We start from the raw sequence: 72,089 nt of genomic DNA on the forward strand, positions 1-72,089 counted from the left end.
TCATGCATTATAAAGTGATAACAGAGCAGGGCTTCTGTGATGTTGTAGCACGCTTAGCTCAAACAAAAGGAATCCAAAGCATGAATGCTGGTGAGGTGGGCATGCCTACAGTCATGAGTATATTAATTTTATCTTTACCTAGTAGTTAAAGAGAAACAACTAAATACTGTGCTAGAGTCATAGTTTCTGCTACTTCATCAGGAGTTCCCTTTCAGTAAGCATCTTCTGTTCTTCAGAACCACAGAATAGAACCATATGATCTCACTCAACTGAAGTGAAACACACTGAAAGGTTATGTGCATTACAAGAAACTTTGCATTTTTACTACAAACAAACCTTCAGTTAAAATCTTTTTCATACAGCAGTAGCATCAATAATAAAATTATAGAAATACATGAAAAAACAAGCCAGTGCTTCTCATAAAAATAATTAATCTGATATTAATATAAAATAATTAACGCTGATAAATCATTTACTTAAAAAAATTTTAAAAAGTCATGTGGTTCAAAAATGTGTGTGCCCGAGGATCCTGGATTCAGAACTGACTGGTAGGTGGGGATGGCAAGTTTAAGCATTTTAATACAGGCCTGTCACAGGGGAGAAAAAAGTATTATGTCACAGTTTTCAGAGGTCTTCATTTAGACAGTTTCTAAAGCTGTCAATTATCATCCTATTTTGATGCTGCGTGCCAGTTTCTGGGTTCTCAAATTTATCTCTGCTGGGTTTACATAAATGCTTTTAAAATAGAAGTTATCAGTGCATGAAGGACACAATCTCACTGACTTCTACTTACCTGAAAGTACAAGGCTAGTGAAGAATAAATTTGTAACTTTCCCAGAATTACAGGAGGCAAGGAAGGAAGCAACAAGTGAAGTACAGATGTTTTCTCAAAGATATCTATTGAGTCATCAAGAAAATGGAATCTACCTCTTGTGAATATACCACCAAATGCGGCTACTATGTAAAAGCATAGCCTCATTGATATCCCCATTAATGTGAGCTGAGGATTCAGACAGCTATGCTAACAAGCATGTTGAAAACATAATTTCCCAGACCTCTCACTGAAATATTCAAGTTCCAAGGAGTGAAAATGATGTAATTTTTAATGCAGACCAGTAATTACAACTCCAGTGGTTTACCACTCTAATAAATGCAAAGTCCTAAACAGTGGTAATCTGGATTTACTCATTCAATTTCACCCATTACCCCAATCCACTACAAACTAGTCTGAAATCAATACTAACAAAACTGTCTTTCTGGTATCATGTTCAGTTCTGCTGATGTACTATTATATCTTAATTTTCCTGGACACAAAATCCAACATAATTAGACATACTCTGGAGAAACAGTTTCATATATTCCCTTACTGTCATTAGTATTGAGATCATGGGGGAAAAAGAAGAACAGTAATCTGCACAGCAGTGCAGTAAACAATTTACCATGGTTGCCTTCTACCAATGTCATTTATTATTGTTTGAGAAAACTCAAGCCAGTTCATACTAGTTAACAACACATTTCCACCAGCCTAAAAATGATAATTCTCCAGAGCTTTCACTAAAAAATATATCGTTGCATTCAACAATTACTACATATAAATATTCCATATGGCTATACAGAGGTATGTATTCTGCCATTAAAATTAATTGACCGTTAAGCATTTATTATAAAGCACTAATCAGTAACCATACTTTCTACTAATAATTCAAAAACGTACTAAAAAATTGCAGTAAGCTCCCCACCAGTTCATATCAGCCTTTTATTTTCTTGTGCTTACTATTTTAAATAGCATGATTCACATTTTCTAAAATGTTTCGTATTACATGGAGAAAGAGCATTTGAAATAATGCTTTTGGAAATCAGTAACAAAAAAGATTTTGATTTATACAGGAGTGGATACCCATTTTTCAGAAGACAGTGATAGAAAACTTCCAGTGAATCTAATAAAAGTTTATTATGGATGACTGGTAGAGATAAAAGCCTGATTTTAATGCTACAGTCAAAAGGCATGTTTCACCTGATAGAATATTTTAGTTCCTAATTTTTCTATTTCTGAACCCCAGAACAAATGCCCTTTCTATGGGGACGGCTGAACAGAGTAAAGGTAAAATATTTTTTCTGCACAAGCCAAACAAAAGGTTGGTTGTCTTCTTGACATAACTTAAAAAAATCAAAACAGACAAAACCCACTTGACTAGCACATTTTGCTCATTTCCTTTTGCTATGCACACATAGATACCCACTGCAACCCTATATATGTTTCAGCTTTTTCTCATTGCCTGTTCATCCATGCCTCACACTAGACCATGTTGCCTGTCCAGCCTGGCCTTGAACACTGCCAGGGATGCAGCTTCCACATTTTTGGGAAGCCTGTGCCAGTTCCTCATCGCTCTCACAGGGAAGAACTTCTGTCTTATATGTAACCTGAACTTCCCCTGTTTCAGTTTGAACCCGTCACCCCTTGTCCTATCACTACAGTCCCTGATGAAGAGTCAGTCTCCAGCATCCCTGTAGCCCCTTTCAGATACTGGAAGGCTGCTCTGTGACCTCCATGAAGCTTCTCTTCTCCAGGCTGAACAGCCCTAACTTTGTCACCCTGTCTTCATAGGGAAGGTGCTCCAGACCCTGATCATCCTCGTGGCCTCCTCTGGACTTGTGTCCTTTTTATGTTGATGACATCAGAACCCCACACAGTGCTCCAAGAGGGGTCTCATGAGAACAGAGTAGAGGGGCAGGATCACCTCCTTTGACCTGCTGGTCACACTCCTTTTGATGCAGCCCAGCACACAGGGGATTTCTGGGCTCTAATGTGCACTGAAGCTGGCTCATGTTCAATTTCTCATCAACCAACACCCCCAAGTCCTTCTCTGCAGGGCTCCTCTGAATCTCTTCTCCACCCAACCTGCAGATGTGCTTGGGATTGCCCCCACCCAGGTATAGGACCTTGCATGTTGCATTGCTGAACTTCACGAGGTTGGCATTGGCCACCTCTCAAATGTCAGTTGCTGAGGTGAGGGTCAATTGCTGAGGTGAGTAGCTCGAGAGAGGATGCTTTGAACACTGGAACAGGAGGAGATCAGCGTCCAGGAGCCTCAACTCCGAGCGACAAGAGCCACCGAGGGAGCCTCAAGTCCTCGCCAGGCCCTGCCCCAGAGCCGGCAGCTCAGCTGAGGAGAGCAGGGACTCACAGGGGGCGGAGCCAGGAGGAACGGCGCCAGCCCTGAGTGGGTAAAAACCTGCCCCAGGGAGCGCGAGTGACAAGGAGCGCGGCGAACAGGGCAGGTGGAGGCAGTTTGTGCGGTATGGTGAGCACTCGCCGTATGACCAGGGTGATGAGAGGGGAGGCTGCAGTGCAGACTTCGGGGTGTAGAGAGTGCCTGCACTGCTCTGGTGAGGGAAAGGTGCACAGAGGGCAGGGCTGCACTCGGTGCTCCCTGGTGGAGGTCCTCCTGCAGCAGGTGGGTGAGCTGCAGGAAGCTATTAATAGGCTAGAAGATGTCAGGGTAGGTGAGAGGAAGCAGGAATGCTTGCTCCCTGCCCAAACTGTGCAGAGTCCTCAAGCTTCCCCTGTAGCTCATGGAGGAAAGAAGGAGGTTATTAACCCTCGAAGCTGGGAATTGGTGACAAAAAAAAAAAAGAACCAACAAAAAAAGGAGGAAAAGGACAATTAAAAGCAAGGGACTTCCTCCTAAACCTGTTGCCCCCATGCAGAACTGCAGGGGGCTCATGAGGAAACGCACTTGGGCCAGAAACAGCTGGCTGATGTACTGGTAAAGAAGATTTCTACTGGTGCTGCCAGGAAAAAGTGGTGGGTCGTAGTAGTAGGGGATTCTACTTTGAAAGGGACAGAAGCACTCGTCTGTCGGCCTGACCCGGTCTCCAGGCAGGTGTGTTGCCTACCAGGGGCACGGATCAGGGATGTGGCAGAGAGGCTGCCTGCTCTAGCAAGCCCCACGGACTATTACCCACTTCAGGTGATACATGTGGGTGCTAGGGATATAGATAGTAGTAGCCTGGGGAGCATAAAGAAGGACTACAGAGCCCTGGCAGAGGTGGTTAAGGGCTCTGGAGCTCAGTCTTTTTGTCAATTCTCCAGGATACAGGGGAAGACCTAAAAAAGGCTAGGAGGATTAATCAGGTTAATAAATGGTTAAAAGGATGGTGTCACAGTCAGGGGTTTGGGTGTCTTTAACATGGGACCCAAGATTGTAGGCCAAGTCTAGAGGGGGCTGGTGGAGCTGGTCCGATAAAGAAGGGGAAGAGCAGTTTTGGTAGGAGGCTTGCCAGGCTGGTCAAGGAGGCTTTAAACTAGATGTGTTGGGGGAGGGGGGCATCATTCCATCCCAACACACCCAGTCAGTTGCCAGCACCTATAATAAATGCTTGGACCAATGCAGAGATATTCCGGCTGCTCCAGCCAATGAGCCAGCTTCATTTGGAGCTCAGCTCAGATGCCTCTATACAAATGCCCGTAGCATGGGGAACAAACAAGAGGAATTAGAGATGTGTGCTCGTGTACGGGGGTATGATATTATAGGCATCACAGAAACATGGTGGGATGGCTCCTACGACTGGAGTCTTGGAATGGAAGGTTACAGACTCTAGAAAAGACAGGCCTGGCAGGCGCAGAGGGGGAGTTGCCCTTTATGTTAGGGATAGGCTGGAGAGTACCGAACTCTGTCTGGGGACTGGTGAGCAGTTAACAGAGAGCTTGTGGGTCAGGGTTAAAGGGAAAACAGCAATGGGAGACATTACTGTGGGGATCTGTTACAGACCACCTGATGAAGAGGAATCTGCGGATGAAGCACTCCATAGGCAGATAGGAAAAGCCTCACGCTCACAGGCCCTCGTTCTCATGGGTGACTTCAACCACCCTGACATCTCTTGGAATGACGGTACGGCCCGGCACAAGCAATCAAGGAAGTTCCTCGATTGTGTGGAAGACAACTTCCTTTTGCAAGTAATAGAGGAACCGACAAGGAGAGGTGCCATGCTTGACCTTGTGCTCACCAACAGGGAAGGGCTCGTTGGAAATGTGGCACTCCAAGACAGCCCTGGATGCAGCGACCATGAGATGGTTGAATTTGAGATCCTTAGGACAGTGAGAAGAGCGTGCAGCAAGCTCACTGCCCTAGACTTCAAGAGAGCAGACTTTGGCCTCTTCAGGAACCTGCTTAGTAAGGTTCCATGGGATATAGCCTTAGAGAGCAGGGGGGCTCAAGACTCTTGGTTGATCTTCAAGGATCACCTGCTACAAGCTCAGAAGTGTTGCACCCCAACTATAAGGAAGTGCAGCAGGAGGGCCAGGAGACCTCCTTGGATGGATAAGGAGCTCCTGAGGAAAATTCAAATGAAAAAAAGAGTTTTATAGAAAGTGGAAGCAAGGACGGGCAGCCTGGGAAGAGTACAGGGATGTTGTCCGGGAAGCTAGGGACCAGGTTAGGAAAGCTAAGGCCCAGTTAGAATTAAACTTGGCTAGGGATATTAACGATAACAGGAAGGGATTCTACAGGTACATAGCAAATAGAAAACAGACTAGGGAGAACGTAGGCCCCCTCAGGAAGCTCTCGGGTGAACTAGCTACACAGGATTTGGAGAAGGCTGAGGTTCTGAATGACTTCTTTGCCTCGGTCTTCACTGGCAAAGGCTCTGACCGCACCCCCCATGTCTTGGAAGGCAGATGCAGGGACTGTGAGAATGAAGACTCTAGGCCTACTGTAGAAGAGGAACTGGTTCGAGACCACCTTAAAAATCTAAACATGCTCGAGACCAACTTAAAAATCTAAACATGCTCAAGTCCATGGGTCCTGATGAAAACCATCTGCAGGTCCTGAAGGAGCTGGCGAATGAAGTTGCTAAGCCACTGGCCATCATATTTGAAAAATCATAGCAGTTAGGTGAAGTTCCCGATGACTGGAAAAAGGGAAATATAACCCCCATTTTCAAGAAAGGGAAAATGGATGACCTGGGGAATTACAGAGCAGTCAGTCTCACCTCTGTGCCTGGCAAAATCTTGGAGCAGATTCTCCTGGAAGGCATGCTAAGGCACATGAAAAACAACAAGGTGCTTGGTGACAGCCAGCATGGTTTCACTAAGGGGAAATCCTGTCTGACCAATTTGGTGGCCTTTTATGATGGGGTTACAGAACTGATGGACAGTGGTAAAGCAGTTGATGTCATCTACCTGGACTTGTGTAAAGCATTCGACACTGTCCCACACGACATTCTTGTCTCTAAATTGGAGAGACATCAATTTGATGAATAGACTACTTGGTGGATAAAGACTGGCTGGATGGCCGCACTCAAAGAGTTGTGGTCAATGGCTCAATGTCCAGCTGGAGACCAGTAACGAGTGGTGTCCCCCAGGGATCAGTGTTGGGACCAGTCTTGTTTAACATCTTCATCGCTGACATGGACAGTGGGATTGAGTGCGCCCTCAGCAAGTTTGCCAATGACACCAAGCTGTGTGGTTCGGTTGATATGCTGGAGGGAAGGGATGCCATCCAGAGGGACCTTGACACGCTTGTGAGGTGGGCTGATGCCAACCTCATGAAGTTTAACCATGCCAAGTGCAAGGTCCTACACCTGGGTCGGAGCAATCCCAGGCACAGCTACAGGCTGGGCAGAGAAGAGATTCAGAGCAGCCATGCAGGGAAGGACTTGGGGGTGCTGGTCGATGAGAAAATGAACATGAGCTGTCTTCAGTGTGCACTTGCAGCCCAGAAAGCCAACTGTATCCTGGGCTGCATCAAAAGGAGTGTGACCAGCAGGTCGAAGGAGGTGGTCCTGCCCCTTTATTCTGCTCTCGTGAGACCTCACTTGGAGTATTGTGTACAGTTCCGGTGTCCTCAACATAAAAAGGACATGGATCTGTTGGAACAAGTCCAGAGGAGGGCCACGAGAATGATCAGGGGACTGGAGCACCTCGCATATGAAGATTGGCTGAGAAAGTTGGGACTGTTCAGCCTGGAGAAGAGAAGGCTGCATGGAGACCTCACAGCAGCCTTCCAGTATCTGAGGGGGGCATAAAGGGATGCTGGGGGTGGACTCTTCATTAGGGACTGTAGTGATAGGACAAGGGGTAGTGGGTTAAAACTTAAACAGGGGAAGTTTAGATTGCATATAAGGAGGAAATTCTTTCCTGTTAGGGTAGTGAGGCACTGGAATAGGTTGCCCAGGGAGGCTGTGAATGCTCCATCCCTGGCAGTGTTCAAGGCCAGGCTGGACAAGGCCTTGGGTGATACGGTTTAGAGTGAGGTGTCCCTGCCCATGGGAGGGGGCTTGGAGCTTGATGATCTTAAGGTCCTTTCCAACCCTAACTATTCTATGGTTCTATGATTCTAAGTGTGACAAGGTCCCTCTGGATCCCATCCCTCACCTCCAGTGTATTAATCAAGCCACACAGCTTGGTGTCATGACAAACTTGCTGGAGGTGCACCAATCCCACTGTCCATCTTGCCAACAAAGATGTTGAACAGGATCAGTCCCAACATTGACCCCTGAGGGACACCACTTGTTACTGGTCTCCAGCTGGACATTGAGCCATTGACCGCAACTCTTTGCATGCAGCCACCCAGCCAATTCTTTATCCACTGAGTGGTACATCATCACATCCATATCTGCACATCCACATCATCACATCCATATCTCCAGTTTAGAGACAAGGATACTGTGTGAGACAGTGTCAAATGCTTTGCACAAGTACAGCTAGATGATGCCAGCTGCTCTGCCCCTATCCATCAGTTCTGTAGCCCTATCATAGAAGGCCAAGTTGGTCAGGCAGGTTTTATCCATAGGTAAGCCATGCTGGTCTTTCAGTGAAGCTGTGTTGGCTCTTATTGAAGCCATCTTATAGATCAGGACTGTAGACAGGTGCAAAAGTCCCATTATGCTAACAGGCTCTTTCATTAAATAAAACCACTATATTTTGTGATTAGAAAGAACTCTCATAATAAAAATCAATCAGCTCTTCCAAGTCTACATTAGAGTTACTGTCACCCACAACCTTGATTTTAATATATTGAAAGAGCTGTTACCCTAGATTTTCCTAAACATACTGGTGTTAGACATTATGAGCTAAATCATCTACACTCGCTTACTTCTCAAATGACATTGGCAGTTTTCAGAGTGAATATACTTGGAAGAACATAATCTATCAATCACTTTATCTAAAAGCATCAATTAACATAAGGACAACAACGTTGCAATATTAGGTGATGGAGTGGGGTTTTTTTTCTTGAGAAATGAGAATTGTTAGCAGTAACCTATTTTCTTCTTTCTCTAAAGAACTAAATAAACCAAAATGAAACAAATTCATGATTTGCATGACAGTGGACTAAGTGAAAAAAATCAATCACTCTCACGGGATTAAGTAGAGCTTCAAGTTGACCAAGGTCGCTTACCTTTGAGAATAAACAGTTTTCTAAAAGAGATGATCTCAAAGACTTTGAACAAGCGGTTTGCTTTCAACTAAATGAAATCTAGGTTTACATTTGATTGGATTTGTGTTTGCCATCTAATGTGGTAACAATGATGCATAGCTAAACATTTGAATGAAATTAAGTAGAAGGCATCTTTGATTTGCAGAAAGTCAAACCAAGTGCAAGTTTACTTTGAGCTAGAGATATAATGTAGAGTGGATGCCCTTAAAAGTCTCTAAAACTTTCATGTTAGGTTACTTTTAGTTAACTGCAAGTTTCTGCTTCTGAGGTTTTGGGTTACTGTCCTATGAATTTCTGACACTGAATTAACTGGGAGCAACAGCATTTCCCCACTGCCAGTTTTTCCAAATGTTTGGAACACTGGAAGTACTCCTGCTGAAAATAGCAGCCATAGCCAATGCCAAGTGTCAGTGGTACTGCAAAGCATGTCATATCTCGTCATTTTCTAAAATGTATGCACAGATACATGTCTGTACTTGCTAACATGTACCCATGTAAATGAGGAATGTATCTGGACCAAGAATACCCTAAACCATTAATTTTCTAGTTGATAAAATTCTTCAGGTTTATAAAACGTCTACTTGTACATCTTAGAAGTCACTCATGACAAGACTTTGCTTCTTCACTTTAGAATTCTGTAGATGACAGTATAAACACAGTATATTCCACTTAGTTTTCTCATCAGCCATCATGCACTGCTGTGCACATAATGCTACAAACAGCATTTTACAGTAGCACTGTAGTTATAAACCTATACTTGTATATTCTTCTCCTCCATTTTAAAGCAAGCCATAAATATTTACTTGGAAAATTTGACCAAATTAGCTTGCACACAATTCACACAGTAGCTCTTATGCCAGTGACGCACCCTTCTCCTACATAAAATATTTCTTGAATTTATATAACACATCTTATGCTTAAGATATGCAAATTTCTCCTAAAACCTGAGACCAGCAGACAAATTATTTAAGTAAACACAGTCTACATCATAGGCCAGCATTACACATGGGCTTACATTCACTCAGACCTGCACCTTCACCTTCTTTTCTGAAACAGGGAAGCTTAAGGGTATTTTATTTCGTTAGGATACTGTAAGGATGATGTCAGCAAGAAGCTGATAATGAGTGTTTAACTTGAAGGTGAATAAGTAAATAACCCAACAGTTATTTGATATTTATTTAACAGCACAGGTATTTTTACTAGCCAGACACTGTCTTCAGAAGAATCCTTAGAGGGTTTCTAAATCTTCTTCAATTCATCAGTCTTTATCATCCTAACAAAACCATATTTGATTCATCTCTGATGTTAACCAGGCCAAATATGATTCATTCACAAACAGCTGGTGCTTCCATGCTTTTCCATTTTCTTTCAATGATCATATGTCCTGGTGGGAATAATGTCTTAGCCAGATTTCTGAAATGAGTACAATCTTTCTCTCTTTCTCCCTTTCTCTCATGCATATTCAGAATTTGTATTTCTGCGCGGAAATAGTACTTGAATTCATGAACATGAAATTTCTCAGACTCAGGCTTTGAACCGAGCTATTTTCTGAAACTGATGCTCATGGTCTGTAGATGTGGGCAAAACTGCACTGCTGTCCAGCAAGTCTCCAGCCTCACACTTGTAAGAATCAGAACCACTTAACTCTGTCCAGCTGCCACAAGGATACATGGGTGGACTGAGAAATCAGAAAATGGGGACAGTCTTTAATCTCTGGGAGAGAGCAACTGTCATCTTCAAAACAAATTTTGACTGTAGATGAGGGAAAAGTCCCTATATTATAAATTATATAAATAATAAAGCTAACCTCTTTGTTTATGTTTCCAGCTTAGAATTACTGTAATTATTGCCTCTAGAAGAGCAGAAGAAAATATCTTTTGTCCATGGAATTTATTCTACAACAGAACAGTGAAAAACCGTTACAGAACAGCCAGACTCCACCTTCTCTTAACAGCTGTAATTAAGTGCTAACATCCTTAACCCAAGTCTGCCAGGCAAATGATACTTCACCGTCAATGTGATCTGGAATGATGGATTTTTAAATATCTACAGTTGTGAGCGACTAAGGCTTTAATCTATATTAGCTGATCATTTGTTGCTATCAGTGTATAGTACCAGCTAGTAGCAGAGGTTCCTATGTGTGCATTGCATGCACTTCACGTCTTATTCTGGAATACATTCAGCCTTGTATCCTGCTACCATCCCTGAAAACACTACTGAGAATTATACAACGGGCCAATTATTTATTTGAACATTTCTTTTATGGAATGAAGTACATTTTGTGTTTCAAAATTTGTTGCCTTTGAAAGCAATCTACTTTACATTTTTAAACTTTTTATGGATGTAAGAAGGGACGATATGGCACAATCGAGAACAATCAGGGCACACACTCAAAACCTGCTATCATTCTGAACTAAAACACTAACAAAGACAGAGCCAGAGACAATTACTATCGAAGTGCTCTGTCAAATCAATAGAAACTGAAACCACATAGGAAAAATCTGTGGAATTCTTGACAAGAAGGTAGATAAGCTGGCAGAAGAGATGCAGCTGATGGGACATAGCCTGTGCAGCACAGATCCAAGGAGACAGGAAAGTGATGAGAGGGAGCAGAACACACCAGAAGTTACAACCTTTGGTTATAAATTTGGCTCTTGTTTTAACAAGCGGTTCTACACCTAAACTATATAGAAGTAACTCCAGCTGTATCATGAAAGTTATGGTTGTATGGATTAAATATAGTAACATGAAACTGCAATCCTCAAAGGTACATTTTTGAAAATACATTTTGAAAATAAATTTCCAGTCCATTCTCTCTAAAAGAGGAATACAGTTATTAAAAAAAAACAGCCCTAACAAAACAACACGGAAGCATTTGCTGCAGTATCCACCAAAACCACTGCTGCTCCAAAGAGTTTCTTTTAAACTCAATGTTGAAGTCACAACTTGAGAATTATTTAAAATCTTTTTAAAAGGCTCTTGCTCCTAATTTAACTCATCTGTATTCAGGCTTATGAATATAAAGTCAGGACCAGGAGAACAAATACTAGTTCAGTTGTAAATACTTTTTTCATCCATTATGAACAAGTGAGCTGTAACCATTTAAATGTTAGCCTGCATCTGCAGCCAGAGATTTGTCTTCACTTACCTTTTTTTTTCTTTTTGAACTAGATCATGTGGATGAATGGATTTTTAATATGTCTAATGATAAACTAACATAAAGGCTTCAAGGCTTGTAACAATGATCCCATATAACAAGACCAAGAAGATAGCTAACCTACTGTGCTTCATTTCTTTACAAGCAATCTCCAAAAGCAACTCCTCCCTTAGCTGCTTCACAACATGATGCAGCAGTTGCCTATTCCAACTTCATCAGCACTGTACCCTGCAAGCGTCCATTATAACAAAATGTGACTGCACAACCATGCTCCTCTGTCTCCATTTCCATGTATTATAAAGACAGGTGAGCAGGTAGGGAAGTTACCTTTGAAATATCCTCTGAAGTTTCGGATTCGATGCTAGCTATTATTTTGCAGGAAGTATCAGAACTAAATTGACTGTTGTGAAATGAAGCAATGAAAATATGGAAGTTTGTAGGTAGGATATCTCGACGTGCACAATATTCACCTGGCTTGTTTCCTGCAGAACAGTGTGGTACAGTGTTATGACACCATAGAACAGTGAGACAGTACCTCCTCAAGAGAAACAATAAACACACAACACATGCTAGAGTTGAAGCAGAAAAGACTGTTATAAATTCTGAACATCGTTAAACTGAGATACCAAAATCTTGGTTCAGGAAAGGATACACACAGGAGGCATTCAGATAATTCAGATGCAAGAATGAGACTGCACTACTTTAAATTTCATTTAACTCCTTTAAATTTCAAAGGCTTGCAATTCTGGGGATTTTTTGGTTTATCCTTTCACAGATTGCATTTACACTCCGTGGTAGTCTAAGACTTTTTACATAAGAATACATTTAAAAAAATGGAGCAGGTCAATGCATCCAGACAAAAAAGCAATAAATACATGTTACAAGCCCTAAAAAGGGTTTAGCTGTTCCCTGGGCAGAGGTAGACTTATCCCAGTAAAGCATTACTATATTTCACATCTGCAAACATCAATTTTCCAGTCCAGATGTAGCATTTTTCCCTATTTTCACCTGTCCTACTCAAAAGTAACAGGTGTGAGGATGAAGCTTGCATGAGGTTAGTGCCTCAAGCTTTGCTTCCACATTTTCATGTGCAAGCGTAAGTAAATAAAGCAACAGATCATTCAGTTTTCAAAGATGGCAGCCAAACATGACGTGAATCACACTAGCTCTGTTCGCTCAACATCGCTGCTTCTGAAATGCTTGTACACTAGCTTGTATAAAGTGACCAACTCAACATCTTTCATGCCTATCCATCTGGACTGTTTTCAAAGGACTGATAAGGTGAAACATCATGACTAGAGTAACTATTATGATACAGTCAAGACACTTTTTCAGGAAATAGGTTGATGATTTAAAATGCCTTTCAGGGGTTTTATGTGACTATAGTTCTCTTGCTGTCAAATGCATTCCCTGATGTTAATCTGTTAGTCAATACACTTCCTAATACATACAATATATACTATACATACAGTGACCTGATATGGATTGTCTTGGATTCCTACTAGTATTTTATTTGCTGTTTTCCACAGTTACTTTATTCAACTTGCTGATTTATTTAGCTAATTGACAGTGCAAAACCTGAAGGACAGATCTGATTAGGGAACAGAAATAGAAGTGTGGTAGTTCTGGTGTCCCCAACATCAGAAGGACATGGAGCTGTTAGAGCAAGTCCAGAGGAGGCCATGGGGATGATCAGGGGCTGCAGCACCTCCCATATGGAGCCAGGCTGAGAAAGTTGGGGCTGTTCAGCCTGGAGAAGAGAAGGATGCGTGGAGATCTCAGAGCAGCTTCCAGTGTCTGAAGGGGGCTACAAGGATGCTGCAGAGGTACTCTTCACCAGGGAGTGTAGCAATAGGACAAGGGGTGATGGGTTCAAACTGAAACAGGGGAAGTTCAGGTTACATATAAGACAAAAGTTCTTTACTGTGAGACTAGTGAAGCACTGGAACAGGATGCCCAAGGAAGTTGGAAATGTTCCATGTTTAGGGTGTTGAGCAACCTTGTCTAATGTGAGGTGTCCCTGCCCATGGCAGGGGGTTTGGAACCAGGTGATCTTAAGGTCCTTTCCAATCCAAATCAGTCTATGATTTTATGATTCTAATTACACCAGACATATTTAGGCATATTTATAATATTCAGTGGTGGTAGTCCAGACTAAGATCACTTTTGTCCTTTGGAATGACCTACAGAACATAATTCATCATTCATACACAGATGAAATAATGTTTATTTTATATGATCATTTCAAAATATAGAAAATTAATAGTGCACTAACTTAATGCACACTAACATTCATTTGAGCACATCTGTAGCATGCACTGTTTTGCTACTGTTTTCTAGCTGCCTTCACATGGTGCTTCATATCACTCTAGAACTAATGTTTCATACTTGTGCATGCCCCTCCTTTTGCTCTAAGGCCACGTATCTCCTCTCCTACCTCAATAGGTTGTTTTCTTGGTAATAATAATTATAACATATTACAAATTGAAAGTGATGCTTATTTTAGTCAGATAAGGAGCTGGACGCAGTCACACTGAGCAGATGTCAGGTTGCCAACTCTGCCTTTTCTTTCTCAGCTACCACTTCTGGCATTGAATTATGGCAGCCTCTCCTTTTTATCTTTGTTTTTTATGTGCTCAAAAAGCAGTCTAGCTGAAAATGGTATCATTATGATGAAAATCTAATACCTGTCTACACTTGAAATCATACAAGCCAAACATGCCTTAAAAGACTGGCTGATCCTTCTGGCATCACATCACAGTAACTCATTTTCCTCTGGGTATATCATATAGAGGCAATATAGAGTCCAGGTTTAGCACAACAGTGTCTCAATGACGGCATCTGCAGTAGTAATTTTGTGTGCAGGAGGGCTTCTGCTGATGCCACCTTGCCTTTCATCTCCATTGTTTGAGAGAGGTGAGGTATGAGTGGCCTGTTCAGAGTTGTGTCATGCCACATTGAAGCAGAGCACTTAAGACACCATCTATAGGGCAGCACAAACACACCCAGGATTTGTAATGGGAGTCAAAAGAGACAATGCTGACATGAAGTGCTGGAACCATAATGAATCACAGCAAATCAAACCTCTCTCCTTCCCCTGTTGCACTGTTGTCAGTAATGCTGTTCAGAAATCATACTTCTCTACTGCGTTCAGCTTACTGTATCATTGGATAGAGTGCTCACATGGAACAGTGCTAATTTCGATCTTTGCTTTAATTTGATCCATGAAATTTGAGAGCACAATTTCCACTGTCTGTGACAAGATTTTACAAAGATTTACAATACCACAAAAGAAAAAAAAAAAAAAAGAAAAAAAAAGAAGTCTTTCTGAAAGTGAAAGCATTGTTTTCCTGGAATACAATAGGATTTGTCTGGGGAAAAAAAAATGCATCCATGTGGCAGAAATGTGAAAATGCTACTAACACACCAATAAAGACTGAGAAAAGACATTCCCTAGAGACATGAGCAACATTTGAGCAATTCAGTTTGTTTCATTTTAAGCTGTATAAGTTATTTATAAACTTTATAAATTATACAAGGGAAAATCAGCTTCACCATTACAAGGTTCTATAACAGGTAACTATATCCTTCCAGTCATGTAGGTATGAGACAAAAGCTATCTGATGAATAACACTTAGGGACATTTTGCTGGGCTTCTCCATCTGTCTCTTGGCCCCACTGATCAATGACGTGTTCTTCAACATAAAGGCAGCCTCAAGATGTGTAAATAAAAATGACAATTTTACCTGTCATATTTTCTCTTCTTCTTACATATTCTGGTAGGCCCAAGCCTTCAATCTGCTGCAAATCATCTGTATGCTGCTACACAGTCATGAGTAGCAGTCTGCACTAACTGCTTACTCTAGAATTTACTGAGTTCAACATGTACCCAGAGATTTACCTTTCTGGCCTCCAAAACTAAGGAGTCCACGCAAACAGAACATCAAACTTAAGGGCTAAAAATTTGTTGTGTGTCATGAAACTTGGTAGTGAAACTTTGGACCTGGTAGTGTTAGGTTAATGGTTGGACTCGATGATCTTAGGCCTTTTCCAACCTAAATGATTCTATGAAAAGCAGTCCACACCTGACCACATATTTCTTTACCAAGATCAGTATTCAAGTATCACAGACAGTTAAGTCCACAGCTTAAGCAGCAAACACTATCAGGAATATATGACCTTGAAGAACAGAAGAGTTCTACAAAGACTGAGAAGCCCCCACCAAGACAAAACTAATAGCTTTACCAGGTATCAAAAGTAAAGGAACAGAAACACAAAGTGGGACTTGGCAGAGACTGGTTTCTTTGTCTCTGTACCGCAGTTCCTAGAAAGTCCCAGCTCTGAGGCCTGGGATAAGCTCCTTCCAGGCTGACAGAGACACTATTCCACCCACTTTTAAGGCTCCTGTCCAGTACTTTCCATGCAACTGAAACTAAAGTATTGGAGCTAAAAGCGAGATGCTGTCTGCTCCAGTCTGCTGCCACCTTGGAAGGTTAGAGAACAGTGTATATATAGGTCATGACAATGGCATGGATCAGGCAGTTTACCAGTGACAAATTCATAATATAGAAGCAGCAGAGGGAGATCATGAACATAAGAACAGCTCAGTGAAAAAACATCCCATGACAGTACTTTCCCTACTTGCTTCTTTGCCCCACCACAAATTGCATTGCATTTCATTACCTTTATTTTCCCTTACATTTACACAATCAAGGAAAAGAAAACCCAACATTTCACTCCATATCAATTGATTAATGGCAAGGGAGGCAGACAAGCTTGTCTTGATCAGCCTTTCTTTTTTTTTCTCTCTGTTAACACTATTGTCTGGGCAAAAGGAAACAACAAAAAATCTCTGCATGTGATCAAATGTTTTTCTGGTGAGGTAAGCACTGGAATAGATTAAGATGAACTGAAGACAGAAATTGATTACCTTGAACAGATTTAGCCAGTTAATGCAACACAGATTGTCTTCAGCTATGATGTGCTGCTTTTACAGTTAAAAGTACCACCTAAAATACCCATGTGTTCACTAAAACATGCAAAAAAGGGTAATTGTGTAATTGTGCCTGTCCTGATGTCAGTGAAAATCCACAATAGACAATTGTGAAGCTGCCAGTGCCAATTACTTTCCTCCTCCAGAAAAAAAAAAAGTGGATTTAGTGCTGGCAAAGATGCCGAATTGACAATCAATCACTCTCCTGGCAGCCAGAGCATAAACAGGTGGATGTAGCTGGAACACACTCACCCAAGTGACAGCTCAGAGAGAACCTGGCACTCCACCAGTTATAAGGGCTGGCAAATTAGAGAAGTAAAAAACCATCAGCTTAAGTCTCTTGACTTTTACCAAATATTCCAGTGAAATTAGAAAGGTTAACAAAGTAAAATATGTTGCAATCCTTCAGAATAATTCCAGTGCTGAAATAATCACTTATTCTTCCTAAGGCAAAGTCAGGAACATAGCAATCAGCTCTCCCCAGCATACACACAACTCTTCTGCTAGCTGAAATGCTCTGCCTGAAAACACCCTCACTCTTAATTGCCTCAGGAAAAAGGGCAACACAAATGAATCCACCACGATTTTATCAAACCAGGACAGGACTTTTCAGGCCTTTTCCTAGTTTGTTAGTTATGTATTTGTTAGTTATGTCTGGGCTTGATGCTGAACAGAACCGACAGACAACAAACTCCTCTCTTAAATCTAAGTTGGACCCAGTGCTCTCAAAATCTGTGATTCACATAAAAAAAACAGATGCTGTGCAAAGAAATACAAATCTATATTTGGAAAGGGATTTATTACATTAAACAGAGTAATTACAAATGAATAGTTACTTAAATACGTTAGGGATGAAGAAAAGCAGTCAAAGAAGTTATAAAATGGTTTGGAAAAAGTAGCTGGCAAAAATTTTCATTATTTGTTTACCTTTAAGCCGTGCTGCAAGGTGATCCATTTGGTATGGCTGCTGCAAAAGTTGCTTTGAGGCAATGAATTAGTGAAAGATGTTTGTTTAAATATGTAACTGGCTCTTGAACAGGTACATAGCTGTCAAGTTTCATGCAGCTAAACTTTTGATGTTGTATGCAAGTATATATAACTAGCACATAATTTGCAAAGTGACATTAAAATATTATCTTTACTTGCCTTTTCAGCCTTCTTTTTAAAGCAGATGTATGTACAGCTGAAGGGCCACAGTCAGGAGAAAGAAGCAATGTGGAGTCTCAGCAGATGTGAACTGCTAAGCATCATTGAGTTTGGTGAAACAAGGGGAGAGCAATTCACTGTTTCATTCATTTTTGGTTCTCCCTCAATTCCTGATTAGCATCTTTCCTCTATGAATGATGGGTTTCAGGAATTCATGTTTCTCATGCACCTTTCAGCTCTTTCAACTTTTCATGCACCCTGATCAGCTCTTAATAACTTGACTGTCAAACCAGGTTATCTCTTGCTCCATGCAGTCTACAAAATTAACAGCAGAGGGTATGACCACTCAGCACAGAACACAGAGAAGCAAAGCTATAGTTTTATGGTAAGCAAACTAAAGACAAGGGAACAGCTGAGAGATGTAATTCCACAAGAAGCCTATTTGTTGCTGGACAGAGAGGTATAGAGACAACACGAGTAAATACAGGAATGAGCAAAATAGATGCACAAATACTCCAACATCATCATCAACTTTGGCAAGGTCAGATGCTGTATCTGCTCAAGGTTCTGACTGAAGGAGCAGTCTGCTCTCGTGCAGGTTTCCCAGACAAGGACTAGTTTAAGTAATAAAAGATGTAAGCTAGAAAAGTGTATTTGTACATATTGAGGATAGGTGACCACAAATACTCTTTGTGCTACCCCATCTGCTAATGAACCACTGCCTAGGGACTGAAGAAATATTTTCCTGAGCAATCCTTCATCTCCAGACAGTACTTATTTAGGTTTGTGACGCAGTTTTCCGTAACTTGGTGTTACAGTTGCTTTGTCTTTTCTAACATACGACTTGGTAAGAGACGAGCTCTCATCTCTTCCTCTGTGTGTGTTTGCATATAAAGAATTTTGTTTGTATGTAAATGCCTGAAAAATTTGGAACTAAAACCAGTGACATGTAAAACCCTGATGAAAATGTAGCTGCTTCTGAAACGTGGGTTTTGATGAATTTTGTATGATCTCTTTAAAGATTCTCTAATGCATATTTCAAAAGACGTTTCAATACTGTGTTTTAGATCAGCTCATAACTGATAATTTAGATTTTTCCAGGGCTATTCTCGTGTGGTATCTAGCTTCCAAACTGAGATTTAAATGTGTAGTAGTTCTGAATGAAATCACAGGCAGAATATTAGATTACAGCACATAAAACATCACAAAATCCTTTGTTAATGCTAAATTAAAACTTCAGCTAAGGCAAACTTGCTAAAAGTATCTGGAAATACCAGAAATAGAGGCCTTTTGTGCTTAGCAGTTTTCTTGTATGATTTTATTCTACGGTCTCTTTATAAAGAATGATCAAACATTGCCAATGACTTTAGACCCTAAGATGCTCCAAAATTACAAATACATGATTTTTAAATAAAGTTATTTCTTATATAGAAAAACATCCCAGGCAATAAATAACTACAAAATACCATCATTTTATGGAGGTGTAGTCTTGAAAAAGTTACTGGATATTTTAAGAGCATTTGCTATAGTTAAGTGAGCTCTATGTATTTTACTGATGTTAAACTCTCTGGGCTCTACGCTGTAGCATTTCCCATTCCCGTCCTCCAGCCCCCAGCACTGTGTGATCCCTGTTCCACAAGCTGAAGTCAACTGACTTCACCCTGATATCAAAAGTGCAATTTCCTACTCCTCCCGCTAAACCTGGCAATAAGGAGCAGGAGCTGGGGTGGGAGTGTGAGCTCCCACATTAGACAGCAATGATTAATTGGGTTGGCTCAGTTGCCCACACAATTACAGGCTCTGTTTGCCCCCTGGATCAAGATGTTGACCTGTTTTTTAAAGTGCATTGAGGACTTCAGAGGGAAAGCACTGACTGAGGGCTGTGCCTCCATCTAAGCCCCACATTAGGATGCAGTCATAGTGCAGTTGCAATAAAACATCTAAGTAATAAAAAACCCCACAGGATATAATTACCTTTGTACATAAACTTAAGGATCAAATTTCCAAAAGTTCTTACTTCTCATTCAGGCACCAAAATGAATGTTTTCAGTGGGAGATGAACTCCCTTGGGAATTCCTGCCAGACATATGGCAGGGTACCAGCAACTGAAAATCACTCCTGGGCATGAAAAAGTCAGTGGCATCACATTAGTAACTGAACATAACAGGAAAGTTAAAGGTATCATTGCTTTTTATCTATCTAGCTCTTGTTTTGCTGTCTTCCAAGATGACAACAAATCAGCTTCAAATTCTAGCTAATGTTAAAAATGTAAGTTAGTTTTACACTCTTCTAAACCATGTTTATTCTAATCATGCATTGTTGGGTTTTTGTTTTTTTGGTGTTTTCCTTTTTTTTGTTTGTTTGCTTTTTGTTTGGTGTTGTGTTGTGGGGTTTTTTTGCCGTCCCTAAAGCCTGTATTCTCCAAAAGGCTGAAAGCTGGCAAAAATGACATACAGATGAGGACATAAGTAGTTTCAAGGCATGATGGTAAATCTTTCACAATGTCTGTCTGCACCACAGAGAACAAATCTATGCAGCAGTGCTCTTAGCAATAACATATATACCTATTGCTCAGTCTGTACACATAATTTCTATTAGCTGCATTTGCTGTGATCTCAGGATGAGTACAGAATAGCCAATGGAGAGCTGCACTGCAGACAAGAAATCTCAGGTCCAAGAGAAGTCTGTTCTAGACCAGAATCAAGCTATTAGGTTTTCACCTTCATAAACATCGTATCATTCACTAAAATTATACATTTAAAAAAAACCCTGATATGTCTATTTGCTCTGTCCATTAGTAAACTGCTGCTCGGAGCATCCATGAGTTACTTTAATTCATACATTAAAACACACAAAATCAAGATTGCAAGTAAATCATAAATGAATGCAGAAATGTGTCTGTTTAATATGATAATTGTTTAATATCTGGCTTTAATTATGTTTTTTCTAATGCCAGGTAACTGACATTTAAACACATTTAAACATTAACATGCAGGTGCTCATGCAGGGACAGGAGGTTATATGAAAAGGTAGGAATATAGTTTTAGAGACAACAAAATAAAACATTTGCTGCCCCCCTGCAACAAATAAGCTGTCTTACTGAAGGTACTTGTAATACAGTTTCATGTAGGCTTTGTAGCTATAGTAAATATATATATTTATGCATATATTCAAAAGGCAATTTCAAATTTAATTTTGCAAATTTGATCTGCCCACAGCAGGCCCCGCCCAAGAACATCCAATCCAGTTAATTCTAAATTACATTTGTTTAGTTTGCCTTCTTAGTTTGTAGCACGTGAGCTGGAAAATAATTGCTCTTTCAAGATACAACTGTGTAAAATTCTTAGAGGTGAAGTGCTGCACTTGCTTATGTTGCAAAATAATGTATTTTCTTAACCCCTCATCCTGTAATGTTGTTATTAAGAAGAACACTCTCAAACTTTCCTTGCAACCAATAACCAATCTTTTCTGCCCAAATAACAAGTTATCTTCTGATACAGTGTGTGGCCAAGTTGACAATCTGCTGTATGACAATGTATTGCTTTGTGGTAATGTTTATAAAGAGTAAAAGGTTGTGTGCTGGTCATTTCAAAGGGATCGGAATGACATTCCTAGCCAGAGCTCCCTAGCGAAGGAAGATTGTGACCTATGCAATACCTGCTCATACTGCAGGTGCTACAGGTAATGAATGTAGGAGACGGGGATAAAAAGAAAAAAAAAAAGATTAAACAATGGTACTGGATTTTACTGAAGAAAATAAGAAATAATCCATGAAGGTAAGACACTGTAATTTTCTTCTGACCTAACCCTCCTATTTCAAGTAATCAGAAAGACTTATGTAAAAGCACACAATGAAGTCATAATAGTTTTTTTTTTTTTTTTTTGCTTAATCACACGGCAAAATTGCTAAGGGACTTGCACCGATCTCTGTGAGAGCAATGGAAAAACTCCCCAAACTGCAATCAACATAATTATCAAGAATGAATGGAACCAACAGGAGTTTTGATCTTTATTTTGGACAAGGATTTGGCCTTTACTGCACAATATTTCAAAGAAAAGTCACTAATGCTTCTGAAATAGTCTGGAGACTGTGTTGGCTACAGAGCTAGAAGAAACACCTCAGCAGACAAAGGGACCTGACTGCCTAAAAGATTTGGCACAAGCCCTGTCCTCAGCTAAGGGAGAAAGCCCCAGTGACTTCTTTCTCTGAATAATAATATGGGACTAGACATCAGATTCAATGCATATTGTGTTGAGTTAATTCCACTAGAAGATAAGCTACTCTTAAGACGCTAAGCATTTTTTCATACTACAATATGAACATTTAATATCTGAAACTCTTATTTCCTGTGAAACCATAATACCCAATTGTTATAGCTCTGTGAGAGACTTATTTAAATTTCTTAATTATTGCAAGCAACTTTGTCAATAGTATAACATTTTCAAGAGATTAACTTTTTTTTTTTTAAGCAATAAATTCTTTTGTGCCAACAGCAAATCCTTTAAGGCTAGCATCTGTTTTGCATTACTAAATGGCCAGGGAAACTCAATATTCACAGACAAAAATAAAATGTTTAAATAATATAACGGTTGTGACACTGACTGAGGAAACAAGTGAACTTCTAGGTTTGCTTTCCAAACCACAATGCAAGGATTTGTGCATTGTGTGAAATTATCTGCTAGATTTCTTTTACTCACTGCATGCACAAACTGCTCACTGAAAAACAACAAATTTAAATTTATATTTGAACCATAGGAGTTTCTTTTGCACACTGGTATACAGACAGGCTACAAACCACAATGTGCTTCTAAAGTATTTTAACAGAAAATAAAAATGGGAACTCTAATGTCTTTAATATTGCCTCTTCCATCATATTTTCTAAATTAAGTTCTTCACATATTCAGTAAAAAACAATGCTTCATGGTTGGTAGTAGAGACATCTCTCATTTAATAAAAAAAATTACATAGAATTTTGTTTTTTTTGAAAATAGAAGTAAGAGCATTTTTGTTTCATCTCTTCCATCATCGCACCAGTTCTACAGGGAAACGGGTTTCTCAGGACTGATGTGTGTTTACCTGCTTTCTTCTCAAACTGGATACTCAATGCAGCTGACAAACCAGAAAGGCATCTTGGACCTACACTTCATGGATAACCAGGGAGTTTTGGGAGAGCAGGCCTGCTCTGGGTGAAGCCACCAACTCTACACCTGTTTGTGCTTTTCCCTATTAGACCTTCATAATCCATTTTCGACTTGTCGAAATGTCTTTCTTTCTGGGTAAGATACATATTCTACTTAATCTTTTTTAGTAACAAGCAGTTTTGCATGGTACACATATGTATTGCAAATACACATATGTATTCACTGAGCACACATGATTACAAGCATCAGAATTTCTTCCTTGTCTTTTGAAGACAAAAATCAGCAGATTTTGCCTGGTTTTGAAAAAAAGATCTCTGATGGATAAGACAGTGAATTAGTATTCCTCTCAAACTTTTTTGAAATACTAAGGCTAGGCTTGTCAGACAATTGCCATTAATTTGCTCCAGACAGGATAGAAGCATGCCATAACTATGTCATTATATTTCAGAAAGCATATCAAGAGAAGTACATACATGTAACAGAGGAAGAAAGACCTTTAAGGAGAATCTCAGCAATTTTGGCTATCCCCACAGAAGGCTAAAATTGTAAGCAACATAGGCGCACTTATTGTATGATACAATATATGCATATACCTACACGGGTATTTTATTACATGTATTTGACATACTTGGAGGTGATCCTGCCCCTCTATACTGCTCTCATGAGACTGTACGTGAAGTACTATGTACAGTTCTGGTGTCTTCAATGTAAGAAGGACATGGAGCTGTTGGAGCAAGTCCAGAGGAGGCCACGAGGATGATCACCTGTATAAAGACAGGCTGAGAAAGTTGGAGCAGCTTCCAGCGTATGAAGGGGGCTACAAGGATGCTGGAGAAGGACTCTTCATCAGGGATTATGGGTTAAAACTTAAAAGCAGGAAGTTCAGGTTAGGTGTAAGGAAGAAGTTCTTTACTGTGAGGGTGGTGAGGTACTGGTACAGGTTGCCCAAAGAAGTGGTGAATGCTCCATCCCTGGCAGTGTTCAAGGCCAGGCTGGACAGAGCCTTGGGTGACATGGTCTAGTGTTACTCATCCCTGTCCATGGCAGATGATTGGAACCAGATGATCTTCATGTCCTCTTCAACATAAACCATTCTATGAATATATGATTCATAGCTAATATTCATATACAAGAGGTATTCATATATGCACACAAATACACAGACACCAGCATATATAAGTATAAATACCTGAATAGCAATGAGATCAAAGACTTGATTTGAAAAGTCTTTTTTAAAGTGCACAAATTTTAGGCTCCTATCAAAAATAACTCTTATGAAGAACTAGTTCACCGGATGTGAAAGAAATTATGGCCATTGTGTGAGTAAGAATATAAATAGCATACCCCTTCTTGATTTCAATACATTCAGAAATCCTTACCAGAAAATCTCAGGCAAACAGCAGCACTATATCACAACTTTAACAAATCTAGACCTAAAAGATTGCATTTAAAGTGGTTACAACAGTTTAACAAGTAACAGAAATTATTATCTATTACTGCTCATCATTCAATACCATTCTTGATGACCTTGCTACTTCCAAATACTTCAGTCTCACGATAATTCTCCAGCTAAATACACCTGATTACCATATGGATTGTTGCTGTATAACCTTGTATTATCCAAAATAGAATATAATCTAAGCGTAATGACATACAAGCCATTCCATAATGTCACCTGTGTACTAGAGCCTAGAAACATTTACAGAATAAACAGTGAATTAATGACTCCTTGTTCCTTTTGGGCAGAATACAAACTCTCATAAGGAGCAAATTTCTGGACAAGAAAACAATAAATTCCTTCTCTCTTGCAAAACAAAAAGGTCCAAACAATTTCATTTCAGTTTGATGTTTTAAATAATGCTGCCATGACAGTTGGTCATTGTAGTTCATATATCATAAGAAGCACTGATTAATAATAAATACATCTATGTATCCTATCAATGCATTCACACAATACGAAGAGTGCCCAACAAAAGACAGCACTATGCCAGAGTTTGTGTCAATACTGTTCTCTGTGTTCTCAGTAATGGCACCACAGTTAGGGATCAAGGAAACTTCCAAAAGTTTCAAGTATCATATCATTTGCATAAGGGAGGAATGATCTCTGGGGAAAAATAAAACAAAACTCTTCACTGCCAAAATACTAAAATCTACCAGTGACTTAAATATACCACAGATGATCTACTGGCTTAAATGCTTGTTTCTTACTGTAATTCAGTTTGAAAATTACCACCTTCTTTGTAGCTTGATTCACTGGTCTGGCAACCAGACTACAAGATTTCAGTTCAAGCCATGTACATTCTTCACAAAGAATGTTAATGTTAATGACTACATTTCTCATCTACTCATTGTGATAGAAGACAAGGAAAAAAGGCAAGATACATTTCCCTATTTAAGTGACTTTCAAATATTTCTGTTCCTATGAATGCCCATTTAAAAGCAACCTGTTTAGTTTACTCTGTTATGTTACCCTTTTCAGCTGATTAATATGTTATGGAAAAATCTGTGAATATGTGGACAATTATTTTATGTGCTGATATACACTAGGCTTTGACTCTCCTATTTGTGTAGGATTTATATCTGCTAGACAAAAATAAAGTAAGTCTATCTTGCAGATGGTTAAAGAACTGAATTTATAAAGCTGACTGAGCAAACTGGCTCTATTGAGAGGTTTTACTTTTAAATCTTGTTACTGCTCATTGGTGAGGATTTGTAAAAACTGTGGCTGTCAAGCTTCCTGATCAGTGATAGCTTTGAAACTGAACTAAGGCAGCATGGAAAAAAAGCAAAAACTGGATTTAGTCTCATTTCCACAACCATTTTAAACCTGTTCTGACTCAAAGAAATAAAAGTTACAATATTTTCATGCTTTCAGTTTACTGCATATCTACTACCAATAACCTCTGCCTGAAAAATAAAATTCCCAAAAATGAGTACAGAGGGAAATGTCCTGATTTTTTTCTCTGTTAATTTCCATGGATTCTTTTTGAAGCAGGTTTTCACTGACAATCAAGAGAGCTGAATCAGGTACCTAAATTTGGGCAATCATTACATGCATGATTTTCTATAGCATGGTCAGCCCTAAAATTTGCTGGTTTCACAGCAAAATGTTCAGAGGGGCATCACGGGTTGATTTGCCTCTCCCTCTCCTCACATTGCCCGAATAACTGATCGTGTCCCTCACACAATTGTTAATAGAAAATGACTTAACAGAATTAAGTCTAATATCACCAATTCCAAGATAAAATATAGGAGGATATGAGCAAGCAAATGTGCATGTTCAAATGTGTGCAAACAGCACATTTTACAAGTTATAATTAGAATGAAGAATGATTTGTTCCTACAGAGAACAACGCTTTATCCTTAGATTTCACAGATAAACAAAGGAAATATTTTTTTTTGAGTGAACAGCCTCCAAACTCCAGGTTTTATGGGTACATAATTTCTTGCATATCTTAATGATACATAGGCATTCTTGAGTGCAGGAAATGCCCTATAACATAACCGTTACGGTGAAAGAAATAGTATAAAGCTGGGTTTTTTTCCTGTGCAAAATTTTACAAATATTTTCCCCTGTTCTCTCAAAGAAGTGATGGAGACTTATCTTCAACTATAGGCTCATCCTCCTTCGGGGGTACTGGCGGAAGGGTGAGCATTTTGCTTTTCTTTGAAGTGCAAGCACACACTGGAGATGAAAGCAACTGCATTATTGTCTTTGATGTTTTTGATACTGAATTTCTCGTTTGATTTTGCTTTGCAGACGCTCAGAAAATAGATTTAGTTCCTCAATCAACCTTACCCTAAATCCTCACTAGGTACTTATCCCCTTAAATATCTGAAATTGATATCACTGTTCGTAAAAGTTTGAGTTTGGAACACTTTAATAAATGCAATAATAAGTCATTCCACAACATCTTTATTCATACTGAATTCTTAACCACCCTACCTGCTATAAAAAGAGACGAGACAAAGGAAAATCTTATAACTCACATAAGATGCCACAAAGACAACATGCTTGAAGTGAAAAAGCCTTATTCACAGCAACTCTTTGTGCACAGCTCTTGATATTTTGAAAAGTGTAATCATTAGACAAAAATGAAAAATAAAATTAAACCAAAACAAAGCCCAAAAGCAGATCTTTCCAGCAGTCAAGATTTAAAAGCTAGGTCCTTCAAATTTACATTTATGCCTCCAAGTGAATTACTTGGGTGAGTAAGGATCATTTATATGGTGGGCTCTAGGACTTGACAGGAATAGCAAGAAACAAAGAACAGCTATAATGAAATGGATAGCATATAGGATAAGGATTCATACGATATAAGAAGTCACATGGATATTGCCTGTCTCGCACATATATGGGGTTAGCTCCTTAAAAGATAAAAATTTCACACTTAAAAAAATACAAAATATAAAACATATAAATATAAAAATGAGTACTAGCTACAAATATATTTTCTGTAGATCTATACTCTTTTATATATTTGAAAAGGTAGTTGAATCTTAAAACTGAGTAACTATTGTTTATTTCAAAAGGAATTGTATTTTCATCTTGCACACAAGTGTATCAAAGTAGAAGTGGCTGATATTTTCCATACGATTTAGCACCTCCTATTCCAATTTAATGTTGGCCAGATACATTCTTCCAGAAAGTAAAGAAAATTTAAATCCACATGTAATCACACCTGGCTAAGAAAAGCCTGCCAAGACAGTCGGCATGATCGCTTCTACTCTCTGATCAGAACAGAGCATATCAAGCAAGCATAGCAGGAGCAGGAGAACATTTAAAACCCTAGTGTGCTTTACCTTACTGACTTTCATTTGAAGGTGCAACATTACTTAAAGACCAGTGGGAGGAAGTAAAAAAAAAAAAAGAAAAAGAAAAAAAGAAAAAAAGGAAAATTTTAACAGCTGTGGCAGGAGCTGGCAAACAGAGAATTTTTATTATGAAATACCCTACAGGACTGTCTAGTTACCTTATGGTATTTCTAAATAGTAATGCCAGTGCTGTAAGATTTTTACAAGCTCTTAATATAACTGGGAAATAACATGAAAGCTGTACTGGAGGATGTTTTCATCTTTATGAAAGGATGTCTCCAAATTACAGATTTCTCAAATAAAATTCTCTCTCTAATGTGATGTATAGGAACTTTTCTATTGATGAAGAAGCTGGGACTTAATCTTTAGAATGAAAAACATTACAACAGAGAACTGCCAAACAAACCCTATCTGATATTTTATTGAAAATCCTGGTCCTTTCCTTTCAGAACTACATTTGAGACCTCAGGAGTGCTCAAGGGTAGGTAACAGCCAGATTACCTAATTACACTGAAAGCTCATTGTATCTGAAAGAATTTACAGGCAGCTTCAACATCTGTATTTTGCTTAGTGTGCTTATGTTACAAAAAACAGGGAGAACTTCTCTTTCACAGAATCACAGAATCCCAAGGGTTGGAAGGGACCTCAAGAGATCATCTAGTCCAACCCCCCTAGAGTACATCACACAGGAACTTGTCCAGGCAGGCCTTGAATATCTCCAATGTGGGAGACTCCACAACTCCCCTGGCCAACCTGTTCCAGTGCTCTGTCACTCTCACAGTAAAGAAGTTCTTCCTGATGTTCACATGGAACTTCCTATGCTCCAGTTTACACCCACTGCCCCTTGACCTATCACTGGACATCACTGAAAAAGCCTAGCTCCATCATCCTGACACCCACCCGTTACATATTTGTAAACACTGATGAGGTCACCCCTCAGTCTCCTCTTCTCTAAGCTGAAGAGACCCAGCTCCTTCAGCCTCTCCTCATAAGGGAGGTGTTCCACTCCCTTAATCATCTTTGTGGCTCTGTGCTGGACTCTTTCAAGCAGTTCCCTGTCCTTCTTGAACTGAGGGGCCCAGAACTGGATGCAATATTCCAGATGCGGCCTAACCAAGGCAGAATAGAGGGGGAGGAGAACCTCTCTTGACCTACTAACCACACCCTTTCTAATGTACCCCAGGATGCCATTTGCCTTTTTGGCCACAAAGGCACATTGCTGGCTCATGTTCATCCTCCTGTCCACCAGGACCCCCAGGTCCCTTTCCCCTTCGCTACTTTCCAGCAGGTCAGTCCCCAACCTGTACTGGTACATGGGGTTGTTTTTCCCCAGATGCAAGACTCTACACTTGCCCTTGTTGAATTTCATCAAATTTCTCCCCACCCAACTCTCCAGCCTGTCCAGGTCTCGCTGAATGGCAACACAGCCTTCTGGTGTGTCAGCCATTCCTCCCAGTTCAGTGTCATCAGCGAACTTGCTGAGAGTACACTCAGTTCCCTCATCCAGGTCGTTGATGAAAATATTAAACAGCACTGGTCCCAGCACCGACCCCTGAGGGACTCCACTAGTCACAGACCTCCAGCTAGATTCTGCACCATTGACCACAACTCTCTGCCCTCTTCCTTCCAACCAGTTCTTGATCCACCTCACTACCTGATTGTCAAGCCCACACTTCCTTAGCTTATATATGAGAATATCAATGTCCCACTTCCCTGGCAAAGCAACAGGGAATAAATAGCCTCCATAAGGGCGATGCAGCCTCCTCCCCAAGAAGTACATCCTCCCTCAATCACCTGTTCAGACACTGGATTAACTAAGCAATCTCTTCATATGACTTTGGACATAATGGAGACATTGTTGCTAATCCCAGAAAACTTTCTGATTCCTTCCTCAGTACAGGAATCCTGTGCCAGAGTACACATGAGGAACTGGCAGCAGTACTCTGTACAGAGGAGCAGCTTATCCGGTAAATTAATAGTTTGTCATCCTGGACTAAATGAGATAAAGTAGAAGCTAGTTCTTAAACACAAATAGATAGATGTGGAGAGAGAAAAATACTGCCAAAGGAATTGAGACAAGACAAGCAGTATACTACAATTTATCAAGTAGCTCCCAGTAAAAATACAAGTACTCACTATGTTTTGATGTAGTGATCAGTACCAAGGATGCAAATGTGAAGTACATACGCTGCTCCACAGCATCAAGACTCACAAGCAGATGCTGGGTGTACGGCAGTACACTCAATACCGTCGCTTGTGGAGATACACTCTGCAACGCTGAGATGGCACAAAGCTTTTTCTGAGAAGTTTTAAGTGCTCGACCATCCTAGGACTGGATCACAAAAAAGGAAGGTCAAAATCATCTTCTGCTACTTGCAGTTTTCCTGCCTCTTCCAGCATGCAAACCGACTATTTGCCCTGCAATAAATTTCTAACATTCATTAGCAAGCAAAAGCTAAGGACAAACACTAGGTTCATGTGAAACATTGAAATCTTCTTCCCATAGGAAGAAATCCTCAGTCCATAGGAAAAAAATAAGCTAAACTTCATGCCATAATTCACTGACCCCTAGAAGTGTTTAAAATCCATGTAGATGAGGTACTTAGTGACATGGGTTAGTGGTAGGCTTGGCAACGGGGTAAAGGTTGGACCTGATGATCTTAAAGGTCTTTTCCAATCTGGTTGATTTTATGATTCTGTGATTTAAAACCATAGAGTTTTACTGAAGAGCTGCCCCTTGAATGTTCTTCAACAAAACTGTATACTCTACAACCCAGAAAGGTTCCCAGAAAGGAGCAAGGTAAGGTATGTGCTTAACAGGACAAGGGTTTTTGTTTATTTACAAAAGATAAGCAGAGTTTAGTTTCTTTATCTTTATTCTTAAAAGCTGCAGCATTTCAGATCACAGTTGTAAACACATATAGCTAAGACAACGGATACTTAATTATTGGTCCTTTCAAGAACCAAAATGTTATAAATTATTTAAGAAATCCTTTTCTGGAGACAAACAAAGCTTCATCTTCTGTCTTGAATCTGCCCTACATAAGTATAGATCTGCTGTTTCATAACCAGCATGTTTTAAACAGCCATCAATATAAATATATGCAGATATATATGTATATATGTACATTTTTCAAGGCCAGGTTGGATGTGGCCTTGGGTGACATGGTTTAGAGCGAGGTGTCCCTGCCCATGGCAGGGGGGTTGGAACCTGATGATCTTAAGGTCTTTTCCAACCCTAACTATTCTATGATTCCATGAGTCTATGTATATATGTATCTGTATATACAAATTATAAGGCTAAATCTTACCATTTCTCATTACACATTCAGTTACCAAGTATTTTAATTTTCAGTACTACACCCTGTATTCTCCTCTATACTGGGTAAATCATTCTGGAGAACCTGCTTTTTGGACTCTGCAATTAAAATTGCATATATGAAAAAAAAAAGGTCAATTATTTGACCTCTAACTGTGAGCCAAAATGATGTTTGTCAGTTAAGTAAGTCTGCAATTCCATATTAAATCTGCACCTTCTAAAGTAAATGGGCGTAGAATAAAACTTGTAAATCCTACAGGACATGGGCATTTAAGGGTGTGTCTCCTTGTTTCCTTCTTGAAAAAAACCCTCAGGTGTTGAACTTCTCTATTTTCAATGGTGATAAAAGAGGACTTAGTTGACATTGGGTCTATAAATTATGCTAAAAACAAACTAAAAACCCCCATCAAGGACTAGTTACATACACATTTCTGTTACAATTCTCTGACAGCTACTGAACAGAATAGAAATGAATGACAATTTTTTTTCTAAGTCATGAAATAGTAAACGAAGTATGTTACATGACATGAGATTAATGTTATTCCTGAGAGCGAATCTGCCAAAATCTGGCATAAATATCCCACAAGTAGATATTTACTAAGAAATGACAGAAGTTTTCTTTTGTCTGTTCCAGGTTTTCACTAATGTCAGAAACTGCTCAAATAACTGTCTTGAAATAATTAAGTGTCCAGTCACTTCAGGAAAAATTCTCAAGTGCTTGCAATTAGAGTTAAAAGAAATTAAGAATGTCATGAGATTGATGTGAACTAATGGTGTTAAAAACCCAAGACAATAAGCACATATATTGGCAAAATGAATCCATACATACTTGCCTCAAACAAAACCAAGGAAAGTAAATGCAATTGTTGAAATGGAGGAAGAACAGAGCACAACAAAAGGGAGAGGTGTGGAGAGATAAAAAGGGGACAAGCAGTAAAATCTTAAACAGCTACAAAGGAAAATAGAAAACTATGGTAGGAGAAAAAAAAGAAACATCACAAAGTCAAATGAGAAATTTGAAAAGTGAGCATACTCCAGAATGCACATGTAAAACCACAGATAAATAAACTGTGATAGTAAAAGAGTTAGAAAGAGAACCAAGGCGGAGGGGGGGGGAGTTAATTTTATTCATAATTTATACAAGAAAATATTTTTAATATAAGAACAATTATTTAATGCCCTGAAGAGTAGTAGATGTGTGCTATCTGACAAACAGATTAATTGCATTTCCCCAGCTGACAAAAACCTTCTTTCTAGGTACCTATTTCTGCTGCTTTTGTTTTTTTTTTTTCCCTCTTTAATCCTCATAAATCATCCAAAGTTCTTGATTTGCTCCAGACCAATTAAAACTCTTGGCTGGGTGTAGACCTGGAAATAACTGTCTGACTCTGAAGCAGAACTTCTTCTTCGCAATTAAAATCTGTGTTTACAAAAAAGGGCATTTTTTATACTTTAGTTATTATATTCATTGATCTGCTATGTAGCTTCTAGAGAGTTAAATGTTTTTATGAATTATCTATTAGTTTTTGTAATATAGGAAGGTGAAGTATAAAGACAAGAGAACTGCACATTTCACTTTTTCTCCTCTATATTCAACCTTCGGAGAATATAATACCTTCTTTGGCTTCATAAATTTGTCTTTAGGTCCCTCTCCTGGGTGATGCTAGGCACAGGACACAAATCTCTACAAAAAGTATGTGACAGGACACAAGGCTCACATATGCAACCCAAACTGAGTCTGCAATTACTCTTTGAAGCTCTGGAAAGAAGTCAGGAAGTTTAAAAGAGGTCCCCAGCCATGTTCCTAACTTCCACTTCCAGATAGGTCCTAGGGAATGTGGCACATCAGTCTCTGATCTGTCTGCTACCACCACGCAGTGAACATAAGTGCATTTCGTTTTTAGGGTCTTTTCTTTCCCCATAGAAGTGGAGAGTCTGTATTTCAGAAAGTGATCATGCATATGCAGTCTGCCCATAACTCCAGTGTCTCGAGTACATAGAAGAAAAATCCAATTCTACTTATAGAGCAGCTATTCTTTGAAAAATGTGGTTTCAGTATAAGTGACCTCAACTGCCCCTGGTTAGAAAATTAAGAATGTATCTAACTGAAAATAATCTGTATATACATTATTGTCAATTAGTTTATTTTTTGTCTTTGGCGAACATAAATGTGTTTTCCACAATAAAGCCCAAAGCCCTTAAAGGTCATGAACAACTCTTACAAGAAGCCAGTCTGATGTGGTGAAGACATTTGAGCCAGTCATTTTACTCAGAGCAAAAACCCACAATGAACAAAACACTCTTGTTAACCTCAGTGAATTTTGTTTTAAAACTTTTAGCCAAACAAAATTGTTTCTGATTATGGTGGTCCTAATTTTTCCGGATTAGCTCAGTAAAAAAGGCGAGCTATTGCCTGTCTTTTAAAAGTAATAGACTGGAACTAGAAAAAGGTATTGCCCACAGCAGCAGCTTGCAATACTCCCCAGGCCTAGTAGAGGTAGGACTTCTAAGAGTCTGAGTGACGTAGAGACAAAATAAGAGAGCTATATCTAGGGAAGAGTTAAGAAACAACACAAGAAACTCCTACGACAGCACAGATGAATGAAGCTCCATGTTTCTACACACAGATCAACAGAGCTCGATCTTTCATTATTCTACCCATTTTTGGGTATCTCTTGAAGAAATTGCCTAGCAATCACTAAGCAGTCACTAAAACACAGAGGGATGGCAATACCGACTGGACATACTGTTTTGATTCCAAGTTTAAGAATGTTATTGGCACTACGAACTTATAGTTAGGACTTCCACAACCCTCTTCCCTGTAGAGGTGTAAGAGGTAGACAGGAGCTACTCCCAGTAATTCAAAAATTTACTTAGAAAATATTACCACCACAATCCACAACACTCTCCTGCAGCTCTTTCTGCTTTAAATATTAACGATCCCTCTGACAGGCCACGGAAACACACAGCTTTCATTTGCAGAAGGAAGGGCTCAATTTGCCTACTTACAATACTTCCACACCAGCACGTTACTGTTCGGGACTAAATTCTTAACATCTCAGTGGGATTTAGAGCTCTGTATGGAATGACAGCCACATGTAAGAGAATAGAAATGATCATTTGTGTTTAAACATACACCAAATTTACTTAACATAAACCAATAAATAAATAGCTGAGTAAGTACTCTAAATAGGTAATGACTAAATCATACTGGCCTTTAGAAAGTTGGCATTAAACACTATTATTATTATAATTAGAGTTGAATAAAAGCAATTACATGATGTAATTGTTTTGTTTCTTTTGTATTCCCTTTAATAGGGATCTGTAAATTAGACACAAACACAATTGTTCATTATGAACAAATCACAAACTTTCCTGCATTAATGCACTACAGCTACTCTGGAATAAACTAAACCCTGAAATTTAACATTTAGGGATTACCTGTATAGAGAGGCATTTATTTTTAATCTGTTAAAATAAGCTGCTTCTGTTTAATATTTGGTTTGCATTCTGCGCAAACTTCCTTTATAGCATATCTAACTGTATTTAATTGTTTCAGCTGCTGGATAGGTACGCTTAAGATCCGTTTTCATAACATTCACTGCTTTCTAAATAAACAATCTCTTCCCCCGGCAACTACTGGATAATTGCCAGCAGAGGTGTTAGCAGATGAGCATCCATGCAAGCAGCTTTTCCAGTGGGACAGACGCCTTGCCACTCCAGATCACAGTAACACTCCCTCCTATTTGCAGAGAACTGCTCATCTGTGTGTTCCATAACCTCTTAATCTGTAACATGCAGGTTATTTTAAGCAGTTTTTAAAAAGAACGCACTTTCACTAAACCAAATCTTTGTACTTGAATAGATTAAGGAGAGCAAACATAAAAAGCCCTGCTGTCAACTGTCAGAGAGTGATAACGTGTGGCATGTGGGAAAGGTTGCTTCAATCTGCTGTGGTAAAGGAGACCTGTCCACAGTTTGAAGTGTTCAGAAAGGAACCCAGTTCTGCAAGGAAATAGAATTTTTCTGGAAGAATGATGGGCATGATGAAGACACTTAAAGAGTTAATACAAGAGGCACCTGGCAGTTCATCGAGTATGAGGAGCTAGTTTATATGTTGTGGGTTTGTGGGGTTTTTCTGTGTTGTTTTTTGGTTGGTTGGGTGGTTGGTTGATTGGTGGCTTTTTTTTGGATAATTCCTTTTCTTAGCATAAGATTTTTTAAACAGATGATTTTTTAGCACCTTAAAAAGCATCATCTATCTACATTTAGCATTTTTCAAAAATAAATATAGTTTTATCTGAATAACTTTTTTTCTGGCCCATTTATTGGTAAAATATTTTCTGACTTTCCAGGCTCTCTAGTCTTGCCAATGTTGCAGTGTGACAGTATCAGAACTAGCTTAATCTCAGCTCCACAGAGGGGAAGCAAACCAGAGTTGGATGTAAATGAAATTTCCAGCTGTGCAAGAGGACAGCTGACCTGCTCATTCTTATCATATAAACAAAATTTTGCTTGGACTAAGAGACAGACAGCAAAGAGAAACATAAGCAGAGACAGAAATATTCAGCTCCATTGAGAGGAATGCGCTGAGATGCTGGGCTTGAAGCCAAAACTAGAGCATCATGCAGCATGGAAGACCAGCTCACCTAGAAACAATGAGAAAGCAAATAATCTCCACAAAAGCAGTGACTGGAAAAAAAACAAACTTCTTTCCAAAGAAACTCTGCCTTCAAGGTACAGAACAGTACTGGGGTAAAAGACCAATACTACAGGTCATCTGCAACATCAGAGATCTTTCCAAAAGTAACAACACGATGATTTCCCGTGCATCGTACAAGACCTCAGCTTGTCCTGAAAAAGCCATTGCCCCAAACATTGTCATTTCAGTTGCAGTTTCATCCTATTCTGAAAATGCAATTGGCTCACAACTTGCTGTGGACAAGATGAACGTCTCCCTTCAATATATCTGCCCCTGACCCTGACCACTGGGATGCTTCTGACTGAAAAGGATTGTTTTTCCTGAGAGCTGAGAAGAACAGGTACCCTGCATCATATTGAACAACCCTTTCCCAACTGCACCCACATAGACATGCATGAAGTATTAAGCTGTCCTTATACAATTCCACCCTACTAACACTTCAGCACCTCACCATTTTCACATGTTCACATTTATAGCAATGCTGCTTGTTATGAAAATCCTGTTGTAAGTACAAGGTGCCAAAACACAGAGACTAAGACACAGATTTTAGTCTGAGACAAGGAACTCAACCCAACAGTCAGATCATCCAGCTTCTACATGAGTGTTTCTACTGTTTAATCTATGTTCCTTCATAGGTATGAGGTGGCAGCATGTCCTGGGTTTAGCAGTAGCAGTCATTTTTCTCCTTCTTGGTAGCTGGTGCAGTGCTGTGTTTTGACTTTCAGCCTGGGAACAGAGCTGATGACACCGATGTTTTGGTTTGGCCAAGGACTTTGTGAGCTTCATGCTCTGCCAGGGAGGAGGGGAAGCCGGGAGGAAGCAGAGACAGGACACCTGACCCAAACTGACCAAAGAGGTACTCCATACCACAGCACGTCATGGCCAGGATGTAACTGGGGAATTACCTGGAAGGACACGGGGTCTTCGGGGTCAGACTCATTTTTTGGCGGGTCGTATTCTCTTCCCTTGCTATTATTTCTTATCATTGTTGTCGTTGGTGGTAGTGGTGGTGATTTGTGTTGTACATTGGTTGCTGGACTGTCCTTGTCTCAACCCGTGGGAGTTGCATTCTTTCAATTCTCCTCCCCATCCCTCTGCAAGCGGAGAAGGGGGGAAGCCCCCGGGGGGAGGCGTACATGGGCCTTGACTGCTTCCAGCCCTGCACCACTCACTGGGAGTGAGTGCATGAGCTGTCTGGCTGGGTTTAAACCATGACACAGTAGATATTTTTTCCTTCACACCACTGATTTCATTTTTGGAAGATCATTTCCTTGTGATATGACAATTAGAACTCTATACAAGTCATGTTTCAGGTATCCCTTTTCCAGTGATTTAAAAGTAAGCAAACTTTATTTTGGCAGTTTGCTTCCTAAGTCCAAACCAGTAAAAAAAAATAAAAAATAAAAAAATAGTGTTCAGAGACCTTAAAAGGAATTTTCCAACTGTGAAGCCTAGTTCCATTGCTTAAAGTGGTATCTGGAGCAAAGTTAAATAATACTTCTGGGGTTAAATGCTGCAGTTACTAAACAGAGAGACCAGGAAGAAAGCCAAGTTTAGCTGATTTCCCCAAATGCATCAGTCTGACCATCTGTGAGAGAGGTAATGTTCTCTTAAGAGAAGAAACAATTACTGAAAAATGAGTTGTGGGATTGTCTGATACGTATTTTGTTGTTGTTCAATTAACTCTTCATTTATAGTCTTCCCAAAGCACCGAAAACCAGACGAATCTAAACACTGTTGGCTTGCTAATGTGTGAATTTTTTATTTAGGAGTATGCACACAGTGCAATAGGTAAACCTCTTGTAACTCACCATTGCTACACATTGTAAACCTTTTTCCTATGCAACGTTTTATCAGCTTTATGAGCAGAACAGTGGTTAGATTTCTTACATACAAAGGAAAATTTCACACCTACTAATATTATCTGTGTATATGTGCATAACTACATATGCCTGCATGCTGCTGAAATTATACAAATTGAAAAAGGCAATTCTACTTTAGAAAAGCAAACTCAAAACCTGAGAGGCTTATGACTGGCCACCTGTAAATCTGGTCTTATATCTCCTGGGAGAAGTTGCAGGTATCAGTTGCCCACCTACTGATATAAAGTAGAATGTCCATTTTATTATTATGATGATGATGCTACCTAGAAAGGCAGATTTCACTTATCTCTTATGTTATTTCTAGGGTCATAAATCATTAACCCTGAACTGTAAAGACTTATTATTTCTTGACTGCTCTTATCTGCTGGGGTGGCCACTGGGACACATCACATCCCTAAAGGAGTCCTAATTTGCAGGGATAGCTGAATGGATTGCTATCTAGCCTTACTACAGAGTAGAGAGCTCTAGAAATATGCTGTTGAGGCCACTTCCTCTAAAAAGTCATTCAACCATTAGCACAAAAAATACGTTAAAACAACTTTGAGCAAATCATACCATCTTTTTTCTTTTCAACTCGTCTTTGAGCTGCCTATTACACATGATCTCATTAAAACAGCATTTTCATGGACAGGACAGAAATTATTTTCTAATATAAAAAAAAAGAAGAAGGTTAAAACATAGTGGGTTTAAAAATTCTCAAAGCTGCACAAGCTTATCTGTCTCCACTCACACACTTCTCTTGCCCTTTAGCACCAGATATTACATTCTGATTAGTTTCTGTCTGTACACACACTAAGATATGTGTTTGGTTGTTTTGAAATAACTTGAGAAAAAATACAAAATAAAATACACCTATTCAAATATATTTTTGCTATGATGCAGAATGTTACAAAGCAAGTAAGGACTGTAGAATTAACCAGATGAAACTGAGCATTATTTCTAATACAGACAGCTTAAAGATATGGTTAGCTGGCCTGAGTCTCAAATATTTTTATCCACTGAGTTATACACATTAAAATTAATCACCAGAAAAGAAGTTCTTCATAAATTACTTAAAATGCATTGGAGTTGGACACTCCTTGCTATTTCTTCTTCAGAAAGTACAGAAGGAAAGATACTTTTTAAGTATTTTTCCTTTTCCCTATTCTTGTTCAGTGTTTGTCTTTTTTCAGATTCTCATTGGTAAAGTGCAGTCTGAACATTAGCAATTTTAGATTATTTGCAATTACATTATTTTTCCTTTATCTGTATTTCTGTTACACCATAAATGATCAGAAGTAACTGACCCTATTCATTGATTAGATGTAAATATATCATTGAAAAGATAGTTCATAATTACAAAAACTTCCTGCCTGGATGCAATCCTGTGTAACCTGCTCTGGGTGGCCTTGCATTGGCAGGGGGGGTTGAATTGGATCATCTTCAGAGGGCCCTTCCAACCCCAATGATTTTGTGACTCTGTGAAAAAAAAAAAAAAAATTACTATTTTTGAGGTTTTGATACCCACTGGTTTTTAATTATATGGGGTGAATTCTGAGCCATGAATTCCCATTATTTATTCCCAATTTACATTATTGTGCATGGAAAGATGTGCCAGCTAGAACGTAGTCAGAACTATTCACTCAGCCCATTGATAAAAGTTGGTTATAATGATTATGGGGAAATTAGATTAGTGTGTTTGGTGTATATAAGAGGATTCTAAAAGCACTAGCTAAATACATTCTTTATGATCATAGAATGGTACACTCTCTGAATGCAATGGGAAGATACGTATTCCCATTACCCAATGCAATTTTTTCATTTCATTACCAATTATTTACACATATCCCTAACTGCCAAGAAATCCGAGAAAATCTTTGGGACATTTAGAACCAGCAGAGAATTTGGGAATAACAAATAACCTTCAACTAGGGAGAGGGCAATTAATATGTTTTTAGGAAAAAAAAAAATTACCACTGAAATTTGATATTGAATCATGTATTGTCCTGGATTTAAGGTTTATACTAAGCTAAGTAAAAAAAAAAAAAAAAAGAAAGAAATAAAAGAAAAAGAAAGAAAAGAAAAAAAGGAAAGGTTTATATTCTTATTAAAAAGACCCATTTTTCCCATTTTGGGGCACACTTGAACTCTGGTCTCTTGAGAGATCTTGCCTGACCTAATGCAGAACAACTGCCAAGATAGTGACACAAGAAGAGTGTGGATAAAAGGGATAGAACATAAAAGGAGTGACTCTAAACAACCATGAAATGGAAGCATTTTTGCTTTTCCTGTCATAAAATAAACCTTATTCCTAAAAGCCCCTCAAGATACGGTGACACAGAAGGGTAGGAGGGCAGGACGCTGACATGTATTTATGCCCCCACCCTCTCAGCAGTGAAGGCATACATAGAGACTGTGGCAGTGTCCGATACAGGACTGAATTTATAAGTTACACATAGTAGAAGCCAAGACTTTAGCAAATCCAAAGTGAATTAGATTTAATTAAGCAAAAAGTCCAAGAATTAAAAAAAAAGAAATAAAAAAATCCTTAATAATTAAGTCAAGGGTTGGGGTTTTTTGCTTACTTCCCTCTTTTGTAATGCAGAACACTGCAGATGCAAAATTAAGATTCATTATACTTTTGATTTACCATGATATAAAATTTGAGTAAGCCATAAAAGAAAGTATCTTTCCTGTAATTTAAAACACACTGTCACTTGAAGCTTTGCTAAAATGTACAGATATATTTATTATTTCCAGTTTATGCTACCTCTGATCTTGCCTACTGCATCTAAATTTCTTGCCCTTTCAACTGGAGTATATTGTTTTACATGTATTACACACATAATGAGGTTCTGGAGGACTGTATAACACTACTTTTTGATGAGGACTGCCTTATGAGTTATACAATAGATTGCTTAAATCTGCTCACACCTTGAACCCATTTCTTCATTTGTATCTTCTTACACTGTAAGTTTCAGCTATTATAAAAATTTTTACTATAAACTTATTCTAAAAATCTGTTACCCTGCATAAATTTTGTAATATTTTATTCTTGTATTTATTCTACAACTTCATAAGCTGCATGTTTCCCTCTGCAATGATATGAAGCTGGCATTTTTAACCAGAGTGGGATTAAATTTTCTGTGTGATCATCAAGCATTAAAGCTTTACCACACAGACAGTCCCCTGTGACCTCAGCTACAGAAATGGAATAACTTTAAGCATGCTCTTCCCAGGAATACACTCTCTTCAGATCCCTCCTCTGTTACTTTTATTGATACTGCCAACTACTTCATACCTTGCTGGATCGTTATTTGGTTCTCTGAATGTTTATGATGATGCAAAAGTAACCAAGAAAAATCAAACCAACCTCTAAAAATTCAGAAATACAATTTGAACCACTGTCAGCAAACCAAAAGCAGCTTTAAAGTCAGATGAAGTCAGATGATAGAGATTGGGAGTTTCTTTAGAAAATGAGCAACATGAACACTTTATCTTTCTTTCATCACTTTGATAGCTCATACATGAAGTATACAGAAAACCTAAGCATCTTCCTCTATGCATTTCCATCACTATTCCTCCATATCTAGTATTTCAATCTTATTTTGTCTTTTAAATTAGAGATAGTAACCCACTTTTGCTATTTTCTGAATCCAAGACCTAGAATATATGCCCCAACTTTCTGTTTAATTTAATCTATTATAAGCTAAACTAACTGCAGCCCAGATGCTCTTTCAACATCTGCTGCACTCCAGACTATCCTGTTGGAACTCTCTCATCATGATGCTGGGAAAATGTAAAATTCTGTCATTTCAAAAACTCTGCTATGATAATCTTAGAGCAGAGTATATAGCCCAGAATTAGAGGAGGATCACCAGAAAAAAAGTAGATAGTAAGAGGCTGACACTTTTTTAAAACCTTGGAATTGCAGCAACTGTGAAATAACTACTAATACTGGTTCATTCGTAAGGGAGAAAATTACAAGCAACACATCCTACTCACAGCTCTATATGCTTCACCAGTCTATAAAGATACAGAATCTCAGCATGTTGTATGAGCATAAATATATGATTATGCATTAACGAAGTCATGCCTTTCCCGTAGCCACTGCCGTGTTCCCAAATCAGCTGTCTCCCATTCTTGCAACTAAATTCTTGTACAGGTCTACTTACTCTTTATAAACCAGAAATTGATGCGACTGCACATCACAATTTTGATACTCTGTACTTTACACACAGGTATCAAGTCTACCAAAAAGACAGCAGTACGCAGGGCAATTTCTTTTCTGTGAATCACCACCAAAGTTTAGTACTTATAAGTGGAGAGAATGAGAGAAAGGTGGGAAAAACAACTGGTTATTTCTGTAGTTCTTTCCCAATACTTCATGACTTTTCCTGTTAGTACAATGGTATTAACAGTAACAAAATATATAATTCTCAACAGCATATTTTGATCATATGCACCACTTGGAGGGAAATATGTAATGACCCCACCACACGATTCCTTCCATGCAGAGTGTGTGATGATGAGATGTAGCTTTTGTTGGTTCTGGGATTATTTTTGCTTCATATAATCTCTGTGTGAGAAAGGTCCATTTGAAATCATTATCTGCATTTTTAAAGTTCACACAGAATTTAACTCTCAAACAGGAAAGAAAAATCTGACCAAGATATAAAGAAAATAGCTACCAAACCTTGATAATGATCTAACCAAGTGATCAACCAGTGAAACCAAATAACAAGAGTTTTAGAAGTGCTAGGTAATTAGTATGTGCCTGCAATAGATTGCTGTTTCTAGTGTTCGAAGTGTGTTGTTTTAGGTATGTGCAGAACATCCTATCAATGTTCTCCTGAAAGCAGCAGAGTCCTAATTCATCTAGGCACAACGTCAACTGATTCATCTGTACTGTTCCTTGGACCCAACCTAATGTCTGTCACAGTGGGACATAAGGCCTACTCTCTCCAGCACAATGCTGCAGCAGGACCAAAACCAACATGTACTAATGGATAAAGTGCCATAGGATAAACCAAACCAACCAACCAACCAACCAAACAAGGAATAGTTTATTCATTACTCTGAGTGACAACTACATCATATTTTCATCTGTAGAAGTAATACTGATCCAAATTTTTCAATTGAGATTAAGCACCCCAATTTTAAGTGTCATTGACTTTTATGGCCTATGTTTCAGGCCTTTAGGCCTTTGAAATATTTTCTTTTTTTTTTTTTTAAGAGTTTCAGGCCCACTTAATATAAAAATGTTTAACTAATCCATAAACACAGCACTAATATGTGAAAAGTATTCATTTCCACGTTATAATTGAGCACTCAGGCACACACTAAGTGACAAATAAATAAGAACAAAAAAAGGAGAGAGCTACTGAACAATAAACATCTGAATTATTTTATTGTCTCTATCCTATCAGAGCACTTTTTTGTGTTATAAAGCAGTCTTCTCTGCTCTGAACAGCTCCGTTATGAGAGATTAATATCTGTCAACTAAATTTTTACATGTGCTGTGGTTCAACCCAGCCGGCATCTCAGTACCATGCAGCTGTTTGTTTGCTCACTCTCCTGCAGCAGGATGGGAGAGAGAACTGGAAAAAAAAAGTAAATCTTGTGGGTTGAGATAAAGACAGTTTAATAGAACAGAACAGAATGGGAAAATAATGATAATGATAAAAGGATATGATAGACAATACCACCTGCTCACCACCTGCTGACCAGGCCAAAACAGCTGCCACCCCAGCCAACTCTCCCTGTTTTATTGTTCACCATGAAGCCACATGGGTCAGTGAGGTTAGCTGTGCTGCCTGTGCCCCCTCCTTGTGCTGGTAGGGCAGCACAAGAAGCTGAAAAGTGCTTGACTTAGGGTAAACAGAGCTAAGCAGCAATTAAAACATCGTTGTGTTACCAGCATTATTCTCATTGTAAATCCCAAACTCAGTGCTGTGCCTGCTAATAAGAAGAAAATTAACTCTATCCTACCTGAAATCAGGACATATTATATATAGTAACGGAGCAGAAAATCAACAGCTAATAAACCTCGTATGAAAATTAATACAAATAAATTACAAAAATTTTTAAATTGCTAGATATAAATGATGGTAGACTGAAAGGCTTTTTGAAACTTGTTTCCCAGAGTCAGAAGGAAATCTCACAGAATCAGGGCAACGTCTCTATAGCAGCATGACAACAGCTAAGAATATGTGGTCCGGATTACTTTTTTTGTTGCTGTTTTGTCACTTTAATGCAAATACTCCACAAATGAACCAATGTACTGAACTATCCATGTGATAATATATTCAAACATTTGACATTTACATTAATTGGAGGTAATGAAGAAAATATTTTTGTTGCTCGTTGGATGAGATTAAATGGGCTGGAAATTCAAATGAATAAAACATCATTATGACATACACTGTACACCTGTTCACAGTTCTATTGACAGCTTGATATTTTTATTAGGTGCATGCACAGCAATACAAGAACAAATGACCATTTTCACACTCACAGAATAGAAGTAAGCAACCAGAGCTCAGTGTGTGGAGTTTAAACCACAGAGCTATGACAAGTGCTTAACTAGTCCCCACATGCCTCCACTTAGTCATGACTTCTAATTTTATAAATCATTTACAGTTTAGTAGGTGCAAAGCTGGTGGAAAATGCCTTTTATGGTGGCTTGATTGACAGTATAATTACATTGTTTTTTTTTTGTTTTTAGCACTGTTAAGCAGAATCATAACGGCACAAAACCAAAATATGAACGTCATGAGCTTTTAACTTTGACAAGGTCATGCTGAAACCTACCAAAGAGATGTCATGAAAAGCCATCACCATCATTAGCCATGCCCTGTAAGTACAGTTGTACCTCTAGTTGTATTTTAGTAAGACTAAATAATTTTTTTCCATGTAAATTTTAAGATAGGCATTTTAAAAATCAAAGCAATACAAAGACACAATCCAGATATTTATCAATTTTAATTAATATTATTTATTTCAAGGAAGTGCCTAGAACCACTATTGGCAAGTTAGATTCCTCTGTGGGAGACTGTACTTCAGTTAGTTAATACCTTGTAGAAATTTCTATAGATGTTCAGCTGCAAGACGGCACAATTCAAAAGAATTGAGCAACCCTATAGAATTTACCTTTCAGAATACCTTTGATCTGTGGTTTATGAAGATTCATGATTATGAGGGACTTCAGTAAGAGAGATGAGCACTAAGACTTTCCAAAAAGAAGAGGATACAGAGTATTCTAATTACTTCTAACTTCTCCAAACATGAAAAGAATGTGATTTTAAAATACAAGATAATTACAGCCTATAAAATGTAAGGATTGGCTTTAAATTACAAAGAAAGCCCACATGTGTCTAGTTAGGATATGTAGGACTTCCCATGAAAAAACAATTTTCCATTTTGCAAGGAAAATTCTTCCTGTAAACCATTAGCATTGAGCCATCTAAATTTCCTATGCCTGCCTTGATCTTCATCTGATATAAGAAATCTCACTCCAAGCTGCATTGAAAAGGTGATGATTTCATAGTTTTAGCTAAAGGCTTCAATTCCCTTTGGATTTATCCCACATGGGGGTTCTTAACCAAAGGTAAAGCCTCTGTCCCTTGCAACGCAAAACAACTAATTGCTAAATCAGCAAACGGACCCATACACACTGACTACAAGAATAAATACAAGTCCTTAAGAGACACACTATATTGCTGTCCCACCTTTCTAAATATCACAGACTATCCCAAGGGGTTCTGGTTCGCATCATGCAGCTTTTAAAGAACAGATTTTCACCTTATGTCTCAACTTTCTTTTCTCTGCAGGTTTTACCACCACACTATCATATTCTTCTGTTTCCAAAAGACAAAGTAAAGCAGTTGGGAGAGTAAGCTCAGCTGAGCAAACTTATCAAGGACAGGCCTGTTGCATATCTCTTCCACGCTAATCAGGCTGTGCTAGGGAAGAAGCCAGATTACTACAGAAATGTACGACATGCCTTACTGTGATACAGTGGTAAGTAAGGATTTGAATTCCACAGTTGCTGTTGTCTGAGGAAGTTAAAATGCATTCTGTTGCACAGATGATGTTGAGAAAGGTTTGTATGCACAGCACTTTATTTACATGGTCTATAATCAATGGCATGCATCAATTCTAACAGAAATATTACTTTGGGGGGAAAAAAAAGGGTACAGGAAACATTAACCTCCAATTGGTCTGACACCTTCAGTGGATGCTCATCAGCAGCCTCTTCACTGATATTTAGCCTTACACCCAGCAGTGATACTATTGATATCTGTTATAGTGCTAGTCCTGATATCCATATGGCTATACTGTCACATAATATCAGCATGGAGGTAGAAAATTAATTTTACCACATTCAACACATTTCCCACCCTACTTCAGGCAGGGGTAGGACACAGAATGGGGGGCAAACCTGGAAGGCAGACCAGATTGCAATATTCTGCCCCTTGTATGCTGGTCACAACACATTGGTCATTCTGACAGGGGTCAGAGTTGCGTAGGACTTTACATCTGCTAAAGGCCAGACATTTGAAATCTCTCTAATATGCCATTGCTGACAGCTCCTAAAACTTGCACCCAGTCCCTGTGTTTTTCCAAAGCCTTTGTGGCAGTTTTGTACTTGCTTTTCTTATACTACTGTTTTCATGCTGTTATTCTTATAACCTTGCACTTGCAAACCCCAGTATTGTTAGGGATATTATTCTACCTTGTTCTATTCTTGTGGGAAGCAGTAATCATGGTGTGAGAATCACCCCATCTGCCCTTTCCTTAACTCTAACTTTGCACAATTTACTTTGTATTCATCATCATCATCATAATGGCTTGACTTCGCGAACGAAGATTTGGGAAGGGCTTTACCCACGCTTACTACAAGCGCGCTGATGGCTAAGAAGGCCAATGTGGGATAGGCAAATCCAGCTACAAAAAGCACAGCAGAAGGTCTCCTTGGGTGGTACATTCCAGGTTCAAAGCCCCTTACTTGGTGCAGATGGCCAAATGCTTCTTACAGATAAAATCTCCATCCTGAATCGTTGGTCTGAACATTTTCAAACCCTCTTTAGTGCTAATCATGTAGTCCAAGGCGAAGGAATCCAGCACATTCTGCAACATCCGGTGAAAAACGAATTGGATTTAGCCCCATGGGAGAGACTCTTAAGGCCATACAGCAGGTGAAAACTGGCAAGGCAGCTGGGGTTGACGGAGTCCCACCTGAAATATGGAAGCATGGAGGCCAAGCACTTCACGCTAGATTTCATGAGCTAGTTGTGTGCTGTTGGGAACAAGGCAAAATACCGTCAGACTTTCGTGATGCAATCATCGTCACTCTGTATAAGAAAAAAAGGTGTCAAGTCAGACTGCTCAAGCCACTGTGGTATAACTCTGCTCTCCATTGCTGGTAAAATTCTTTCAAGAATACTATTGAACAGACTAGCACCTGCTATGGCAGAAGAACTTCTACCTGAAAGTCAGTGTGGTTTCAGGGCTAATAGAAGTACCACAGACATGGTATTTGTTCTCAGACAACTGCAAGACAAGTGTAGAGAACAGAATAAGGGGTTATACGTAACTTTCATTGACCTCACCAAACCTTTTGACACTTTGTATTAGAGGAAATACAAAACTTAGTGCCTAACAAAGTGGATAACATTTTAAGTATATTAACTATAATTCATCTGATAACTATCAATACTATACAGTATAAATTACTATGCAGAGAAGCCTGAAAACCAGTGAGCATATAACACACTCGATTAAGCAAATTCCACTCAGCACTAACAGCATTCTAAACAGACAAAACCAATGTGGTTTGAACAGGTCCTGAAGACAAGTATACAGTAACAGGAAAAAAAGCACAAAAGCAATTGTTATACACATCATCACCACCTGCTGCAGTAGAGGGAACACTCAGACCAGAACTCTTGCCCAGGCTTGCTCTTATTTCTCTCCACTAGTCACTGGAGACCTTTTCTCATTTCCTTCTTTCACTTTCCCTTATGACTGGATTTTTGTGGGTTTTTTTGACATACACTCCTTTCCCTAGAAGGAAAGATTGTACATTCGTCTGTGTTAACTAAGTCATACTGCAGTTTTGTGCCTATGTCTTTTTTCACTGCTGTTGCTATTCACTCCTGCCAACAACAACCTTGATTAGCAGTTAAAAGGATCAGATTATTTCTAAAGATATCTAATAACAAGTTGTAACAAATTTGGCAGAAATTAGTATCCCCTGAAGCCCAAACCACCCCAAACTGTAAAGTAATAGTGTGTATGCAACGCTATGGGAGCCAATGAATCTTTTCAAGAGCAGGTCTAATTTATTCTTCATTGCAAAGGCTACTCAGAAATGAATAGATTTCAGTGGCATGTCTATAAAGACAGAATTCCAATAGTAGAATCAAGATGCTATAAAAGCATGAAGAGCAAGGGCAAAGTCTTGGTATGTAGTACAGAAAAATGGCTGCAGTTACTATGTGACCAATAATTTTCTGCCTAATGGACTTTCCTGTCTACTTATTTCATATTGTAACTTCTACTCATGCTGGCAATCCAGGAGAGGGCAACAATGAAGTAAATACACTATTGTACTTTTCACATGATTCTGGATCTATGCCCACAAGCATAACAGCAATAACACCCAAGAAATACCAAATGTTCTCCACAGAAACTTACTTATGACTGTAAGAGCAGGACACTCACGAAGATACAGTACTAAACTGCATTGGAGAAACCAGGGTCACTCTTTATTTGCTGATGAGTACTCCTGTTCAGCTCTTTTTCCTTGTCAGAAAAGAGTCTCATTTCCTAACCAGACTAATGCTTTCACAGACGCTTCATATCTGCTCTGTGGCTATTTGTTTCCCTCTCTTTTTTTTATTCTTTCTTTTCTGCTGCTTCTTAACATACCTACCTACATGCATTATACATAAAACTATGCTCATAATAAAGTCTCTAAAAGAACAGCATGCCAGAAGTGTCAATGAAATAAACAAATAGATTCTACTTTAAGATATCTTATTTCATTATGTCCAAATGGTTAAAAAAAAAGTTCTTCCTATCTACTCCTCATCAACCTTAAGTACTATTTTATCTTTCAGAAAGACTGCAGGCAAAAATACATGAAGGAATGAATACACAAGTGGCATCCGTAGGACTCAGCTGTCAATTTGGGCTTCCCTATTGTCTTGTTTCAGACAAAGAGCTGTCTATAACAGTCTTGAATGATTGATGGCTCACCAGTGCTTCTCTTGAACCAGTTACTATAAGGTAAGCTTGTTTTTGTTTGGCCTCTTCTATTACCAGGTACCCAGAAAAATGACTATTTTAACTTTGCTATGAGAGAAGATCCCAGATTTCAGCCTTATACTGCAGTCCAATAAGGGTAAACATCACAGTTCAGACAGAGGCTTTCATAGCTGTTCTGCAACTTTGACAGTTCTAGAGAGAAGCCAACTCCAGCAGTAAACACAAGAGAAATCTCGTTGACAACAGATACATTGTGCCTATGCATAATATTTTCATGCAGAACAAAAGGTTTGTAAATAGTTATGATAGATTAAGAAGGAATAATATCTAATGGGGACAGGAAAATTATTTCTTATGTTAAAAGCAAATATGGAAGACAAATCTTCATAATACATGTATCCTAAAAGTACATACTTACTGGATTAATTTTAATAATCCATGAAGAAAAGAGCTGTAAATGTTTGTTGCTGTTATTATATGTTTTATTTAAAGCAGACTAGAAAAAAAATGCTTTGTTTTCCTAATTCTCAAGTGAATCAAACTCAGGCAGTCACCTTCCTTCATTAGGAATACAGTTTAATGGAGGGACAGGTCTGACCTCAATATACTGCATTCTTTAGAAGTCTGTGAATCAAATGGCAGAAAGGCCAAACTGGAATGATGTTAGTACTGAATCTGAGGCTTACTTCAAATACAAGCTGCATTCTCTATCCTACCTTTACTGGTACACTATTACATCACTATTAGGGCACACATGGACTAAATCTGACTAAGTATCAAGGATCTTTTTGCTCACTTGTGTATGCAGACACATCAGAAAAAGAATATGGGGCCTACAGGCAAAGTTTAGATTCATATGATTCAGCTTAGGTTTGTGTACCACAGTCCAAGACATCATGTCATCTGCAACATAATAGGTGGAGGGAAGCTCTCAAAACCACGGAATAAGCTATATCCCAAATGCTGTCCCTTGCGAAAACCAGGGAATCATAGTCACAACTTCACCTCTTAGTAGTACCAATCCTGGTAACTTAAATAACTGCAATTACAATGATAAAATGATGATTTAATAAATCAATATGTCCTCATTTACTTCTATTACCTTCCTGCTGCTACTAACAGTGATGGTTATTATGGACTTTTATTTTTCCAGAGTGACTAGATCACATCTCATCTGAAAACATTGAGCTGCTCTACCAAGGCACACCCAAACTAACATAAACTAGTCTGAAGCTGAAAGGACTTTTACCAAATAGCCTTAGCCAACACAACAAAATTCCAGATTCAATGCAAGATAAGCTTTGCACTAAGATACAAAAATAGCACCCATGGATAGAGAAAATAACCCTATTTATCACAGCTTTTATGACTGCTGGACTCTCAAACTGTTTTCTGTGCTATTTAAATTTGCAGGAATATTTTGGGGGTAAATTTTCAGAATTGTACATGTTACTCTGGCTGTCCTTAAGTAGATCACAATATGTTGATACTTGCTTTAAGGAAAATGGGGATATTGTGACTACGCATGTAGAAAATTTTAAACTCTTAAATTTTAGTTTTCTTTCATTATTCCTCATACAGCCATCTAAACTTTTTCTGTGCAAGATGCAGGTGAAGGTAAGGGTACCAACAAAATGACTAACTTCTACTTCGGCCATATTTTATACAGTATAAAAATACCCTAAGATTTCAGTCTGTATGATTCCTGATGCAATGTCTTGAATCTTGTCTACACTGAGAAGCAGGCCCTATTTTCCCATGAGTATTAAGTTTCTTTTAGCTCAGAGAAAATGGAAACTGTGTATTACAATAGAACTGAAGGTCAGGAGGTTATTCAGCTTGCTTTGGCAAGTAGTGTTGACCTAAATCACAACTGCCTGGTCAGTGGTAGTCACAGAACAGGAAGAAGTGGAAGGGAAGTTGCACAAATCAAGTATCAGGTTACTGCTGTCTCTGTCTTTGAAATAATTTTCTTACCCCTACAGCTTTGTTTCCTTTATAATGTTAATAAACTGAACTGTCAAGGGAAAGAAAAAAAAGAAATCATCAAATCATAGAACAGTTAGAACTGATAGAATTAAAAAGATCATCTAGTTCCACCCTCTGTGCCACAGGCAGGGACACCTTCCCCTAGGGCAGCTTGCTCCAAGCCCCTGTGTCCAACCTGGCCTTGAACACAGCCCGGGGTGGGGCAGCCACAGCTTCTCTGGGCACCCTGTGCCTGTGCCTCAGCACCCTCACAGGGGAGTACTTCTTAATATCTAACCTAAACCTACTCTCTTCAGCTTAAAGCCATTCCCCCTTGTTCTGTCATTACAGGCCCTTTTAAAAAGTCCCTCTCTAGATTTCTTGTAAGCCCCCTTTAGGTATTGGAAGGCTGCTACAAGGTTTCCCTGGATCCTTCCCTTCTCCAGAAGAAGAATGGCTTAAGTGTCTCTCAGTAGATTTATGGAGGAGTCCTGGTTTCAACTGGGATAGAGGTAATTCTCTTCCTAGTAGCTGGTGCAATGCTGTGTTGTGACTTTAGTCTGAGAACAATGCTGACAACATACCAATGTTTTAGCTGTTGCTCAGCAGTGCTTACCCCAGTCAAGAACTTTTCAGTCTCATGCTCTGCCAAGGAGAAGAGGCACAAGAAACTAAGAGGAAGCAGAAACAAGACACCTGACCTGAACTGGTCAAAGGGGTATTCCATACCACAGCAGTCATGCCCAGTATAAAAACTGGGGGGGAGTCACCTGGAAGGCCCAGATCACTGCCTGGTTTGGACTGGGTATCAGTCACTGGGTGGTGATCAATTACATTGTGTATTACTTGTGTTTAGTGGAATTTTTTCCTTTCCCCATTTAGTTTTATGTTCTCTCCCCTTGTTATTTCTATTATTATTATTATTATTATTATACTGTATTTTAATTATAAAACTGTTCTTATCCCGTGGGTTTTACATTCTTCCAGTTCTCCTCCCCATCCTGTCTGTGGGGTAACTGAGTGGCTTCCTGGTGCTGCTTTACCATCAGTCTTAAAGTATGATAGGAGAACATCACCTCATTCCAAATAGTAATCTCATTGAAAATGGCAAGCACCATTAGGAAGAGGAGCAACTCTCCTCACCCAAAGGCACTGGGTTATGTTTCTCCATTGCAGTAGAAGTGCTCTTGTAGTCACACGTTGTATTAGGAAATGTATGTAGCTGAAAATCACAGCAGCAGAAAGCAGTTACTTTTAAGCTGGATCAGTTCACACACCAGGGTTGTCTGGCTGTGTGTGAATTTCTGTAGGACAGTTTCAGGTGGGAAAAATGCCTGATGACATAGTGGACTGCAATGATACCTGCTGAATCCAGCTGAGAGTGGAATTACCTGCCAAGGCAGGCCATAGGTTAGAAACTAAGTATCTTTTCACTAGCTAACAGCAAAGGCATCCAGAGAAGGGCAATAGAATCACTCTTCTAGTTAACTCATTTAAGAAACATAAACATCCCCACCTGCTCCCCAAAACTTCAAACAAGTAAGTATGACTATGTTAAATAAGTAAGAGTGGTGAAGATTTCTCTGATTTGAAAAGTGACAGACCCTGTGGGCAAGCTTGCCTTGAGACAGCAGCGTGTCCTCATGTGAGTTCAGATCAGCAGCTTAGGCCAGTTCCATTATTTACAACTGAGTAAGAATCAGGAGTTTTCCAGCACATTTGCTGTCAGCTGTTCTGTAGTTTCACCTCTGAGGTAAGATAGCATAACTCACACATGTAGTAGCAGACAGATCCAGAGATATCTATTTGCAGTATTTTACAGAGCAGTAGTAGAACAACTTTCAATAAACTATGTCCTAAATTGAGGAAGGAGGGAAAAGGTCAATAAACAGTATTAAAATCTCCTAATTTGATCCATTTGCTGACAACAAACACAGATTGGGCAAAGTACCAGGCAACTCCAACAGAACTAGCAAGGTTAATGGAGCTGCTGCTACAACATATTGTAGATCTAGTAGTGTCAGTGGCGATAGTGGTAATGTTGTAAACACAGTTTGTTTTCCATCTGGTGCATGGTATATGCCCTTGATGAAAGGGTGCTGCATTATGCATTTCTTTTCTCCTAAATTTATATACTCCTGAAAATGTAAAAGGTTTTAATAGCCATATTCAGAGAGAGAAATCCTGCTTTTGAAGAATCCTTATAAAAGATTTGCCTAATGAGGTTAAGGACAATATTCAGTAAGAAATATTCTCATAATGAGCGTAGGATTCCCCTTCCCCCCCAAAAAAGGACCCCACAAAAGACAACCAACAACCAAAGAGTAGAACTATTTCTGCATCTGAATGCCCTCAGAATAGTTGATGTGAACATTCCCTAAGTCTGGAATGGAGAATAATAACATTTTACATTTATATTCATCCTGAGCATTTTACAAATTACATAAAACATGATTGTGAAGCTATAAATTAAAACTATGAAAGATCTATGTTCCAAGACAAATTAAAATCAATGGAAGGTCTTAGCTTCATTGCAGTTGACTTTGGATCAGGCCTTGAGAGATCACTAATATAAAAATAAAGTACCTTTCAGTACCGTTTCATGCTGACATGCAGTAGTTGTGAGCCTCAGATTCAGCTTCATCCTGTACTCTTTAAAATACACACTGCTGAGCATGTAGTTTTAATTCTCTTAATCAGTGTTTTTAACTAATATTCTGCTGAAGCCTTGATCTGAAATATAATCACTCTTTTCATCAAAATATTTACAAGTAAAAGTGCAGAGCCTTGAACATTCATGTTGGAATTGTGGATGGTATCTATGGTTACAATGTATTATAGATGGTACGGAACAACACAGTGCGCGAAAGAATTGCAATCAGAAAGCATGTAAGACAGCCTAAAGGAGATAACACGTTGCCTAGAGAAATGGTGTGTATATTGCAGCAAGCTGATTAGAAGCAATAAAGCAAATGAGGAGGGAAACTGCCTGTAAATAGTCAAATGCTGGCATTAAATAAATATGAAATAGAAGTTCGGGATGCTGAAATGGGCCACAGGTACAGGCCTACCCAAAGGTGATGGGCTATTTAGGAAGGCAGAGAAAGATGGCTTGTCATTCCCTGTGAACCAGTCCGCTACCTTGTATGTCTGAAATGACATATGTCTTCTCCCTTTGCTTCTGATGCTAACACAGATACTGGATCAGGTGCTATTGGAGAGGAATAGTTGTCTTTGTCACTAAGAGAACACCTTACTGAGTTAGACGTGTCTGCTGTAAATCTTGTTCTCAAGACTATGAAATCACCAACAGTCTTACCAGTCTATTTTTCCTACCGGAGAAGGTGCAAAATATTAGTATGAAATAATATATATATAACATAAGAGTTTTTATGCTGTTGAGAGAAGAGAAAAGATGACGTAAAAAAATTCACAGATATCCATATTGAATTGGCAAAAAAGTGAAAACAGATTCAAAGAAACTGCAAATGAAACATGTCTGTGTTCTCTCAAACATTCTGAGCATGCACTAACAGAACACGAAGAAAGTGAAAAAAAATCAGTTCCATTTGACTATACTTCCTTTGGTTTGTTCAGGTTTAGAGAAGAGAAAAATCAAATCTGACTTGTTAATTATATTTGTTGTCAGATAGAAAGTATTAGAACTGCTCTGAAGAAACTTGTTGAAGAACAATTTCTGTGAGAGAAACCACTTTCTAAACTGTAGAATCTGGATCTCACTCTCCAAATTCTAAAGTAGCCATTGTATTTTTAAAGTATATTCTATACAGACTTGTTTTAGGTTGAGTTCTCCAGTATTTAATTCACATTTTTAAGAGGATTTTTGAAAATGCTCCATTTTCACTCTTAGACATAATGCAAAAAGAGATTTTCTACTGCGAGGCTGGAATAGGAAGATAATTTCTCAAAAATGCTGCTCAATGTTACTGATAACAGCACCCTCACTCCCTCTCCCTTTTTTATATCTTTCTTAATGTTATAGCAAAATAATATGACTGTGCATATGGTGTTTAAATAACAGTATAATTTCATCAAAACTATTTACAATGAAAGCACACTATTTATCTCGGATATCAGATATACAGAAAGCATATTTAGGCTATATATTCACCAAAGTCTATGTCAGTTATTACACAGTGGTGCATAAACAAGTGCCAAAAGTCACCAGCAATGATGAGGAGTATATGGCACTGGAGCTATTGAAGCAACTAAGATAAACACACTCATTGTAACAGGTTAGTTCACACACACAATATGCATTAGCTTTTGACCTGATGAGCATATAGTTTAAAATAGTTAAGACAGAAAGTATAAAGGAGAAGATGTACTATCATCATTATTATTATTACTATTATTATAACATGGCAAAATGATCCTTATTCAGTTATAGGACTTTGACAAGCAAGGAGACAAACCCGTACTACCTGAATTCATTAGTCCTGCTACTTATTATGCTTCCCTAAACATATGATTACATGAAATTACTCCACTTTTGTCTAACTCCTTGTCACTGTGCAGTATCAAGCCCTTGTCATGAATGATGCAGTTCACTAGGATACCATCCTTTTCCCTTAAAAAACATCCTCCATTCCACATTCCTGCTGTAACACAGAAAATCAACTTCTAGCAATTACCAGTTTGTATGAAAACAGCTACTGGAAAACAATTCCTGATATCACAGATCTTTTTATTTTTAATAAAGAGGGAACAGTTATTTGTTTCAATTGCTTTAACAATATAAAATATTCCTGTGTATTTAAAAAACTCTAAATCTGAAGTATATAAGCTTACTTATTACTTAAAGACTGAGAATCCAAAAGAGCAAAACCCTTTGATGACATGTATTTCTGAAAACCATTCAACCCTAAAAACTTCCATGGTATTAAACATGGTAACAGTAATATTTGTTGTCTACAGATTAAATTCTTCAGGATAGAAAATGTTTATTCAGTGTATATATAGTGCCTAACACAATCAGGGGTCTGATATCAAATAGTAATTTCTACTGCAACAAAATAAAAGTCTTCTCCATGCTGAAATACAAAGGAAACGGCAAAAAGTGATTAAGTTAGGGCAGGTTTCCACTTCTTCCTGTTTAACACTGGATATTTTATTCACACATGAGAGTTTCTATGTTCATAATACTGAGAATTAGCTATCTGATGAAAGCCTGATGTTTAGAAATGGATCAAAAATCTAGGTATGCAGGAAATCAAGACTTTCACCTTGAAGTATATTCACAGCTCTCAATGCTGGGATTTGTCATCTGAAATATAACTAAATTCAAATATGCCTGAAATGTTATTTCCCACATTCCTAGTTATAAAGTCAAAGTGCAGTATTTGGACTACAAAAGATGCTCAAAATACAGCTACCTGTCAGTCCTGGATTATTATATGGTTCCAAATACAGTTAACTGCAATTTATAAGCTACATAGTAGTGCAAAACACTGTGACTTCCAATATATAGTTAATTACCCCTTGGCATTTGAAGAGCCTTTTTGCTTTATTCAGAGTAACTGCGCATAAAAAAGTCCTAAGATATTTTCAGAAGGCAATACAAAGTAAGCATTCCATTAGGTAACTTTAGTTGTATCGCTTCAAGAACCAAAGCAGCAGTCCCTACACTGCTACTATTGTGCCATTGCAACAACAAGAACTCTTTATTCACAGGTTACCTTAGAATGTCTCCCAGATTATCTCCAAGAGCAAGGGCTGAAAAACAAACTTTAAATATCCTCATGTTTTAATCCTATTTTTACCAAGATATTATTTGTTCTGTTGGGCACATATTTCCCTTCCATCTGCATTTTCACTTGCCTTCCAATAGCTGCCCGACTTGAACCAAAAGAACAGTGACAGAGATATACTTTTTTATTATTAAATTTATTTCTTTCTCCTTTAATTGTGGATAAAGTCCTTAAATACTTGTTCAGAACACAGTCATTTGTAAGGCAGATAATTCCCAGACTGTTTCTGTTTTAATTCCCAAAACTTTTCCTTTGTAGATTTCTACTTTTCATGGAATTAAGTAATGGCAAATATTCTGTAATATACATATATATATATTTATTTCTCAGTTTATCTTTGATTCACAGATCAACTGAAGAGTTATTTAATGACTATCTTAAATAAGAACTATCTGTCACAAAGCTGCCTAGGTTCATATTTAACCATATTTTTTCCTTATGTAGATAATGTCAGGGCTTGATTTTCCAACAGTCCTAATAATCTTCAAGATAACAGAAATTTACTTGCTATCTTTACTGCAATGACCTTGAATAACAGAAACAGTTATACACATTTTCTATATTGCAAACTTTTGCCTGCTAGGCACCGAAACATGAACCCTATCGCTTAGTCTGTGATCATTACCATGTTTATTTATTTTAAATATGCAGTTCAGGAGTTCCGTGCTGTTCCTGGACTTCTTCAGAAAAAAAAACAACCCTCCATTTGTATTAACAACACAATGGCAATGCTAAATTTCCTTATATATAAACGTATTTCAACATAAGTATCAGACAAAGTGCAAGTCAAACTTGAAATGTTAATGAAGTATCTGAACTTTCTTTATTCTGCTTGCAAAATAGTACACATGAGGATTACTAGAAACCTCAAGCCACTTCTATGACACTAACTTACCTCATTAGGTGCTTGATTAGGTGAAATTGCACCTAATGATATCTAAGGTACATAGTAAGTGCCACTCATCAAAGATCACCTTATAAACCAGTTATATCTACTGCTAAACTCTGATTAAAGATAAAAATTGTATCTTACAGGAAGCAGAATCACAAAGGCTTATGAACTGCTATTCATACTGTAATTCAAAGCTTGTTCTAAATCATGGTGAAGTTACCTAGATTTTGTTGGCTTCAGAGCATTTTTGGGAACAATTCCACAGCTTCTTGTGGAGTATACAAAGCTGCTGTTCATCTGTTACCCCCTCTCCCTTGCACTGACAATACTGACTGCAGAAGCACACAACAACATCAAACTCAAACCTGTTCCTAAAGAAAAAGATTGTTTTTACAGTTTCTGAATGACAGAGTTGTCTTGGGGCAGGAGGACAGAGGGGTTTTTGCTTTTTTTTCTTCCTCTGTTTGAGCTACTGCACCCCTGCAATTGCTAGTAGAAGTAGGGAGAAGGAATATGGAGTCAGAAGTGAGGAAATCAAAGCTGACATTTTGACTGTAGCACAGGCTTAGAATGGTCTATGCCCGTCTTGAAACTGCACCTTAAGATTTCTCTGCCATGATATTCATTCATGTGTTCATTTATTTCCATATACCATTTGTGTTGCTTTTACTTTGAAATATTTTTTGGAGGTGTGTACCAGCTTTGTGTGGCAAGGTTTCAGTAGTGGTGGGGCTACAGGGCTTCTGTAAGAAGCTGCTAGAAGCTTAACCTGCATCTAATGAAGCTAATGTCAGCCAGCTCCAAGATGGATCTGCCACTGGCCAAGGCTGACAGTGGTAACATGTCTGTGGTAACATGTTTAAGAAGTGAAAAAAACACTGCACAACAGCAATTGCAGCCAGAGAGAGGAGTGATAGGAATGATGGGAAGATGGGAGGAAGGTATTTTAAGATTTAGTTTTAATTCTTATTATCTTACTCTGATTTGGTTGGAAATAAATTAAGTTCACTTCCTCAAGTCGGTTTTGCTCATGTCAGTAACTGGTGAGTGATCTCTCCCTGTCCTTAGCTCAGCCCACAAGCCTTTCATTAAATCTTTTCTCCCTTGTCCAGCTGAAAAGGGGTGTAATGGAGCAGTTTTGGTGGGTATCCAGCCATGGTCAACTGACCACAATAAGACAGATCTTGCTTCTAACCGACAGGACATTGTCATATGAAATTTTAGAACTCTTTAGAACTCTTAGAAGAAAAAAAAAAAAAAAAGGGAGAACCAAAATACAAACTTCAAAGATTAGGCATAGAATAATAGACCTAGGAAATTACATTCCCACTTGCTTGGGGTTTCAAACATTCTGCTTTCCAAAGACAAACATGAGAAACAAAGGTCACAATGGTCTGACCTCAACGTTTTTTCATCTCTTTCCTCACATTCCGGAAGCTTGTATCCTACATATCAGAATGTGGAGTGTCACATTCCTTTATTTCCTTATTTAATAGGTTATATTAGGTATTTTGTAGAAATAGAAACCTATTCAACGCTAGGGTGCTTTCGTGTCACTCTATAACACTAAGGGACAAAAAACCACTTCTATGTGATCAGTTTTTAAGCTTCTCTCTGCCTACCTGAATGTGGGGATTTAAAACCATGTCTGTCGTAACTCTTAACTATTCCAGAATATTCTGCAAAAGAGCTCCTTATCCCATTTGTTGTGGGTATGCAAAGGGGCTGCATCTGCCCTACTTTGTACAAAGCACTTCAGTTGGAATAGAAATGAGCATTACTCCTCAAATTTGTGTGCTGACTTTAAAGCAATTAGATCACACTCAAAGAGAGGTACAAGAGGTAAGGATTTGCCTAGGACCCTAGGTCTTCACTGTCAAGTCCTATTACTAGGAAATAGTCTTAATGAGGAACTTCTGCAAACAAGAAGCTACTGGATCCCTTGGCTAGCAAGGATGTGTTCTGTGCCAGAAGAAATTTCATAATCTCAGCCAATACATTTAAAATGACAAGTGTCCTTAAATTCTGTTCTCTTCTTTAATTAAGTTTTGCCCAAAAATCAATACTGCTACATCTTCATACTTTTTGCTTCCATTATAAACCGAAGTGGCAAAGACTGTTATTGCCAAGTGTGTCTCTTCTCTGCAAAGGCTGAACTTCATAATACATTTTGCCAGAGCAAAACACACAATCTCCACACAAAAAGCAAAAATCCCCAGCAAAACAAACCAAGAATCCTCAGATCTGTAGGTGCAGAATGCCTCACAAATGGACTGTGCTAAGAAGCAAAAATATCTTTTTCTTATATATTTAGACCACCAAATCAAGCAACTACAACAATTTTGCACTTTTTTTTTCCTTCACAGTATATAATTCTGCACTCCAGATTAAAAACAAAAAAAAAAAAGTGTCTTACTACTTACCAGTCTTCTGTTCTCTTCAAGATTGACAACTATTCACTCATTCAGTAATGCTGAAAACCAAAAAAGGAGTAATGCTTATTTCAGGAGTCAAGGTCCAGCTGAAGTTGATATAGATACCCCAAATTCAGCATTTTTTGCATGCATTTAAATATGACATAGTAAAAAAACTGTTAAACTGTTCTACAACTTGCTACAAGTTTTCCCATAGCCAAAATCACTGCAATAGATAGAAACATGCCTATGTAAGAAAACGTCTGCTTCTCCAGCCCTATTTACTAAGTCTCTCCAGTCTTTAAGTACGACTCATCTACATATCATTCCTGTATGGTCTCAATGCAGAGACAAATTACAACAATTTACAACTTAATCACAAATTACATCTATCTACAGCTTTGTATTTGCACCATTCCTAATAATGGAAATAAGCATTCAGAGAACTCAAAAAGGATCATGACTGCACATATTCAAAATACCCTTATGCCAGTTATATTTCTCTGGTGTTTTCTTCACACATGTAGAAGATACAGCTCATGGCTAACTCAAAGAGTCTCTCAAAGTTACGGCCAGTTATTCATTTAAAGATCAAATTTAAATAAATAAATAAATAACAGCAATGGGAGACATTACTGTGGGGATATGTTATAGACCACCTGATCAACAGGAATCTGCAGATGAAGCACTCCATACGCAGATAGGAAAAGCCTCACGCTCACAGGCCCTCGTTCTCATGGGTGACTTCAACCACCCTGACATCTCTTGGAATGACGGTACGGCCCGGCACAAGCAATCCAGGAGGTTCCTCGATTGTGTGGAAGACAACTTCCTTCTGCAAGTAATAGAAGAACCGACAAGGAGAGGTGCCATGCTTGACCTTGTGCTCACCAACAGGGAAGGGCTCGTTGGAAACGTGGCACTCCAGGACAGCCTTGGATGCAGCGACCATGAGATGGTTGAATTTGAGATCCTTAGGACAGTGAGAAGAGCGTGCAGCAAGCTCACTGCCCTAGACTTCAAAAAAGCAGACTTCAGCCTCTTCAGGAACCTGCTTAGTAAGGTTCCATGGGATATAGCCCTAGAGGGCAGGGGGGCTCAAGACTCTTGGTTGGTCTTCAAGGATCACCTGCTACAAGCTCAGGAGTGTTGCATCCCAACTATAAGGAAGTGCAGCAGGAGGGCCAGGAGACCTCCTTGGATGGATAAGGAGCTCCTGAGGAAAATTCAAACAAAAAAAGAGCTTTATAGAAAGTGGTAGCAAGGACAGGCGGCCTGGGAAGAGTAGAGGGTTATTGTCCGGGAAGCTAGAGACCAGGTTAGGAAAGCTAAGGCCCAGTTAGAATGAAACTTGACTTGGGATATTAAGGATAACAGGAAGGGATTCTGCAGGTGCATAGCAAATAAAAAACAGACTAGGGAGAAAGTAGGCCCCCCCAGGAAGCTCTCGGGTGAACTAGCTACACAGGATTTGAAGAAGGCTGAGGTTATGAATGACTTCTTTGCCTCGGTCTTCCCTAGCAAAGGCTCTGACCACACCACGCATGTCTTGGAAGGCAGACGCAGGGACTGTGAGAATGAAGACCTTGGGCCCACTGTAGGAGAGGAATTGGTTCGAGAGCATCTTAGAAATCTGAATGTGCACAAGTCCATGGGTCCTGATGAAATCCATCTGCAGGTCCTGAAGGAGCTGGCAAATGAAGCTGCTAAGCCGCTGGCCATCATATTTGAAAAATCATAGCAGTCAGGTGAAGTTCCCGATGACTGGATGTCCTGGGTTTAGCAGCAGCAGTCATTTTTTCTCCTTCTTGGTAGCTGGTGCAGTGCTGTGGTTTGACTTTCGGGCTGGGAACAAAGCTGATAAAAATGATGTTTTGGTTTGGCCAAGGACTTTGTGAGCCTCATGCTCTGCCAGGGAGGAGGAAAGCCGGGAGGAAGCAGAGACAGGACACCTGACCCAAATTGACGAAAGAAGAATTCCATACCACAGCACGTCATGCCCAGGATGTAACTGGGAGTTACCCGGAAGGGCTAGGGTGAACTGCAGGGTTGAAGGAGGTATCGGTCGGTGCTTGGTCGGGCTGGGGGGAGCAAGTTATCGGTTGCCTGGTGATGAGGTGTTGTATTCTCTTCCCTTGTTATTTCCTTTATCATTACTATTATTGGTGGTAGCAGTAGTGATTTGTGTTATACCTTAGTTACTAAACTGTTCCTATCTCAACCCGTGGGAGTTGCATTTCTTTTTGATTCTCCTCTCCGTTCCCCCAGGAGTAGGGGGAGGGCAAGAAGGGGGGGAGTGGGTAACAAGCTGTCTGTCTGGGTTTAAACCACAACACTGGAAAAAGGGAAATATTACCCCCATTTTCAAGAAGGGGAAAATGGATGCACCGGGGAATTACAGATCAGTCAGTCTCACCTCTGTGCCTGGCAAAATCTTGGAGCAGATTCTCCTGGAAGGCATGCTAAGGCACATGACAAACAACAAGGTGCTTGGTGATAGCCAGCATGGCTTCACTAAGGGGAAATCCTGTCTGACCAATTTGGTGTCCTTCTGTGATGGGGCTACAGAACTGATGGACAGCGGTAAAGCACTTGATGTCATCTACCTGGACTTGTGTAAAGCGTTCGACACTGTACCACATGATATTCTTGTCTCTAAACTGGAGAGACATCAATTTGATGAATGGACCACTCGGTGGATAAAGAACTGGCTGGAGGGCCGCACACAAAGAGTTGTGGTCAATGGCTCAATGTCCGGCTGGAGACCAGTTATGAGTGGTGTCCCTCAGGGATCAGTGTTGGGACCGGTCTTGTTTAACATCTTCGTCGCTGACATGGACAGTGGGATTGAGTGCGCCCTCAGCAAGTTTGCCGATGACACCAAGCTGTGTGGTTCGGTTGATCCGCTGGAGGGAAGGAATGCCATCCAGAGGGACCTTGACACGCTTGTGAGGTGGGCTGATGCCAACCTCATGAAGTTTAACCATGCCAAGTGCAAGGTCCTACACCTGGGTCGGAGCAATCCCAGGCACAGCTACAGGCTGGGCAGAGAAGAGATTCAGAGCAACCCTGTGGAGAAGGACTTGGGGGTGCTGGTCGATGAGAAAATGAACATGAGCCGGCTTCAGTGTGCGCTTGCAGCCCAGAAAACCAACCGCATCCTGGGCTGCATCAAAAGGAGTGTGACCAGCAGGTCGAAGGAGGTGATCCTGCCCCTTTATTCTGCTCTCGTGAGACCTCATCTGGAGTGTTGTGTACATTTCTGGTGTCCTCAACATAAAAAGGACATGGATCTGTTGGAACAAGTCCAGAGGAGGGCCACGAGAATGATCAGGGGACTGGAGCACCTCCCATATGAAGATTGGCTGAGAAAGTTGGGACTGTTCAGCCTGGAGAAGAGAAGGCTGCGTGGAGACCTCATAGCAGCCTTCCAGTATCTGAAGGGGGCCTATAGGGATGCTGGGGGTGGACTCTTCATTAGGGACTGTAGTGATAGGACAAGGGGTAATGGGTTAAAACTGAAACAGGGCAAGTTTAGACTGGATATAAGGAGGAAATTCTTTCCTGTTAGGGTAGTGAGGCACTGGAAGAGGTTGTCTAGGGAGGTTGTGAATGCTTCATCCCTGGCAGTGTTCAAGGCTAGGTTGGACGAGGGCTTGGGTAATATGGTTTAGGGTGAGGTGTCCCTGTCCATGGCAGGGGGGTTGGAACTTGATGATCTTAAGGTCCTTTCCAACCCTAACTATTCTATTATTCTATGATTCTAAATAAATAAATAAATGAAAAAAATAAATAAATGAATCAAAGAAATACATGACTCAATCTCAGAACACCGGGGGGGGGGGTAGGGGGGAAGAGGGAGGGGGAGTAACTACAGGAACTCCAGAGCTTTATAAAAAAGCCAAAATACTTTTTTCCAGTTTGTGGCAAAATGTCAGATATACACACGATATCAGATATATACACAGGTATACGTGCACGCTGTCCATATAGATTTCTTTTTATAGCTCAGTACTTTTTTTCCTCATTCGCTTTCATCACACAAGTTCATTACAGCATTTCAGGCATAATTTCATTTAAAAAAAAAGCTTAATTTAGTTTGGATTGCACTGAGAGCTATCTGTTCTGTCATGAGGGGTTAAGGGTATGCTTTTGGTTGCTTTTGAACCTCGGTGCTCCCCACAAACAGAGAGCTGACCGGAACTGCTTTCAGTGACATAGAGCCTGGCAAAGCTAATAAAATAGCAACAACAGAGAACAGCACTTAAAGAGTAAAATGAATGCATATACAATATTCTGTTCTGAGGCAATTAAGAGTTTCATTTACAGCAGCTTGTTACCAAAGTAGTGCCAGCAGTATTTATTAATTAAAGGTGTTTTTTCATCCTTAGCTCCTTTGTGAGGAAAGTGAGAATTAGCCTACTGTTTCTGAGGAATTACAGTTTTCTAATCATTTAAAAAATGAGGGTGACTAGTTCTGCCACCTACTTGCCCTGCAAACATTCTGCCTCTTATACATGCCAGAAATTATGACAGCTCTCTTTCAGACTGCCTATACATTATTTTAAATACTTCTGTACATATTTTTAAATTATTTTGTACATCAACCAAAATCTGTGCTGGTGTTCTTTTAAAGCAACTCTGCTCTTTGCTTTCAAAAGAACATGTTGTTTCATTCCCCTAAAGAAGCTCAGAACATCAAGGAAAATAACATCAAGTGATAGTGGGTTCAAACGTATTTCTAATCTTTACAACCCTTCAGTAGTTACATTAAAAAAGTGAGGCATAATTTATTTCTGATGAAACAGAGCTGCTCAGCTTTCTGCTAATAGGATCCTCAGGGCAAAAGGGGTAGGGAAAGCACTGATAAAAGAAGAGCGCTTCATTTTACTGTTTTGTGGGGTTTTTTTCCCTAGTCTGGAAACAATAAATTAATAATAATGTTTACTCTGATTACCGTTGATTTAGGATAAATTGTTCTCATTTAGCAAATGGGGAAATGAAATTCAGTGCTCAAGGGGCTGAGAATATAAATTTATGCCAAAGGCAACAACTGAAGACACATATACAGACCCATTCTGAATTCCTGAATTTATTCCAATCATTGTTGATAATAAGGAGGCTGATATTCTAGAAACATTTACCAGTTTAATGATGCAAGTTGACACTCCTTTTCCCTCCTTTCTCTTTGCTTCCCCTTCTGCTCTCCTCATGCTCCTCATGAAACATTTGGGGTTTTTTAATCCTTGAAGGGTCACTAGCTTTTAAGTTTCTCTTCCCTCTTTTAGGAAAAGCCAGTACAATCCTTTCTCAGCAGTACACACCTGCGTTTTGCTACTGCTCATCCAAGTGTGTCCTTCAACCAGCCAATTCTTATTCAAGTAGTTACAATTAGTGAGGAAAATGTAAGAACCTTAAAACAGCATACTGTCCTATTTAAAAAACAAAAAAGTACTTCTCAAAATCATCATGCAGGCAATAGAAACACCATTACTCAGACAAGAAATCAGCTTGTACTAAGTATACTATTAAAAGTGTTTTCATTTCTTTAAAATGATGTATACTTCCGATATGTCATACTTCCGATGCTTGAAAATAATGTAAGATGGTACTGAAGCTGATGGCATATAGCAAAAGCTTCAGGCTAGGACTGTATTTCCTCCTATGGCAGTATCACCATTTATTACCACTCATTAAAATTTAATTTTACAGAGCATCTTTGAAAGGTCATTCTTAAAACAGGAGCACTGTAGCCAATATTACTGACTAGTTAACCACTTTGAGAATACAAATCTTCACAGATGTATTGTTTTAAATTATTAAAAATAAAGCATAAATCTGATTAATTAGTTTTGGTTTTTAAATAAAAAAGTAGTTTATTGATATCTTATTCAGCTAGCACAGTCATTTGTTTTGGTTTCTCCTGATAAATACCTTAATCTTTAAAATATCATTATGTTACTATGATGATGTTTGAGTATGTATTCATTGCCTCACATGGCATTTACTGTATTCTGAGACAGTATGTACCTTAATGTTTTAGTCACTCTTTTCATTGGTACTACAGTTAACATTTAAACACAGTGTATAGAAGTAATAAAATATATCCAGAAAAATAAAACCAAAGGTTAGATTAGAAAACAAAAAATGGATACCTACATTAGCCTCCAAAGTGCCCAGTAGGCATATCCCAATAGCATATTAATTATTTCAATCTTAATATTACGTACAACCTGATGATGCTTAGAAATGCATCTTGGCAAGTGTGCAGGGCCTCACTGCCTCATACATAAGCTACCAATGCAATTTGTATCCAATCCATTTTTTTTCAAGTGAAATTCAATTACAAGTGCATAGAGGATCGGGTTTAGTTGTTAAAAACAGGGATTTAAACCTGAAACTCAATTTCTTTACCACTAGTTTACAGACATACTTAATATGAGCTATAACGTGTTCTGACAGCTTCTCCCTCTTGGCATGAAGACTGCGCTGTTTTAATGCTGACAATGGCTTTCAGCACCCTCAACTACGGTTTTGAAATGATTAAATAAAGACACACAGTGAGATAAGCTTGATATACTTCTCAGTAGCTATATTTTTACTTATAAAATGCTGACATTCTCTTTTGAAGGATCTTCCTTTTCAAATTTGGATGCCTTACAAAACAATACAACTGTACGTAAAAACAATATCCTTCTTGTTGTTGTTGTTCTCTAAATGAAGTACCTGGCTATGACCTGAACTAAACAAGTGTTTGTACTACGCTGCTGGACTGGGCAGAAGTAGCCAAGAAGCACTTTGTTTCCAAATTGGGAGAAAGGAAAAAAGCTGTAACAAGACAGACATACCAGTGTCACGGGACAAACCCATGGCTAAAAGATCTGTAAAAGTGAGCCTATGATTCCTATTTCTTGTCCTTGCAGTGGCACACACTACCATAGGAATGTTTTTTGAATACTTAAAAATAAATTTATTAAAATTGCAGGATGAATTTGCAAATATGCAAATAAAAATTTACTCATCTGTCTTTGGCTGCAAAGCCTTTTTAGAGCCTTTTATTGAACACTAGCTCATATCAGGTAAATTGGGTAACTTTCTAAGATCATGATTAAATTGCTTAAGATGCGTCTTCATCACATTCTCAGCATCACCACAATTTGCATTTCAGAGGGAAAAGGTAATATTACCAAGCTTAAAAGAAAAAGAAATAAAAATGAAAACAGACAAGCTCTACAATCAAACTGAGGTTTCTTTCTAGGATCCTTAAGTCAGACATTTAGAATAGAATGTAATAATAAATAATTATCACACACAGAAACTGAAGTAAAGAACATCAAGATTGCAAGGTGCAGATTTCATATTCCCTTTAATACGACTACCATATTTACAACACACTGTTCAAAGACCTCTCAAAGCAGAGTGACATCTGTAACAGATGTATGCTCCTAACTTCCATCTACTAGTCTTGAGAACACCTGCTTAGCTCTAAACTCAAAACATCTTTTATATTCCATTTTTTTCTAAAGATTTTAAGAACATACTTTTCAGTCACCAGTTTTTGAGGTTTAGGCAGAACTGCAGAGTTTCAAATTGTGTACAGGTCCAAACCAAGCAGAAATTAAGGATTCCTCTATATAAAAGTCTTCTCAGAAGACCAATCCAATAGTTACTTTCAGCATATGCTACAGTCAGAGCTCCACACTAAAAGTTTTAGCAGCCAACCTTCTTTTAAATGCACAGCCAGAGATTACCCTGAGAATAATACAGCCTAGTTGGCAGCTGATACACGTACACGGGACAAGGGATGCCTGGATTGAATCATTTGGTTAGACTGATCAGATTCAAACTCAAGACAACAAACTGCTCCTAGAATAATGAACTAGTAGGTGCATGAGCTATTCTATTCTGGTGGTGAATGCCATTAGTCCTTGAAACTGAAGGTATTCCAGACTACTAAGAGTAATGCAAGATTCAGTAGGATGGTTGATCTGACTTCTACTTTTTGGACTGCTTCTATGTTTTATACTTAAATTACAATGGACTGGTTAGGAAGTGAAGGCTTGAGACAGGCATATTAAATATAACCATGTCCTACTGTTAAATGGTATCAGTAGGTACAAAGTGTGCTTACTGTGATCTCATCTTGTAAGTAGACGTTGAAGTACAAAACCTATAAGAAAACCTGCTTTAATAAGAAATCCAATTCAACAGAAACATCAGATTACTGTAAAAACAAAGGAATTTTATTTTATTTTTCCAAATATATTCTTGAGGCCACAGGCTTGGCTAAACTGCAGAGAAACATCCAAGTGATTGTACCTTCAGATATCAAATTATCATTCTGACCTGCACCAGAGAAAGGGTTAACTTTAAAAAAACATGGTGCGATATTATACAAATGTTTTTCAGTGCAGCAGATTGAATTCTGTTATTCTGGTAACAAGAAACAACCTTCAGATAATGTATCACCAAAGTATAAACTAAATAAAATGTAAAGTAGAAACAGATGCAAAACTTGATCCAGAGAAAAACTTGAGCTACAATGCTCTCTCTGAACTGTTCTCATTTTCATTTTGTCACTCTAAAGAAAACTCAGGGAGACTTCAGTTCAGACCCCAAGCAAGACCCTTATCTGCACAGTGACATCAGTACATTCACAAAGCAATATAATGAATGCATTTGATTTTAAATTCATATCCTCCATAGGGCCTTCAAAGTTCTTTCTACATACTTGCTTTCTGCTGGTAATAATTCCTAGACTGCACCAGTCATGGTAAGACTTGCCCTGCAAAGGCTCTGATAAAACAATTTCCACAACCTCTCCACACAGAAAGTAGCAAATCTTCTTGAACACTGACATCCCCAGAGTTTTTGATCACACCATTTTCTGATGGCCTTACCTGTTATTTTCATAAATTCTTTTACATATATTTTAAAAGGTCTTTTTTAACCAGGTCACCAAGTTTTGGAGAGCATAGGACTATGAAGCAATAATTTGTATCAGGAAACAAAATGTCCTTTCAGATGTAGTTTGCAAACTCACCCTTTGTTTGCTATATACTGCCTATTTTTTAAGTCACGCACAAATCATCTCCAGTACCATGGAAATAATCAACAGAGAATCAAAACCTGGAGCTTCTACTAGAGCACAAATCAAAGCTGTTGGAATCCAACAGCTGGAGCCTGTCTCATTATTTCACCATGCTTTGATGTGCTTTTCAGCCAAGTATCTTAGAGAATTCCTTGCCGGTATGTCTATCTACAAATTCGACATTGCTTACGCATGATAGTTTCCAACAGAGATAAATACTGTAACTGAGTTCTCATTTAAAAAAAAGAAACACAAAACAATCAAAAAAACCCCACAACCTTTTTTTCCCTTATCTTCTATTAAGCAGAAAACCCTGTAAATAGAGGAATTGAAAATCAGCTGCATCTAATAAAAGAATGAAGTTTGTTATTGACTTTGAGCTGGTAGTTTCCATTAGATTATCCATCATACTTTTATTATGTGATCAACTGCCTAATTAATTTTGTACTTGTGCATTTAGGCAGAATACTGTATGTTTCAATGGGGTTTACTATAATCCTGCACCTGCGGCCTCAGAGATTTAGACAGCTCTATATCATAGGTTTATATTGTGCTATAATCATGTCAGCTGGAGTATGGTTCCAGCTATTCAGTCTGTTGAAATATAACAGTATTTAATTTCAGATGCACTAGAAAATTTGCATCTGTGGTTATGTGTCTTTGCACTTTAATCAGATAAAAGTCAGCAAGCGATATTAAGAGGGTTAGATACAATATTTTGCTCAGACAGTTTTAGTGGATATATCAGACACTGTTTTGATTTTCCCTGCTTATCTAGTAATATGAACAGATGCAATCATGCTATTGTATAATGAATGTTGATTGCCAACAGTATTTGATTTTGAAACCATTCTGTAGTGATAATTAAAGATAACTTGATATCCTATACAGTGATAGTTAAAGATTGCTTTGTGTGCATTACTTTATAAATAAATGCCATAAAGAATGAATGTGTTCTCTATAACTTTTTAATGGCATATATTTCAGGACAGAAACTAGTCACAAGTCTTGGTAATAAAAATATTCAAATGTAAATGAAAGCCTTCATTCCAAAATTTGTATTATTTATGGAATCATGAAATCACAGACTGATTTGCGTTGAAAAGGACCGTAAGATCATGCAGTTACAACCCCCTTCTACAGTCAGGGAGACCTTACACTAGATCAGGTTGCTCTAAGCTCTATCCAACCTGGCCTTGAACACTGCCAGGGATGGAGCATCCAAAGCTTCCTCGGGCAGCCTGTGCCAGTGTCTCAGCACCCTCATAGGGAAGAACTTCCTTACATCTAACCTGAACTTCCCCTGTTTCAGTTGAACCCATCACCCCTTGCCCTATCACTACAGTCCCTGATGAATGTCCCTCTCCAGCATCCTTGTAGCCCCCTTCAGACACTGGAAGCTGCTCTGAGATCTCCATGCAGCCTTCTCTTCTGCAGGCTTAACAGCCCCAACTTTCTCAGCTGGTCTTCATATGGGAGGTGCTCCTTTATTTTCTCTTGGTTTGTGACATTTAGTGGTAGTACTTCATGATGCATTAGCTATAACTTCTATAGAAAGGACAAGAAATGAAGTTACATGGAAGCTATACTGCCGTCCACTGATCACACCTGGCCTGCTCCAAAGAGTCCTGTAGCCAATGGTAGTCTCTTCTAGGATTCCTGTGAACTTCAGATAAAGTCAAGTTGTTGCGGACATATTCACATTTATTACACCATTCAGAAGCCTTATGAAGGAAACATATAAATGTACTTTTTCCACTAATAAACTTTTCCTGAATTCAGAATTCCACGCCATTATAGTTTTGGCCAAAACTGGATGTTTGAAATAAACCATACATAGAAGATTAGATAGAACATGAGTTAAGAGTTGTCCTCTTCTCAGTAGCAGTCCAGAACAAGTATGGATCAGCTCAGACTAGAGAGATCTATTTTTTCTTTTCTTTTTTGAGGATTTTAAGGAGGTTTGGGGGGGGCTAATGACTCTGTAGTTCTTGTGTGCAGTGGAAGAAATCTGTCACATCCCTGAAAGCATTGCTTCAGTCATATCTAGCACATTCAGTGAGCGTAGCACAGAAATGAATCTTTATTCACTTGGGCACTGGTGTACCCTCTCTGCACATAGTACACTCAGGAAGGCAGAGAAACAGAAACTCCTGCCTTTGTGCTCTTGCAACCAAGTCCTGTTCTGACTGCTTTGAATACTTCAGATGCAGACACAGCCTTAGCCAAATGTCCATCAACATTATGCCCCCAACCTTGCAAACTGCTACATGACGGCTTGAAATTGAACAAGTATTCTTTGGAACAATAAAAGTCACCTGCATATATAAGCATTAGCAGGATCAAGATCATGGTCCAGTACATCACATAACATATTTAATGACTTCCACTTAAAGCTATTTCAGTCTCCAAACATGCAAATATTCTATGTACTCCTTTAGCAACTGCTTCTGTCTGCACTTTTCGAGTCACAGTTTCTCTGTACAGCATTAGATAACTGACATGCACCTCCAATGCCAGTATTATTTGTTGCTTTTTATCTCTAGTTATATGTTTCACTTTTAATCATAATTCAACAGACAACACTGAGCTTCTTAGTCCTCACAGCTTCACAGTGAGCTCAGTGAACTAAGAAGGAGGTGAACTCCTCATAAATGACAGAAGCACTTTCATTGCAGCCGTTTTTCCTGTCTTAGAAAGGATGTAGTTTAGGAGCTGAAACTTGCAGTTAAATTACCTTCATTTTTGATGTAAACTTTAGTCTTTGAGTATGTTGTGAGCTATATTCTCCCCCCACTTTCCTGCCCCCTAGGAACTGCAAGACTAACATCTATACAGATTGTTCTGGATCACTGATAATTTGAAGCTGATAATTATTTCTGTTTTCCAACAAGAAACAGAAAGATACTTGTGCCTCTGAAGTATTTTCACTGTATGTCATTGTGTATGTCAGAAAGATATCAGTTTCCTACGATCTAAGAAAGCATTTCTGCTGACATTCTTCTTATTTTCATTCCAATTTATAAAGTTACCTATTGAGGAATTTTTATGATACCATCTACTTCCTACAGAGGCTACCACCTAAGCCTTGATTAGTTCACAGGA

The sequence above is a fragment of the Neopsephotus bourkii genome, unplaced genomic scaffold (genome assembly GCF_033783945.1).
Source record: "Neopsephotus bourkii isolate Nb327-2 ecotype Australia unplaced genomic scaffold, CSIRO-AGI_Nbou_v1 NB_246, whole genome shotgun sequence".
NCBI classification, from domain to species: domain Eukaryota; kingdom Metazoa; phylum Chordata; class Aves; order Psittaciformes; family Psittacidae; genus Neopsephotus; species Neopsephotus bourkii.